Source organism: Elgaria multicarinata, chromosome 20, assembly GCF_023053635.1.
Source record: "Elgaria multicarinata webbii isolate HBS135686 ecotype San Diego chromosome 20, rElgMul1.1.pri, whole genome shotgun sequence".
In the NCBI taxonomy this organism is placed as follows: domain Eukaryota; kingdom Metazoa; phylum Chordata; class Lepidosauria; order Squamata; family Anguidae; genus Elgaria; species Elgaria multicarinata.
In genome coordinates this window covers 7,969,274-8,040,358 of record NC_086190.1, presented here as the reverse complement: position 1 = coordinate 8,040,358, position 71,085 = coordinate 7,969,274, and the positions used below count along the sequence as shown (strand labels likewise).

General features: G+C 48.6%; 1 protein-coding gene across 2 annotated transcripts; it reads left to right on the top strand.

Annotated features, from left to right (window-relative positions):
- Positions 1–11,056: 11,056 nt before the first annotated feature.
- Positions 11,057–67,086, top strand: EPHA8 (EPH receptor A8). 2 transcript variants are annotated; one of them, XM_063145337.1, is made up of 16 exons: positions 11,057–11,717; positions 32,436–32,591; positions 37,643–37,978; positions 42,686–42,810; positions 46,846–47,008; positions 47,794–47,887; positions 48,832–48,946; positions 49,916–50,036; positions 51,971–52,156; positions 54,380–54,441; positions 56,369–56,578; positions 59,767–59,916; positions 61,421–61,611; positions 62,578–62,614; positions 62,830–62,963; positions 66,972–67,086. In XM_063145337.1, exons 1-16 carry the CDS (start codon positions 11,072–11,074, stop codon positions 67,084–67,086), a joined length of 2,841 nt encoding a protein of 946 aa, XP_063001407.1. In that variant the 5' UTR covers positions 11,057–11,071. The 2 variants fall into 2 exon arrangements, with proteins under 2 accessions (XP_063001407.1, XP_063001406.1); XM_063145336.1 differs by lacking the exon at positions 62,578–62,614 and having other exon boundaries at positions 62,808–62,963.
- The last annotated feature ends 3,999 nt before the right edge of the window (positions 67,087–71,085 follow it).

The window sequence follows — 71,085 nt, the reverse complement described above, 5'->3', positions numbered from 1 at the left end:
TTGCGGCGGAAAATGCAAGATCCTGACAACAAACAGTTCAGGCATTTTAATCCCCTGATGTGACAAATGCAAGACTCTGGACATCTGCGTACCCCTGAACAGCTGAATAACAATTGTGTCTTTGGGGGTCAAAGCGGTGCAGAGAAAATGCAAGACCGGGAAACGCCAAGGATCGAGAGCAGAAAACCATCCATGTTAGTGCCCTAGAAAGGAAGCTAAATACGGGATTATTAGCTGTGTAATGGGCAGGGATCCAAGGGAGCCTTCCCCCTGCAAGGTATGAGGAGTACGTCAGGCCCTGAAGGATGCAACCTTCTAAGCAGGAGGCCCTGCCAAAGCGATGCCAGAATATTTTTTAGACCAAAGAGGCCAAATACCTTGCAATTATCATGTTTGCATTTTCCAAGGTACAGTTATATCCTGCCTTTCCTCCAAGGAGCTCAGGGCAACCGACATGGTTCTTCTTTTGCTTTCATCCTGAACGCCCCCACCCCTGGTAGGGTAGGTTAATTTGAAAGGTAGTGATTAGCCCAACCTCATTCAGTGAATTAGTTTATGGCTGAGTGGGTAGTTGAACCCAAGTCTGCGTAGCCCTAGTCTGTCACTGACCCTGTACAGACGACACACTAAGCCATGGCGGTTAAGCATTTTGTGTGTCATGTGAACCATGACCTAACATGTTGTGTGGACCATTCCTAACCATGGTGGCTACATAGCCATGGTTTAACCATGCTCAGTAACCATTTGCTGCAAAAGGGTTAGCGGCCTAACCATGGCTTAGTGTGTTGTCTGAACAGGCCCATTGTAATTGTTTCACCACACAGGCTGAAGGCCCACCATGCCAGAATGTTATTCAGAGAGGACAGGCTAAATATGGAAAATATGCAGAGGAGGGTAACCTGGTGCCCTCCAGAGATTTTGGACTGCAGCTCCCATAAGCCCCAGCCAGCATGACAAATGACAAAGGATTTGGGACTTGCAATGCAAAATATCTGGAGGGAACCAGGCTGCCTACCCTTGAAGGTATGGGCCACCCATCTCCAGAGGGTTCCTGAAACACCGGGTGGGACAAAAGTGGAGCAATTCTGTTCTGCATCTCCATTGGAAGAAAAGAATGCTTGAGTGGATCCTACAACTGCAATTGGCTCAACTGGAATTCAATATGGGCGGCCTCAGTCTCCGAGTAAAATCGATTGGCAGCAGACTAAGGACAAACAAAGGGACATCCAATGAACACAAAACTTTGAGTTTAATGTGATGAACATGCTGTGGGTTTGCAATGTCCATTCAAGCTCCAAAATGCTGGGAAGTCCCAGGCCACAGCTACACCTAAGGTTTATCCTGGGATCATCCAGGGTTCGCCCCTGCCTGAGCACTGGATCCCTTGTGTGTCACCTAGATGAACAGGTTTGACCCCTGGACGATCCAGGGATAAACCTTAGGTCTAGCTATGGCCCCAGACTTCTCTCTTCACTGGAGCCAATACATGGAGTCTATCTTGCAACTGAAGCTACCACTCCATGCTACATGTACCCAGTTGGGAAACAGTATGATCAGCATAGAACAGGGGTGGGCAACATGTGCCCCTGGCCCGTTTTGTGCCCCCGCCACTGGCCTGCCCCTCCCATGCTGAACATGCCTCTGAAATTTGAGGGAAACTCACCTTCTTTTAAAAGCCAAAAACTTGCAGTTTACAGCCAAAATTTAGAAGTTCCCCATCCCTGGCAGAACGGTAGGTATTTTGAATGTCATCTAGTCCACCCCCTGTCACAGGCAAAGCATTCGAAAGCATCTTTTATTTTTGCTAATTAAGTGAGAGAATGAATAGGATAGGAACTAATGTTGTGCTAGTTTGCATGTGGTGCACTCCAGATTCGGAGCAATCATTTTCAGTGCCAGGGACCAGCTCTGTGATATGCAAACCATGAAAAATATATATCCTTTAAACATGTGCAGAGTGGAAATTTCTCATAAATAAGTCACTAGAGCACTTTGCAAGGTATGTTTCCAGATTACTGAGTTTACTTCCCTGGCAAGGTTCTGAGCCCCAGAATGGTGCATCCCCTCACCTTTTAAACATTTTTTTAAATAATAATAATAATAATAATCAGACACAACATTTAAGAATAGAAAACTAATTCTGATGTGCTGTAGCTCAGGCTCTGCAGTATTTTCTTGAGGTTTATCCCCCCTGCTCCCACCCCGATGAAATTGATATTATGAAGTAGATCAGGCTAACAATGAGAGCTTGTTTAGGAGAAGAAATACTTACCACTTATCTGGAGAGCGACTTTGGCCTAACCCCCACTGGACCTCCTGGAACTGAATGCAATTTGTGGTCAGAAATCTGTACATGACTGAGCTTGTGATGCATTCTGCAAAACAAGACAAGCAAAACAAAACAAAAAACACCCGTGTTTGACAACATGGGAATGTTTGCAAAATGTGCAAAGAAAAGTGTGTACATTTCCAAACAGTATTAGTCACTGTGTGCATGTATCTCATAATGCATATGTTTAAAATGCATGTATTTAAATATGCATATGAATTTTACTATGGTTTTTAAAAATAAATAAATCACAAGCTCATGCTAAAATTAGGGTGACCATATTTGGGAAACCAAAAAAGAGGACACCTAGTGTGTGTGTGTGTGTGTGGGGGGGGAAGCAGCTTTCTGAGTCCTGCAGAAAGTACGTTATTCCCCCGCCACCTTAAAGAACCCAATTGGAGTGGAAGAGGGGAAAGGATTTCGTTCTGCACCACCACCATCCACTCCAATGGGGGCCTTTTCTATAATGTCCACGAATGACCCACTTTCCCCTTTAAGACCTCAATTGGAGCTCGGGGTGGGGGAATGATGTGCCTCAAGAAAGCATGTCACTCCCTCCTGCCATGCTAATGGCAGCCTTAAAGGGGAAGGTGTGTCATTCCAGGACATTATTGAACATTATAGAAAATCCCCCCTGACACCATGGAAAGAACAAAACCCAGGACAAATCCGGGGAAATCCTGACAGTTGGTCACCCTAGCTAAAATGGAACGGAATGAGATAGACCTCAAACCCCCAACCATCTTGGCAAGATCTTCCATAGCTCTAAGCCAGATCTGCACCAAGCAGGATATGACACTTTGAAAACGTTTTGAAAACGATATATGGAGTTTGTCCTGGGCCTCAACAGTTGTCATTACTGTTATAAACCATTTTAAAGCAGTGGTGTAGATCCTGCCCTGCTCTACCAGTGAGCTGCAGCCTTTCCCTTATGCCAAGTCAGTTCATTGGTCCATCCACTTCAGGCTTGTCTACACCACATGTAGACAACCCAGGTTGCATGCAGCCTTCATCCGCTGCCTGCGTGGCCCACGGAGCCTCAGGGAGTCCGTCCCGGACGTCTTCCGCACAGCCTGGCTGATCTGCCATCAGCTGGACTGGTTAACAGATTGCAGTTCCTCTCTTGCTTGCACAGGGAAACTGTGATCTTGATCAGGTTTGCAGGGGAAGTCAAAGCCTCTTGCCTCCCTCCAGTGATGCTGATCCAGCTCACTGTTTCTCTGCTCCTAATAGCAGTGGGGAAATAGAAATCTGGGTCAGGATGGCTGGAGCGGGGAAAGAGATGATTTTAACCTCAGCCACTGTCAGCATCCCCTGTGGGCAAGAGCCCTGTTTCGCTGCTGGTATTGGCAGCAGAGAAACAGTGATCTCTATCAGGATTATGAGGCGGAGGAGGCTTTAACTTTGCTCCCTTCCAGTGACCGCTGAAGGCAGGACCACTGTCTCCATACTACTGTTAGCACCAGGGAAGCAGAGATCTTGATCAGGATAGCTGTAGGTGGGTATGTGGGTGTGGTTGAGGTCTTTTCCCCTCCCCCAGCGAAACTGAATCAGGATCAGGAGAAGGATGCCACAGACAAGACTTCAAACTCTCATCGGATCCCAACCCTTGTCTGAGGAGGAGAGGCTCCAGAGTTAATGGGAGTGCACCCAGCCATGGAAAGGAATCACAGGGCTTCCATCTTTCCAGGGGTTCGCTCATCTGATTCCAGAGGAGATTGCATTACCATTAGGGAGGGATGCTGAAGACCTTTTGCAAGGCAAGAATGTGCTCTGCCACAAATCTGTGGTCCTTTCCCCACATGGAATCTGTTGTCACAAAATGGGATGGTGGCCACTGGCTTAGTTGGCTTTCAAAGGGGGTTAGACAAATGCATGGGCTGTTGGTGGCAATTTGAAACCACATGGAAGGAACCTTCAGTGAGGTCCAGCTCCAAGATTCTGTGACAGGATGCCATACTGCATAGGGTGACCATATGACTGGATTTGCCCGGATGTGGCCGGGCTTTTGATGGCAAATCCAGGAGGGGAAGGGGAAATCCGGATTTTTTTCCAAAGAGCAGCTCTAATGGGAATTAACATAAATACTTATAACTCCGTCATTTTTTAAGATAAAGACATGAAACTTTGCACCATGAAAGGATTTAGGTAGAGCTTTAGCCACAACAAATTTGAAACAGATCCGTTCATCCATTGATTTTTTTAGGATTTTTTTAAAAAATTAGGTTTTAAAATTATTATTTTTAAAATCGTCATTTTTAAAGATAAAGAGATGAAACTTTGTACAGCAAAACCTACAAAAGTAGGAGTGAGTGAAGTTAATTTCAGATACATTGAATCTCTCACTTGTTCTTTGTTCTTTATTTCAGTGATTTTAACATTAAGATGTTATGTAGAACAGATTTGTCTAAAATGTATGCTGTAAAATCAGACATGTGACCAAGGCTATGTTCGGGTGCTGGACACGCCCCCTTGGGGGCCGACCATGTTGTCCTCCTTTTTGGTTTCCAAAATATGGTCACCCTAATACTGCACCCCCTCCTATCCAGACATGTGGTCAGCCATCATCTTTATTCCCACCATGTGATGTAAGTTCTAGTCCCAGGACACTATGGGCGTTACTAGATGAGGCTCTAGCGCGCGTTACCTTCCGCAGTCACGTCGAGGCTTCCAGATGACGTTCACGAGGATCCGCCGTTATCCCGCGGTGAAGCCTCTTTCTCCCGACTTTAAAAAAGTGAGTTTTAGGGCGCCTTTTCCTGCTGTCCCGCGGTAATTCGGAGTACGTGTGGGAGGATGTGAGGTCACTGCGGTCGGCACTGGGCAGGAAAAGGCGTGCTAAGGGGGAGTGGTCAGCGGCTTCGGTCAAGCCGCCTCCGCCATTTGCGCGCAGTCCGCCAGCTGGGGCAGCGCGGCGGAGCGGCTTTTTTTTTTTATTTCCCCAGTGACAGTTTGCGCAGGAACGGAGGACCGGAAAAGTGGCTGGTGACTCCTTGCGGTGGGCAGCTACCGTGGCCGCATAATGGCGGTGCTGTACGCTGCCTGTTAGTGTGGGTACCAGGCTGGCAGAGGGCAGAGCTGTTTGTGGGCTGCTGCCATGGCTACGGCCAGATGTGGGTTGGCTCCTTGGGATGGGGCACAGGGCACAGAGGCGATCATCGCCGCCGACACCTCAGAGGCATGATGGGAGATGTAGGCACAGAGTGGCCATGCAGACGATTGACCTCGGGTCATATGACACCCGCCACGACCCCCATCAGGAAGTGAGCGCATCAATGTTGACCCTCAACAGCACCAGCAGCACTTCGGCTGGCACTGGCACTGCCGCCGCTGCCGCCGCCAGGGCCGGCGGCGGCATCGCTGACGGCTGCGCAAGTTTGCGGTCTTTCGGACGTGCGCAAACCGTGCAGCGAGCGAAAAAAAAAGCCGCGGCAATCAGGCCGGTGTGGCTGCGCAACCGTTCTCGCGGCGGCAGCAGCACAACCGGCGCAAACTTCCGCCACAAATCGAAGGCAGGTGTGGAGCATGAGGCGTCACGGCTGAACGGGAAAAGCCGCTTTCACCGCTCCTCAACGACGGAACACCCGGTACGTCTAGCAACGCCCTATGAGAAACACAAACAGGGGCACTGTCACACAAAAATGTGGCATCCACCATTCCCCCCCCCAACCTTTACCAGCAGTATGGGCCATGGCATTTGGCCCATCATGCCACCTAGTGGTCCCGGGTTCCAGTTTCAGAGGCAGTGTACCTCTGGATACCAGTGTGTGTGACTGTGTGTGTGAAACCTCAGTGCAGGGCTGCTGCCTTCATGGGCTGCATGTGGGTTTCTTTCCAGTGTCTGGGTGACTACTGTTCAGAACAGGATGAGATGGATCTTTGATCTGATCCAGCAGGACCCGTCGTATGTCCTTACACGATCTGATAGAAGGTTAAGTGCTCATCAGTGATCACAGAGAGAGTTTAGCTTGAGATAGGCGTGAGACTGCAGAGTACATCCAAGAATCCCAAATCCACTGCTTATGGCGTGGGCTTTATCAATGAACCCAAGCCCTGGCTGGTGCTGGGCTAGCAGCTGTGTGACTTTCGTTGTGCCAAATCATCACCAAGTTGCCAGGAAAACGACCTAATAGGCAATTGACAGAGCAAGTGCCCAACAGGCAGGCAGCTGGTCTTGGCTGCCGCACCCCCCAAAAAACTCACATGGGGGGGGGAGACAGAGAGAGAGAGACAGACAGACAGACACAGAGGCGCTGGGCTCCATTAAAGAGACCATTCAGGGGAGGGTTCAAAGGCACTTTGTTTCCACAGCACGAGCAGAGAGATTTGCTCGGACTTCCTCATTAACTTAAGCTGGACTCCCTGGAGATGTAGAACTTTGGAGCAGGTGACTTTGATTTCCCCCTGCCGTCCCCCCGCCCCACTCCCACCCCCAAGCAGTCTCCACTTGGGAGATTGTGCTCTCTGCTTCAATGGTGAGTGCAGAGGGATGTGTGTAGGGGGAGGGATGTTGTAACTGTGCGCCACAGGGCATAATTACCTCGGCTTTAGTGTGCAGACTTCAGACCTGGACAAAGTCCCATGGGAGGTGTGAAACAAATATAAAGGCCTTGGATGATCCTCTGGAAAGTAAAGGTGGCAACGAGGAGATGGGAACACATGGTTTTTGCATGGGGCAGCAACGCCCGTTCGGGGGTGGTGGGGGTGGAGAGAAGAATTGTGGACTGAAAGTAGCCTTGACCTGGCTAAGCTTTGCTTCTGCATGTCCAGGTGACAGGTGTGTGCTTTTGCCCAGTTTAAGCTGCGGCATCTAGTACGGATGCTTGAAGAATTCAATCTTTATCAATTATGATAGGACCAATACGTTTGGCTCAAACCTTAGTTTTCCACTAGGGATGTGCTCTGCTTCTATTCGGACCGGCGAATTAGAAGCGGAGCGGGGGGCTTCGCCTGCCCTTAAGGCGGAGGCGAAGAGGATTGGGGGGCCGGCGGAGCGTGGCGAAGAGGATCGAGGTGAAGGCGGATCCTTCGCCTCGATCCGGAGCTCCGCCGGAAAGGTAAGTGGGGCGACAGCGGCAGGACCCGGTAACCCCCCCCACCCTCCTCTCCCTTACCTGCCTCAAAGCTTCGCCCACATGTCAAAATGCGATTTAACTCCCCCAAAGACACATAACCATAATGCGGTGCAAACTCAGACGTGATCTAAAAGTCGTGGTAAATCGCGAATGCGAAGATGCACATTATTGCGTTAAAACCCAGCGCTACGGTGAATGGCCAGCTGCGTCGTGTCCTAAAATGCAAATATGCACATTTAAGTCGGGGTAAACAAGCCGTATAGACAATCCCCTGCTGTATTCCTGCTTTCATTGTCCTTCTGCTTTTTAAAATTGCATGGTGTTATTTCAGCCTGGTGTACTCCAGATGTGCTGGATTACAAATCCCACAATCCCTCAATCAGCATGGCCATTGGCAAAGATGAGAGAGGTTGTCCAACATATCAAGAAGGCACCAAATTAGGGGAGGCTGCATCAAGACTGCATCGCAGCATGGAGATCCTTGTGATAGAGGGCGGGATACAAATGTTTTAATTAATAAACCAGAGTAAAAACCACCAGCTGGGAAAGTTCTAAAAACACAAGAACACACATTTTAAAAACAAACTGAAGAACTCAAAAGCCTGAGAAAATAAAAGAAGTTCTGCAAAGACCACAAAGTCCACCAGGCAAGCTTTTCTGGGGAGGGCCTTCCATAACTAGGGTGCCACAACAGAAAAGCCTCTCACCTTAAGTAGCCACCAACTTCGCCTAATTTGATGAGGGCACCTGGGGGAAGGCCTCTAAAGATGGTCTTAGGTTCTGAGCAGGTATATATGGGAGGAGACTAGGGTGACCATATGTATCTGGTCAAGAGGGCAGGGCTCCTGCAGATTTAACTGTTGGGATGAAGAGGGAGTTTCACCAGGTGCTGCATGCATACAAATGACACCTGCTGAAATTCCCTTTTCTATGCAACTGTTAAAGATGCAGGAGCCCTGTCCTCCTTTCCATAGGGTCACCCTAGAGGAGACAATCCATCAGCTAACATGCCCCCAAACTGTTTAATATCAGCACTTCGAATTGGTCCCAGAAATGGAGTGGAAACTAGTAGAACACAGAGCACTGGTGTAATATCACACTGACCAGCCCCTACTATGCCTAATGAACGTTTTCCTCCTATGTTTTGCAGTGAATTTGCTGGACACCTCCACAATTATTGGTGACTGGGGCTGGCTCACCTACCCTTCGCATGGGGTAAGTAATTTAAGAAGATAAGGAGAACCCTTGGAAGAAAAGTCTTTCCAATAAGCCTGTCTTCTGGCCACCCTTCAGTTACAAGGCTTCCAGATGTTGCTGGATTCCTATTCCTATCGGCCCTCGCCAGTGGTCATGCTGGCTAGGGCTGATGGGAATTGGAATACAACAACATCTGGAATTGGAATACAACAACATCTGTAGTCCAACTACATCTAGAGGGCCACATGTTCTCCACCACTCTCTTTAGTGAACTGTTCTTGTCAGTTTCACGTAGAGCAGGTAGAGAAGAGTGGTGTGGAACAGGGAGTGTGAGGGAGCGATTCGGACAGATGCTGAGCCTGAGGGTGTGAGAATAGGAATATAAGTATCCAAGAATGGTCCTGTTTCTGGGTGAACTTATGGTTGGCAATGATACCATCAGGGCAGAACTCCAGGGTCCCAGTACATGAGAGAGTCTAAGGACGTAAGAAAAGCTTTGCTAGACCAAGGGTCTATCCAGTCCAGAGTTCTGTTCACACAGTGGCCACCCAGTTGTCATCCAGGACTCCACAAGTAGGACAGAAGTGCAACAGCAGCCCCCTGCCCATGTTCCCCAGCAACTGGTGTATATAGGCCTACTACCTTTGATGCTGGAGGTAGCACATAGCCATATGGACTAGTAGCCTTTAATAGCCTTCTCCTCGAGGAATTGATCCAGCCCCCTTTTCAAGCCATCCCAATTGGTGGCCATCACTACATCTTGTGGTAGTGAGTTCCATACTTTAACTATGCGCTGTGTGGAGAAATACTTCCTTTTCATCTGCCCTGAAACTCCCGCCAGTGCTACCACAATGGGCCAGGTGACAAACAGCCCTCTACAATGTGCCACTCTCTGGCACAGGCTTCTCTGTCCTGAGCTCTTTCAGATGCACAGCAGCTTAGCCTGGTAGGAGCCCCCAGCCTTCTGCTAAGTGGTTTTTCCTGGCAGATTTCTGTGCCGCTCTCCCCTTCTTTCTTCCTTCACTCACGTGGGCCGAGCTTAAGCCTCCTCATATCTACTATTTGCATCTTTATCCCTTTATAATCTTTTTTTTAAAGTCTTGTGTTGACTTTAATTTAAACTGTTAGCCAAGTTCCTGAATACAGATGTAATCAAACCCGCTTGCCTGCTGCATTAATTATGATGTCCTCATTTTCATCTTGCTAGGGGACCTTATTTCAATGACATGGGAAGAGAGAAGAGCCGAATTGCAACCACAGACAGGATCAAGTCATGGCATGTTGGGCTAGGGTAGGAAAGCATACAGACTCTGTCTGCTGGCTCTCCGCATCTCAGTGCATCAGGAAACCTCTTTAATCGATCAAAACATTTTGATCAGCTAATCCAACTGATTAATCTATACTCCAGTACATGTCTATTCAGAAGTTCTATTGGGTTCGATGGGACTTGTAAGTGTCCATAGGAGTGCACACTTTAGTGCAATGCTACACGTGTCGCCTCAGAGTTCAGTGGGGCTTACTCATAGGGAAAAGGGTTTAGCAGGAGTGCAGAACCATTAACAAATATTAGACTGGTGGGCACTAGGCACAGGGTCTTCTCAGTGATGGCCCAATGCTTAAGGAACTTCCTTTCCATAAGGCAGGTATCCCTGGCCCTTACAACGATGGCTTTTCAGGGCAACTTGGGTCCTACTTTACAGATGGCAGTCTTGTAACTGAAAGGTGGCCAGAGGACAGGCTTATTTGAAAGGCCGTTCTTCCAAGTTTGGTTTAAAGATGAAAAACCATAAGCAGGGAAAATAGAAGCTGTCCACCAACAATTAGCAGCTGGACAGCCGGCTGAGCAGGCAAGCACACGGGTCATCTGTAGTGTTATGTATTGCATTTCTATTTAAATGCTAGTAACTATTTCTAAATGTGCATCTATACAAATCAGTTAGAATATTCAAATATTATGCAAATCAGTGTCCCTTTGGGCCCTCTTTTCGTGATGCATTTCCTCTTCTTCTTTTAGCAATGTGGAAGTGGTCACCCTAATGACTTTTGAATGGGCTTTGAAGACTGGGTTTTTTGGGGGAGGGGTTGTTTGAAACAGCTTTACTGATGCTTTAGTGTTTGATATTCAACAGCTGCTATTTCTAATTTGCTGTATTATATATATATATATATATATATATATATATATATATATATAAACTTTTAACACTGTTTTATTGTGCTGATAATGTTTTTAACTGCTGATGATGCTATTAATATATGTTTTTGATGTGTTCCTGCTTAATATTGTAGCTTTATGGTTTGTAATACATTATGAAAGTTGTGTTTTGAGCCACTTCGGAAAAAGTAACACTGAAAGGCAGCCTATAAGTGGTGAAATAACTAAACACAATTAGAGGAGGCCTCTTTCCGACTTGGAGGCTCTAAGCCCCACCCCTCTCCTCTCTCCTCCTAGTGGGACTCCATCAATGAAATGGATGAGTTTTTCAACCCCATTCACACCTACCAAGTATGCAACGTCATGACCCCTAACCAGAACAACTGGCTGCGGACTAGCTGGGTGCAGCGGCATGGGGCCCACCGGGTTTACGCAGAGATCCGTTTCACTCTGCGGGACTGCAACAGCATGCCAGGGGTCCTGGGCACATGCAAAGAAACCTTTAACCTCTACTACCTCCAGTCCGACCGCGACTTGGGCAGCACCACCCGGGAGAGCCAGTTTGTGAAGATCGACACCATTGCAGCTGACGAGAGCTTCACCAACGTGGACCTGGGGGTCCGGCGGCTCAAGCTCAACACGGAGGTGCGTGGTGTGGGGCCGCTGAGCAAGCGAGGCTTCTACCTGGCCTTCCAGGACATTGGGGCCTGCATCGCCATTGTCTCCATCCGCGTCTACTACAAGAAGTGCCCAGGCATGGTGAGGAACTTAGCGTCTTTCTCTGAGGCGGTAACTGGAGCAGACTCCTCGTCCCTTGTGGAGGTGCGGGGCGAGTGTGTGGGGCATTCGGAGGAAAGAGACACCCCCAAAATGTACTGCAGTGCTGAGGGGGAATGGCTGGTGCCCATTGGGAAATGTGTGTGCAGTGCTGGCTACGAAGAGCAGAGGGACTCGTGTCTAGGTAAGTCTGGCTGTTGGTTGCTCAGAACTAGGACTTCTGTTATCTTTGGAAGAGGAAGGGGTTGCCACTGTGGCAGGGGATGCTTGAGTGATACGGAGGCCGTCTCTCCTTAGAGAAAGGCTGCAAGTCGGAGCCCTCTGACATTCAGAGTTTGATAGCTGATCAGGTCAGCTTCAAAGGATAACTACACTTTGCAGAGCTGAAACTCAGCTACCAATTTGACCAAGAGTCTTGGGGCTTTAACAAGAGGGGTCGGCACTTGATTCTTCTTGGCCTACCCAAATGGTTCCTATTGGTAACCTATTGTCTTCATAATCTCCTAAATGAATCAGGCTGTTTATTGCATTTGTTGTCCTCCATATAATATCGCCTGCAGTCTTAGTACATCTCCAGGCGACTCCTTCTGGGCCCACATATAGAGGGAGTCATTAATGGTGGAGATACTCGACCCACCCCAAGTAGAGATTGCCCTATTCACGGTCCTCCTGTGCATTGATGGTTTGTCACCGTGCCAACAGCTTCCCCTCCAGCTGTATGAGGCTGGCTCCATTTCAAGGTTGTCCCCGGCTTTGTCCACGTCGTCCAGGCTCCACCAGCAGGCCTTTTCTGTAATCCTGGCAGGACGTTTTGACAGCAAAGAAAACAAAACCAAAGTCGATAGAAACAAAGTTATCTCCTTAATCCATCACCTCCAAGCGCAGCTGAGCTCCAAGCGCAGAGGATGGAGTTTTCCCAGAGAGTCTGAGGGCTCCAGAAAGACATTCCGGCATGCAACTGTATAAACGGTGATAAGGAGACAGCAGCTGTGCAGAACACACCGCTGCGCATTGGCCTGGGGCTACATGTGTACAGCAGCCGCCTCACTGGGGTCCTCACAGGCGGCTTTGTTTGCTTTTAGTTTCTTCACAAAAGCTGTTTGGAAGAACCAAGGTTTGACTCGGCAAATACCAATAGGTGTCTGTGCTTATATTTGGGGAGAATGTGAACAGCGGCCTTGACAATAGTCAGCCCAAGGTTACCTCTGCCAAAGTCGTGCAGGGAAAGGACAGAGGCTGAGCTAGGCATTCGGCCACTTTCAGATTATTATTATTATTATTTATTTATATAGCACCATCAATGTACATGGTGCTGTACAGAGTAAAACAGTAAATAGCAAGACCCTGCCGCATAGGCTTACATTCTAATTATTATTATTATTATTATTATTATTATTATTATTATTATTATTATTATTTTGTTTATATAGCACCATCAACGTACATGGTGCTGTACAGAGTAAAACAGTAAATAGCAAGAGCCTGCCGCATAGGCTTACATTCTAATTATTATTATTATTATTATTATTATTATTATTTATTTATTTATTTATTTATATAGCACCATCAATGTACATGGTGCTGTACAGAGTAAAACAGTAAATAGCAAGAGCCTGCCGCATAGGCTTACATTCTAATAAAATCATAATAAAACAATAAGGAGGGGAAGAGAATGCACCAAACAGGCACAGGGTAGGGTAAACAGGCACTGGGTAGGGTAAAACTAACAGTATAAAGTCAGAACAAAATCAAGTTTTAAAAGCTATAGGAAAAAGAAAAGTTTTTAGCTGAGCTTTAAAAGCTGCGGTTGAACTTGTAGTTCTCAAATGTTCTGGAAGAGCGTTCCAGGCATAAGGGGCAGCAGAAGAAAATGGACGAAGCCGAGCAAGGGAAGTAGAGACCCTTGGGCAGGCGAGAAACATGGCATCAGAGGAGCGAAGAGCACAAGCGGGGCAATAGTGTGAGAGGAGAGAGGAGAGATAGGAAGGAGCTAGACAGTGAAAAGCTTTGTAGGTCAACAGGAGAAGTTTATATTGGATTCTGAAGTGAATTGGAAGCCAATGAAGAGATTTCAGCAGTGGAGGAACATGGTCAGAGCGGCGAGCCAAGAAGATGATCTTAGCAGCAGAGTGGTGAACAGAAACCAACGGACTGATGTTGGTTTAAACAGATGCTCTGTTTAACTTGCCGCAAGGAAGTGGCATCAGCTTCCGGCATATCATTACTGCCAGCTTTCCTTTTGGGATTTTTGCTGCAGGGAAATCTGGGGGGGGGGGGGGGTTGGTTGGTTGATGGAATTCTGCAGTGGCGCAATTCTTTATGGCGCAATTTGCATAGGGGAGTCGAGCTGCGGCTTTCCCCCAAACTCTGGGAATTTTGGGAGGGGCATTTTCGGGGGGCGGGGGAGGTGAGGTTGAGCCATAATGTGTGCAAATTGCTCCGACATATGCACAAGTTGTGGAACCTGCAGGAAAAATGCACAAAATGCCTGGAAAATCTGTGAATGGGCCCAACTCACTGCAGACTGAGTTGGGCACCACAGCAGGGACCAGAATGAAGTCTGGGGAGGGGGGGGCGGACCTAGAACACCCATTGAACTCCACTCCCCAAATGGATTTCTCTGACATCCCTACTTTCCTTTGATAGGACCCTCCTTACACAATAAGAGTTATCTATGAGCAAGTACAGCTATATGAACGCTTAGGGTTCCTTTCAGATAGAGGTAAAATTTGAAGGTTACTATATGGGGAAAGAGGATAGCTTCCGAGGAAGTATTTCAAGGAAGAGAAAGGTGGCAGCTTGTAGGTGATGTGGGAAGGAATTTCAAGTAGGGATGTATGAGTAATTCATTTCAGCTCACTTTTGATCAGGATTTACTCAGTTCACACCTTTTGGACCAAATGCAGACTCAAATGCAATCTGTGGTCAAAGTCCATACATTTCTGAGCTTTCAAAGTCAGTTAGGGACCCCCAACAATGCATTTGACAGCAAGCATCCATTTGGAAAAAGCACATGAAAATGCATACCTTTGAAAAATGGACACAGCCATGCTTCAATCAGTGGGAGAAGAATGTCTACCTTTCAAAGATGTGCACAACTGATGTGCCCGTTTAGAAAAACCTGCTTGAAAATATGTATGAATGTTCATGCAAAAAGGAAAATACAAAGATGGTGAGCTGATATGGACATGAGATAGAAGGAGCTTCAAGGTTGAATTTGGAGACCCTCGACAAGGTTGGGTTTTTGCTTGTATGTGCATCCCTAGTTCCAGGAATAAGGGATAATGGGAAGCAGCTTTTGTGTTGGGAGAGGGTGGAGGTCATGCTGGGGAGCAGAGCAGAGCAGGGCCTGGAAGAACTCTGAAGGAAAGAATAGAATCATAAAATCATAGAATAGTAGAGTTGGAAGGGGCCTCTAAGGCCATGGAGTCCAACCTCCTGCTCGGTGCAGGAATCCACCTTAAAGCATAACTGACAGATGGCTGTCCACTGCCTCTTGAAGGCCTCTAGTGTGGGAGAGTCCACAACCTCCCCAGGTAACTGGTTCCATTGTTGTACTGCTTTAAGAGTCAGGAAGTTTTTCCTGATGTCCAGCTGGAATCTGGCTTCATGTAACTTGAGCCCGTGATTCCGTGTCCTGCACTCTGGGAGGATCGAGAAGAGATCCTGGCCCTCCTCTGTGTGACAACCTTTCAAGTATTTGAAGAGTGCTATCATGTCTCCCCTCAATCTTCTCTTATCCAGGCTAAACATGCTCAGTTCAGTCTGGATAAGAGAGTTCAAGCTCAATGTTGAAGGAGGTGGGAAGAAGACCATGTAGGGATTTTTGAAGGGTGTCACATGAGTTGATGATCCAGACAGACACATTATTTGGGCAGAGAATTTTTGGATAGACAACGAGAGGATGAAATGTGTCAAGGAAAGGTTGTGATAGTCAAGGCAGACCACAGCCAGAGCAAGGACCAGAGTGGGGCAGAGAAGAAAGGGGTAGATAGTCCCAGTGTTGCAAAAGGGGACATGACACGACTCTGCCACAGAGTAGGTACTAGAAGCAAAAGGCAGGGAAGAAATGCCAGGGGTGAAGTGACAACAGGCTCCCTGGCTGGTCAATGGGGCGGAAGGTGATGTCGTTAAGAGAGATGAAGATGGGGAGTGACTGAGCATTAGGGATGGATGAAGATGCCAGTTTTGCTTTCTCCCCCATGTAGTTTTTCTAAGTTCTTTTTATGAAGAATTGTGCAAATTTTGATACGTTCTTCAAAAAGAAAACAAACAAAGTTCTCACCCGTCTGCACAGGCCCAAGTCAAGAGGTGCAGCTCTTCCCAGCATGAATAGGCCCGTGATGTACCTGCCTGCCGTATAGCTGTTGAAGATGAGGAGTCAGTCAGAAAAATAAGGTGGCAGCTGTTATTCACCACCCCACACCTGGCTGAATGCAGACGGATGCAAAGCCGGGCTTCTAAAAGTCCTTGGCCTGGATGGACGCATCTGTCAATTTTGCTTTCTCCCACTTTCATTTTTTTTTAAAATAAAAAGAATATAAAGTTCTTTCCCTTCTGTTCCTGAAAGAAAGTTCTGATCAAAAAAACCCCAAACTGAATACAATTTGTGATCCCTGCTGAAGAGGAGATGGTTCAGGAGGAAAAGGTTGGGTCCTGGACTCAGCGCTGGAGTTTGAGGTTGCTGTAAGCCAACCAAGCAGAAAAATCATAGATGCACTTGGTGACGCAGGACTGAATAGGGGATTAGAGATGCTTGCAAGATTAGAGGGGGGGAGAAGGGGGGCTGCCGAGAAAGCTCTGGGGTGGAACTGGGTTTCGTCTAGGGATGTTGGAGGAATCCGGTTTGGGGGTGGAACTCGGCGGGTTTTTGCCAGCTTGGACCCCCCGGCTGCCAGCTTGTGGGTCCCTGAGTTGGCTCCACTTGGCATGCACCACATTGGGCAAGCTCGTGGTTTCCCACTTTTAAAATTTGTGCAAATTGTGCAGATTGGGATTTGCGCAAAATCACAGCCAGGAATATTTATGGAAAGTGGGATTTGTGCAAAATTGCAACTGTAAACGTTGGTCCTTTATGCCTGCAATTTTACACGAATTGCACTATTTATGGCTGCGATTTTGGCAAATCCCAATTTGAACCACCCCCACCCCGCCAAAAGATGTGAGCCTTCGGCAGGTGCCCGCAGACTGTCTGGTAGCTCATCCTGCCCACCAGGGTTGGACAACCTGTGGAAGTCCAGCAGAGCATGAGCAGGACATGAGGAAGTTTGCCTATCCCTAATTTCATCAGTGGTTAGGTAGCAGTGAAGGTTATGAGGTCTGATGACTTCACTCAAGGGACTGTAACTAAATCTGACAGGAAGTAGGAGAAGTTGTTGAGATCAGAGTTGCAGAAACCTGGGACTTGAAGGTGGTCAGTGAAGAGTTGATGGCCAGCAGGGAAACCTTCCTGGGATCAAAGCTCTGGACAACTGAGTTATTATGGGATAATTCCAATAATCATGTGAATAACATGGCTCTCTAAACCAAGCAGTAGTGTTGTGGGATAAGAATAGATGGAGCTGGAAAGTTAGTCAGTTTACTGCAGGGATGGGCAAAAGGCAGACCAGGATCCCCTGGTAGATCTTTGGATGGTTTGCAGCAGATTAGCAATGTCTACCATTGTTCGAAGTATCTAACAACAGAAACACACACACCGCCTCAAAGGAGGTCTCTGAAAAAGGATGCTTAAGGGAAAACCAGGAATGGATTTTGTGTGAAAGTCCTTGTGAGCTTGGTGCTGGGATGAATATCAAATTCTTGGGGTGAGCGTGTGCTCATAGACACCGTGTTCCTTAACTCTTAGCATCTGTCTGCCCACCTGAGGCAGTATTGACACCTGGGTCTGGTCGGTAAACTGCAGGGTTCCCCACATACCTGACGTCTGCCTACACCTGATCTAGTCTGTACCAACCCAATTTTAGACTGGTGGCATTGTTTGTGTAAACCTACTAAGGCAAATGTTCACTCTCCTCGTTTATGCTCAAGAGAAAAACTTTTCAGTCCTGCCTATAAAGTCTCTCTTTCCATAGTGAAAAGGCCAGCACAGTAAGATTTATAATTCAAATCTAAAATCGAAACTTAGCTGTTTTAATTGTCAAGTGGACGGGAAAAAGATCCCAGCTGCTGCCTCCCTGAATAATTTTTCATTCTCTGCCATAGAGACAGGAATATATATATATATATATATATATATATATATATATATATATATATATGTATCCCTTTGTGGCCCTAATAATCTTTCTATAAATATCAGAGACATTCAATCTTCGACAGAGACAGACATTAAACCTTTACCTTCATAATACTGTTGAAAGTGTGCTTCCAAATTAATTTCCTTTTGCTTTCCCCAGCCAAGGCATCTTATTTGTGGCGGATGTTTGAACAGCTAAGGGACTCTTCAGAGCTGTAATATTGACTTAAGAAAAGAGCTGCCAAAGAGGTAGAAGGTGAGGGTGGTATGCTGGCCAAGTATTCCTCAGCCCTAGAATCATAGAATCATAGAATAGCAGAGTTGGAAGGGGCCTACAAGGCCATCTAGTCCAACCCCCTGCTCAATGCAGGAATCCACCCTAAAGCATCCCTGACAGATGGTTGTCCAGCTGCCTCTTGAAGGCCTCTAGTGTGGGAGAGCCCACTACCTCCCTAGGTAACTGATTCCACCATCGCACTGCTCTAACAGTCAGGAGGTGTTTCCTGATGTCCAGCTGGAATCTGGCTTCCTGTAACTTGAGCCCGTTATTCCGTGTCCTGCACTCTGGGAGGATCGAGAAGAGATCCTGGCCCTCCTCTGTGTGACAACCTTTTAAGTATTTGAAGAGTGCTATCATGTCTCCCCTCAATCTTCTCTTCTCCAGGCTAAACATGCCCAGTTCTTTCAGTCTCTCTTCATAGGGCTTTGTTTTTAGACCTCTGATCATCCTGGTTGCCCTCTTCTGAACACGCTCCAGCTTGTCCCTGTTGCTGGAAGGAAGCTGCTGGCCATACTTGGCTTTCTTGGGAATATTTGCAGGCATCTCAGGCTTCATGTGCCTACACATTGCAGGTCCAGAACTCAAACCAGGAGCTCTGTGTGTCAGACTGGTCATGAGGGCTGCCAGTCAGAATGGGAGAACAGGGAGTTTCCAGTTGGGGTATTCTCCCCACCGTAGCCCATCCTCCTCCTGTCTTGAGATATCAGGTGACACCAGAGAACCAATCTGGTTCCACACTTAGAGCTGTGCACAAAGGGCCCCTCAAAATTCTCCACCCTATTTGTGGGCGGAGAAATTTGGGAAACAATTCCACTGAAAGTCTTCAGGGGGAGGAGTAATTCTCCAACACTTTTTCACAGGTTGGGCTCACCATTGGCAGGGGTTGTAGCCCAGTCACTTTCTTTTTTGTAAATTATTTTATTTTATTTTTTTGCCATGGCAAGAGACGGGAGCAGGAAGTACATCAGCAACGTGATCTCCATTTTGCATCCTTCGCAATGTCCCGTACCTAGCATCATTCCAGGGCATTTTGGGGGAAGACAGGGAAGGCGTCCACTTTATGAAATAATTTGAAGGGTGGGAAACCAAGGAGGCTGTAGGCTGCCAAGGAGATGATTAGACAATGCACACACTCATTTGCACACACAAGATTTGCACTTATCACCTCATAAGTAAGGTAAGCACAATTGAATGAGAGTGGTTGAAAAAAAAATGTGTAGAAATTGTCGGCACAGTACTAGCTTATTTATACGTACTTGATCTGTTGCTGTTTTCCCTCAGTCTGGTCAAACTGTTGCTCCCTTTAGCTTATGGCTTCATTTTCACATCGCAGCCACTTCTGGGTAGTTGTGCACGAGTGGGAATGGGCAAGCGTACTGGCTCCCAGCCACTTGCCTACTCCCACTGAGTTAAACAGCTAGAGACGTTCTGTTCCTGAGTTGTTTAACTCAACATCTGAACCTGGAATTGTAGGTTGTTGGGGGAGAGATAAACCAGAGTTAGAACTCACGGTTTGTTTTTGAGTTCTAACTCTGGTTTGTCTCTCCTCCAACAACACACAATTCTGGGTTCAGTTGCCAGGATTGGCCCTGTTCAGACAACACGCTAAGCCATAAGGGTTAAGTGTTTTGAGCTAACCATGATGGTTTAGTGTGTTGTATGAATGGCATTTTCCCTAGCCATGGTGGCTACATAACTACGGTTTAACCATGCAAAAGGGTTAGCAGCCCTAAGCATGGCTTGGCTTAGCGTGTTGTCTGAACAGGCCCATAGAGTACTCAGGGATGGCGCATTTGTAGGTTGTTTAGCTCCGCTCAGCTGCAGTGGCAGGGATTGGGCAGCAAGAACTAGCATGCTCCCTCCCTCCCTCCCTCCCTCCTCATCCACAACAACCTGTGCTTTCACAAACTGAGTTTTTGGCATGTGTGGACTGGGTCTAGATTACTGGCCTTCAGCCTAACTGGGGCCCAAATGTCTGACATTATGAGGCAGATGCATGGAGCTAAGTTCCAAGTCATCAGGATGCAATGCTATTATCATTACTGTTGCAAACTTTGCCCCAGTTACAATCCACCTGGCTGAACATTGCACCACAACGCTGGAGTTCCCTGGAAATTCTGCAGACACAGGCAGCGGTGCAGACCCTAGGCTTAATTGTCTCAAAGGTCCCTCCTTTACATGACCATGCATGTTATTTAAGTTGTGAAGCTCACAATTAACATTTCTCTTCTCCCCACCCACCGGTCCGTGCTTTACAACTGCTTCTGCATTTCTCACGTTTTAGATCAACAGACAAACAATCAAAAGCCATTTGCTGATCCTGGTGGAAAAGGAACATTCTGACCCACGTGCATTTGAAACGCACATCACAGAACCAAGTGGAGTTTGTTTCTGCCACCCTGATGCTAAACACATTTCCTTGGGGAATAAGCTCCATTTTGTGGTAGAAAAAAAATGATATGCGTTTTTAAAGTAAAATTAGTGAAACTGAGATCTGCAACTGTGTACATGCTCAGTTGGCCATCCCAGACTTTAAAATGTTGTTGTTGCTGCTGTTTTTAAAAATAAAAAGATAAGAAGAAGCAAACGAGGCTTTGGTGAGCATCATCAGTGCTCATGCCAACCCAGGTGCCCAAGCTGGGCTTGTTTACCAGTTGCTGGGGAACATGGGTGGGAGGGTGCTGCTTATGGGTCCCTGGTCGACAGCTGGTTGGCCACTGTGTGAAGAGAGTGCTGGACTAGATGGACCTTCTGCTTATGTTCTTAAAAAGAATAATACAAAGTCTGGGATCCCCGTGGAGAAGACACCCCTAGGAGGGGGCAGATCCCAGATTCTCAGCATGCCTTGTGAGCCCTAGATCTGGAAGAACTTCATCCTAGCCAGACAGCTGACAGCACGAATCCTGCCAGCCTGGCCCACTGGAGAATTTTGTGCCTCACAGGGATTGTCGCTCGAGCTGCTTCAACGTGCTTCCTGCCACAGCGGTGTCACTGACGCTAACCAGGTTGTGACCCCAGTGCCAGAGGGAATGAACCTGGGACCTGCCCTGGGTGTCCCTTGGAAACGATCGTCTCTGGAAATAGCAAAACGGGGGAGCTGGAGTTCGTGTTTCTGAGACGCTTCTGTCTTTGCAGGTCACTGCAAGGCACGTCCCCAGAGAGAGTGGCCTGTCAGTGCAGCCGGGGTGCTGTCCGCTCAGCACAACTGCCAGGCTGCCCTCCTAAGAGCTTTCCACCCCTCCCAACTCCCAGGATATTCCCTTGGTGTAATGAACAGACAGCTCAAGAAAGGCTGGAGTTCATCTATCAAGTGACAGCATTTTCTAGCAGGCAAGACGTATTCTGGGAAGAGGTCAGAGACGTAGAGCAGAGGTGGGGAGCCTGTCTTCCGTCAAAGGCAGCATTCCCTTGTGGGCTGCAGATGGCCAGCGGGTGGAGCTGGAAGCCGCAGTGGGCAGAGGTTAAGGATTGCCGAGCCGGGCAGTTTAAGTTTCTCATTTGCCCCAGGGCTCAGTGCTGGGCCCAGTGCTCTTCAACATTTTTATTAATGATTTGGACGAGGAGGTGCAGGGAACGCTGATCAAATTTGCAGATGACACCAAATTGGGTGGGATAGCTAATACCCTGGAAGACAGAAACAAACTTCAAAGTGATCTTGATAGGCTGGAGTGCTGGGCTGAAAACAACAGGATGAAATTGAATAGGGGTAAATGCCAAGTTCTACATTTAGGAAATAGAAACCAAATGTACAGTTATAAGATGGGGGATACTTGGCTCAGCAATACTACAAACGAGAAGGATCTTGAAATTGTTGTAGATCGCAAGCTGAATATGAGCCAACAGTGCGATATGGCTGCAAGAAAGGCAAATGCTATTTTGGGCTGCATTAATAGAAGTATAGCTTCCAAATCGCGTGAGGTACTGGTTCCTCTTTATTTGGACCTGGTTAGGCCTCATCTAGAGTATTGTGTCCAGTTCTGGGCTCCACAATTCAAGAAGGACGCAGACAAGCTGGAGCGTGTTCAGAGGAGGGCAACCAGGATGATCAGGGGTCTGTAAACAAAGCCCCATGAAGAGAGACTGAAAGAACTGGACATGTTTAGCCTGGAGAAGAGAAGATTGAGGGGAGACATGATAGCACTCTTCAAATACTTAAAAGGTTGTCACACAGAGGAGGGCCAGGATCTCTTCTCGATCCTCCCAGAGTGCAGGACACGGAATAACGGGCTCACGGAATAATGGGACACGGAATAACAGGCTCAAGTTAAAGGAAGCCAGATTCCAGCTGGACATCAGGAAAAACTTCCTGACTGTTAGAGCAGTACGACAATGGAACCAGTTACCTAGGGAGGTTGTGGGCTCTCCCACACTAGAGGCATTCAAGAGGCAGCTGGACAAGCATCTGTCAGGGATGCTTTAGAGTGGATTCCTGCATTGAGCAGGGGGTTGGACTCGATGGCCTTGTAGGCCCCTTCCAACTCTCCCTGATCCTGGGATCCCCTGTGTGTCATGTGGACGCACAGGGATGATCCCATGGTTCGTCCCAGGATTTCGCCCGGTCTAGCTAAGGCCTTAGCCTCAGCTTCCAATTCCTTCAGTTTATTTGCATCCCCCCTGCCCACCCACCCCCGGTGCACGTTACCAGTTGAGGTATGGTTATTGCTAAAACACTGCAAATGAACACTGAGAGCTGGTGTGGTGTAGTGGCTAAAATGTGGGACTGGGAGTCGGGAGATCCGGGTTCTAGTCCTCACTCGGCCATGGAAACCCACTGGGTGACTCTGGGCCAGTTACAGACTCTCAGCCCAACCTACCTCATAGGCTTGTTGTTGTAAGGATAAAATGGAGAAGAGGAGGATTATGTACGCCGCCTTGGGTTCCTTGGAGAAATAAATGCAATAAATAAATAAATAAATAAATAAATAAATAAACCACTGTAATGAGATTGTAAGGATTTTTGCATCGGAATTCCTTTTGCATGATGCATTTTAAAACTGCATTTGTTAAAACTGGGGAAAGCAAAACAAAACACCAGACTCAAAGATTGACGATGCTACCCTAATGTGAGGTCATGTCAGGTTTGTTCATTTCTCCCCATCTGGTGTTGTGCCCACAAGTGGACAGGCAATTATGCATCGTATCAAGATTACTTTTTTGCACTGTTTTGTTAATGAACATAGAATCATAGAATAGCAGAGTTGAAAGGGGCCTACAAGGCCATCGAGTCCAACCCTCTGCTCAATGCAGGAATCAACCCTAAAGCATCCCTGACAGATGCTTGTCCAGCTGCCTCTTGAAGGCCTCTAGTGTGGGAGAGGCCACAACCTCCCTAGGTAAGTGATTCCATTGTTGTACTGCTCTAACAGTGAAGAAGTTTTTCCTGATCATAGAATCATAGAATAGAATCATAGAATCATAGAATAGCAGAGTGGGAAGGGGCCTACAAGGCCATCCAGTCCAACCCCCTGCTCAATGCAGGATCCACCCTAAAGCATCCCTGACAGACGGTTGTTCAGCTGCCTCTTGAAGGACTCTAGTGTGGGAGAGCCCACAACCTCCCTAGGTAACTGATTCTATTGTCGTACTGTGTATCTTGGTAATATAGAGGAGGGGAAAACACACATGTGAACTGAAAGCTGTAGCAAATGGAGATAGATAGTGCTCCATAGAAAATTTGGGGTAGACACCAGAGAGAGAGAGAGAGAACGAAAAAGTGAAAGAACAATGGAAGATTCCTAATACATTGGTTCCACTTTGGAAACAAGACCAGTAAATACAGAACTCCAAAATCTGGAGAGAAGCTTGGAACCATCCCTACTAAAAGACATTTAAAACTGCACAAGCAGATAGAGTGAACGTGTGGCAACTCAGCAAAGGTGTGGCTTGCTGTCAACCTTCCTGAGCATCCATCCCACCCTTTGCTGACGAAAAAATGGATCCCTATGTTAGATCAACAAACCCAAAGGGAAGTAAATTCAGTGATAAGCTTCAAAAGTGGACTTTGAGGCGGGTTGTGTGGGGCGGTGGTGGAAGTGGAATTTGGGGGGTGTTGGGATGGGTTGGCGACCAGCTGCTCTTGTGTTTTGCTCCGGTTCTGAATGCACTCTTCCCAACCCCCAACCCCACCCCCCTGCTTTCATATGCACAATGCAGCCCTCAGACTCGGAGCTGGTACCCAGCAGAGTGGCTCCTTTTTAGCTATCATCTCCTTGACAGACAGGCCCGTCTATCATTTCAGCCATCCCGCCAGCTTATTAGCAGATGTTCTCCTGTCCCTGGAGGAGCGAGGAGGGGGACAAATGGACCACGCTGCAGATGGCTTGGCTGGGCCCTCCCATCCTGTCCTGCGCTTGCTGAAATGAGCCTGTCAGCTCCCGAGGCAGGCCGCAGCAGGTGGCGGCTGGCTATGAAGACGCACTAGAAGGCTGGATGGGAAGAGGGACCGCAGTGGAAAAAAAGGCTGGGATGGGTGGAAGACGTGAGGAGGAAGGTGTGCTTTGTGTCTGTGTCTGTGAGGATGCTGAAATGAGCCAACAAAATTAGATGTCTTATTATTATTATTATTTATTTATTTATATAGCACCATCAATGTACATGGTACATGGAAGTGGCTGGGAATGTCTTGCTTTGCTCTCTGCTTCTGACCCAGTTGGAATTTCAGAGCAACCTTGAGGCTGCCTCCTTTTGAGAAAGTAGCCCAGGAAAATCTTCTGGTTCTTTTCTTTATTGATGAGTAGGGCAGTTGGGTCAGAGAGGGAAGCTTGCAGTAGCAAGGGGAGGCAATTTGGAGGGCAGACGGGGCTGTTTCTGCAGAGCCCCCGGCTTCCAGGATCTGATGGCTGAACTACGTGCTGCTTTACATTCATATTGTGCAGCTGATCTTCACCATGAGGGGATCTACACAGCGTCCTGAAGGCGCTTGCGTGCGCCTCCAGTGCGCCCCGAAACTCCTTGTGTAGACCCTGCCGACCTGGCCAGACGGGGCGGAGGAGGAGGAGGTTGCGGTGGCCCCGCATCGCCCCTTGCGGGGACGGGGCAAAAAGTTCCCAGGGCTCCTGTCAGATGCGAGGAGGAATGGCTCCAACCCGGGTGGCTCTTTCGCCAGCAGCAGGAGGCCGGTGGGGAGGTGGGCGGCAAGGACGCTCTAGGAACCAACGGTGTCACTCACTCAGAGCCGTTCCTCCTCGCATCTGACAGGAGCCCTGGGAACTTTTCGCCCCATCCCCGCGAGGGGTGATGCGGGGCCTCCTCCCCCTCCTCCTCCTCCTCCTCCCCCTCCTCCTCCTCCTCCCCCTCCTCCCCCTCCTCCCCTCCTCCTCCTCCTCCTCCTCCTCCGCCTCTTCTGGCCAGGTAGGCAGGATCTACACAAGGAATTTCGGGGCGCACTGGAGGCGCACGCAAGCGCCTTCAGGACGCTGTGTAGATCCCCTCCATGTTTGTTTTCCTTAGTGTAAGTGTGTGGGGACTCAACAGGGACCTGCCCACCCAGCCACTTCCTCTTCCCCTTCTTCTTTCTTTTTTTAGCCCTGTGGTGGGGTTTGGGGTGAATTGGGGGAGGGAAGTGGCTGGGAATGTATTTAAAAATAGATCATCATGATTATTATTTTGCATTTTAAAATGTCTGCATGTGAATGGATTATTATTTTTTGTTTCATGGAACATATTGCAAGTTTGGAAATGTTTGAATTTCCGACCGCAAATTGCGCTTGGGTCAGTGTTTGGTTTTGGGAGGTATGAATTGGGCAAATCCATTAAAAACAAAAGAAAACACGTTGACTGAGCAAATTCCGAAACCATCCCTAGCCTTGGGACCCCACACTGATTAACTGCTATTAGACTGGTAATTCAGCATGACTTCGCTTTTGATGACTTCTCAAACGGCAATGTTTTCTTTACACCACCAAATCTGACTTGCCTGTGTAGTCCTGCTGCCTAGTCCTTGGCTGGTCTTCATGCTCCTGCCCTCGTCTTGATGATGTCGGGTGTACAGCGCGGGGTGGGGCGAGGCGCTGCATTGGTGCTCCTTCTGACCATCTACAGCGGAAGGAGTGCAATTGCGGGCTTTCCTGTGGGTGTCGCTGCTGCAACCACCCACCCGAGCACTCACGTGGCAATTCAGGGGTGCCTGGAAGCATCCGCACCTCCCTCTTCCAAGGTTAGGTATATATATGCCTAAGCTTAGTTCTTTTTTTGCTTATTTCTTTTTAAAAAACTGTAAATGCAAAGGGTCACATTTACAGTTAAATGGGGGGAACAAGAGGGAGGAATGGGGTGCTCCTTCCCTCACAGAATATCCAACCCCTCCTTTAATTAATTAATTTATTTTTAACAAGGGTCCACAGAGGCATGGAGGTGGTCTAGCAGATGGCGACCAATCAGTGGTCGCCATAGGCTGTGGCACACCTTGGAGCACCACCCTAGCAAGAGTGACAGATGGCAGATGCCATCGTCCCCTTGCTCCAAGCTAAAAAAGTCAGGGGAAGTGCCCAACATTTTTATAGCGGGGTTTTGGGGCTTTGCCCCTGGATTGCTTCGGAGTGGCAGCTGCGTCATGTAGATTACCTGCCGCCACTCTGAAGCTACCAAAGCTCCGAAGCTATAAAGACTGATCTCTTCTGGCAGGCCTATCCAGTAGAATTTTAGAATGCTTTTAGGGTGCTTTTAGGATGTTTTATCAGTGCATACTATGTTTTTAATCAGTATTGTTATTATTATTATTATTTACATTTATATACCGCCCCATAGCCAAAGCTCTCTGGGCAGTTTACAAAAGTTTTATGTATTTTATACTTACTGGTGTTCCTTGCCTCGATCAAAATGGAGAGGTGGGTAAGAAATAAAATTATTATTATTATTATTATTATTATTATTATTATTATTATTATTATTATTGGAAACACCCGTCTAGACAAGCCTCCTGTCCTTCCTGCCTCTCTCAATAGACAAGTGGAGCACCAGACTAGCTATTCATTAAAGGTGCAATAAGGAAATTTTAAACTCTCAGCCTAATGGTCTTATCCCTCTCTTTTGATGGGCTGCCAGCCCTGCTGCACTTGAGAGGTCTCTTGCTCATTCTAATGAGTTGTATCCCCAGACTTCTGCCACCAAATCCTTCCCTGACAGCAGCCCTTTTTTCACTTGAGTTGTATAGCATTGCATGTAGAGATTTCATCACTGGGAAATCTAGTTCTTTTTTTACTTGACAGAGTTCTGTGGTGCGTGCAACCTGCTTTGCAGTTGCAAGATGAGCTGTAGGCTTTCCCCCGGAATTCTGAGAACTTTTTGGGGGGTCCCCTTCCCCCCTGCATGTTCTGCAATTTGTAAACAATTTCCACAAGTTTCTAAGCAATTGGGAAAAAATATGGCCAAGTTTGCACAAATTCATGGACAAAGTTGTGCAAATTCAATTGTAATTTGTACAGATTGCTCAGAAATTTGCACAAATTGCAGATCCTGCAAAAATACATGCAAAATGTCTGGGGGGAAATCATAAATTGCCCAACTCACTGCAGATTGGGTTGGGCACCACAGCTGGAATTGCAATGAAGTTGGGGGGGTGAGTTCAACGAAAAAGCGTTGAACTCTGGCCCTTAAATGGATTTTTCCGACATCCCTAATTGCATGACTTTGACCAACAGGAAATTGGGATGAGACCATTCCTTCCACTCTGCTGCTTCATTGGCACTCTGGTTTGCTATGCACCACATCCCTCTCTTTCTGAATTCCATTTTTAGCTTGGAGAATTAAATCCAGAATTGGGGCATGCACCATTTATTTATTTATTTATTTATTTATTTGTTTATTTATTTATTTATTTATTTTTATTTCATTTCTATACCACCCGTTTGGTGAAGCTCTCTGGGCGGTTGACAAAAATTAAAACCACACGGTACAGCATAAAATATCAAATACAGATTCTTAAAACCACAATATAAAAAAGTACAACCAGAATTAAAGCTAGCAGCAATGCAGAGATTTAAAACATAGATTTAAAACAGCAGAGTTAAAAGACTGGGATCGAGAAATGCTAAAATACTGGGGAAATAAAAAGATCTTCACATGGCGCTGAAAGGAATACAACTAACTTCAGGTGAACTTCTCTAGGAAGCTTGTTCCGCAGCCGGGGTCCCTCAGCAGAAAAAGCCCTCTTCCTGATAGCCACCTGCCTCACAGAGAAGGACCCCTGAAGGTGATCTTAAGGTCCAGGATGGTAGATATGGGAGGAGGCGATCCTTCAGATAACCTGGCCCCATGCCGTTTAGGGCTTTGAATGTCAATACCAGCATTGAGCCCAGGCATGGACTGGCAGCCAGTGCAGCTGAAAAAGTACTGGCGTAATGTGAATTTGCTGGCCAGTCCCTGTTTGCGGTAGCTTTCAGTTGCTTCAGTTCATCCTGCCTCCATATATCACTGGCCAGGATTTCTGCACTGTGCCATTGGCTTCCAATTCACTTCAGAATCCAATATAAACTTCTCCTGTTGACCTACAAAGCTTTTCACTGTCTAGCTCCTTCCTATCTCTCCTCTCTCATCTCACACTATTGCCCCGCTCGTGCTCTTCGCTCCTCTGATGCCATGTTTCTCACCTGCCCAAGGGTCTCTACTTCCCTTGCTCGGCTTCGTCCATTTTCTTCCGCTGCCCCTTACGCCTGGAACGCTCTTCCAGAACATTTGAGAACTACAAGTTCAATCGCAGCTTTTAAAGCTCAGCTAAAAACCTTTCTTTTTCCCAAAGCCTTTAAAACTTGATTTTGCTCTTACTTTATACTGTTAGTTTTACCCTACCCTGTGCCTGTTTGGTGCATTCTCTTCCCCTCCTTATTGTTTTATTATGATTTTATTTGAATGTAAGCCTATGCGGCAGGGTCTTGCTATTTACTGTTTTACTCTGTACAGCACCATGTACATTGATGGTGCTATATAAATAAATAAATAATAATAATAATAATAATAATAATAATAATAATTCCCTTTGCCAATGTTCTATCAGTCTGGATGTGCTCATGCTTATGAATGAATCAAGATTCTGTTTTGTATGGTGTTTTCATTTATATCCACATGAACTCCTCCTCCACACTGGTGAAATATCACACTGAAACATAATGTTTAGATCAAAAGAAGTAATAATTCCAGTCTGTTCTTCATTGGTCATCTGCACATCTGGAGTGTTGTGCCCAGTTCTGGACATCACATTCCAAGAAGGACCTTGGCAACCTCAAGCATGTCCCGGAGGAGGGTGACCGGGATGGTGAGGGCTCTGGAAAGTAAGGCCTAAAGAAATGGTTGAAAGAGCTGGGCACATTGAGCTTGGAGGATGGAAGATGAAAGGGCAGAGATGATAGCTCTCTTCAAATACCTGAAGTGTTGTCACATGGAAGACAGAGCAAAGTTGTTCTATGCTGCAGCAGAAGGCAGGGGTAGAATTTGCAGGTGGAAATGGCAGGGAAGCAAATTTCGGCTTACCAGGTCTAAATTCAAAAAAGAACCTTAATGCAATCATGTGTACAATCACATCAAGACGGCTTTTTTTGTAGTGTTTTGCCATTTCATACATGTTCATTGGTAATCAATGGTCGGGGGGGGGCATGAACAGACTGAAAGGTTTATTGAGCTGTACAAAGCCTGGAAATTGGAAAGGGAAACAATGGGAAATTCCCTGATGCATGGGTTCCATTTCGGGATTCCTGGGGAGAAGTTCAGATGAGGAGAGTTTCAGACGCACTTCTGTGAGGAAGCTCACCAAGATAGATTTGTGGAAAAGTAGGAGGAGAAGAGTCAAAGATGGGAATGGGGGAGAAATGACTTCAGTTCACATTGTCATGTGATCCTCCCTGATTTGCACTTCCCAAACCAAGACTCAAAATGAAGACAAACATCTTTTTGGTATTTTTACTTCTCCGAATTTTGCGATGCAGTTCTTTAATTTTAACCAAAAGTGTATAAAAGGCATCTATTCAGGAGAAGAATACACAAAATATTAGTGAAAATAACATACAAAATGCATCATATTAAGGCAAAATGCTTGCAAAAGTGTGAACATTTGGAAAAATGGCATAACATGCAAATATTAGGAGAAATGCATATGGAAATGTAGACAAATATCCGCATAGGATTTAATGCGATCGCAAACTATTGCAAAAACAGGATGAAATGAACTTAAGAAACCTGCAAATGAAAAAGTGAGAGAAACCAAAGTGGGCAGATGTGTTCATCTTCCCTATGTCAGAGATTTAAACAGCTCTTAAAGCGTGGAACCATGAGGCAACTGCCTTCCAGCATATAGTTAGGAATACGATCTCAACAAGAGAAGATGTGCAAAACTGTGTAGGAGGGGAAAGAAATTATGCCGTATCTCAGGCACAGCTCCAGGGCCTGAGGAGAGGCTCCAGGTGTGGTCTACCTGTGACGTTTTTCTGGCTATCTGCTCTAACATATGGTTCATATGTGCAAAATGAAGCAACTTCATCAGTAACAGAAGCAGCAAGAGAATCTATTCATCAATTTTCTCCCTGCCAGCATTTTAGTCAGTTAATGTAACACTGCTATATTCTCTCTCTCTCTCTCTCTCTCTCTCTCTCTCTCTCTCTCTCTCTCTCACACACACACACACACACACACACACACACTCACACACACACACCTACCTGTAAAATATTCACTTTTATCAACATTATTGTCAGGATGAATTCATCAGTTTTCTGAACCCTCTCTTAATTCAACTTTAAGAACATAAGAGGAGCCCTGCTGGATCAGACCAAGGGTCCATCTAGTCCAGCATTCTGTTCACGCAACGGCCCACCAGCTGTTGACCAGGGACCCACAAACATAGGGTGACCAACTGTCAGGATTTCCCCGGATTTGTCCTGGTTTTTGTTCTTTCCATGGTGTCAGGGAGGATTTTCTATAATTTTCAATAATGTCCTGGAATGACACACCTTCCTCTTTAAGGCTGCCATTAGCATGGCAGGAGGGAGTGACATGCTTTCTTGAGGCACGTCATTCCCCCTCCCCGAGCTCCAATTGAGGTCTTAAAGGGGAAAGTGGGTCATTCGTGGACATTATAGAAAAGGCCCCAATTGGAGTGGATGGTGGTGGTGCAGAATGAAATCCTTTCCCCTCCTCCACTCCAATCGGGTTCTTTAAGGTGGCGGGGGAATAACATACTTTCTGCAGGACTCAGAAAGCTGCTTCCCCACACACACACTAGGTGTCCTCTTTTTTGGTTTCCCAAATATGGTCACCCTATTAAATGTGTGCTGTAAAATCAGACATGTGACCAAGGCTATGTTTGGGTGGGCACAACCCCTTGGTACTGGACACGCCCCCTTGGGGGTGACCATGTTGTCCTCCTTTTTGGTTTCCAAAATATGGTCACCCTACACAAACAGCCCCCTCTCATCTATGTTCCTGAGCAAATTATGTATATAGGATTACTGCCTCTGATTCTTTCGCTTTCTTTCCTTCCTTCCTTCCTTCCTTCCTTCCTTCCTTCCTTCCTTCCTTCCATCCATTTAAACTTTCTCTTCCTTACTTTGCCCTGAAGGACTGTAAAACAACATGAACAAATAAATTCCGTGTGGTGGTGGTGGGGAGGCAGTTTAAAGCGTACACTTTTGGCTTGTTCTTTAGGCTTGGGGATATGCAGCAGAATCTTATACATATATACTCAGTAAGCGAACCCTTACTGAGGTTAGAGGGAGTTGCTTCCAGATAAGTATCAATGGGAGACTTATTTACTTATTTATTTATTATTGCATGTCTATACCGCCCAATAGCCGAAGCTCTCTGGGCAGTTCACAATAAGCTCTCTGGGCAGTTCACTTAGACATACTGGGCCTTTTCAAGAAGAGGCATTTCACGCGTCTGTGTGTTTAAAAGGGACCCTGAACATCCGGCTGGACATCAGGAAAAACTTCCTGACTGTTAGAGCAGTGCAACGGTGGAATCAGTTACCTAGGGAGGTTGTGGGCTCTCCCACACTAGAGGCCTTCAAGAGGCAGGGATCAGTCAGGGACAACCATCCGTCAGGGATCCGTCAGGGACAACCATCCGTCAGGGATGCTTTAGGGTGGATTCCTGCATTGAGCAGGGGGTTGGACTCGATGGCCTCGTAGGCCCCTTCCAACTCTGCTATTCTATGATTCTATGATTCAATGATCTGAGGGACCACTGGAGGAACAGAGATGACTGTGGGCAGTGGAACAGGAAGCATGTTTGGTATATTATTTTCCCTCTGGAATAAATCCATGAGGGAAGCAAGAGCCCTTTCAGTGGGATGCGGCCTTCCCACAGTTCATGGTCACAGATGAAGCCAATGCCAGATTGGAGCTGGGCTAGCCTTCGGGTCTTCTGTCTTCTCATGTCTCTCCTTTCTCCTTCTCCTCTAGCCTGTCCACTGGGTTTTTACAAGTCGTCCCCTGGGGATCAGCTGTGTGCCAAATGCCCTTCCCACAGCTATTCTGAGACCAAGGCTGCGCAGGTGTGTCACTGTGAGGGAAGCTTTTACCGAGCAGCACAGGACCCTCCTTCAGCAGCATGCACACGTACGTACCTCCCTTCCTTAACTGCATGTGCTCCCATGTGCATGCGTCTGTGCATGTGTGGAGAGCCCCCACCCTTGCCTCGCCTCTCTATGCTGGTCAGGCAGAAACTCAGGCACATGCCCAAGAAGCGAGGAGGAAGCCTTAGCTAGGGTGACCAACTGTCAGGATTTCCCCGGATTTGTCCTGGTTTTTGTTCTTTCCATGGTGTCAGGAGGGATTTTCTATAATTTTCAATAATGTCCTGGAATGACACACCTTCCTCTTTAAGGCTGCCATTAGCATGGCAGGAGGGAATGACATGCTTTCTTGAGGCACATCATTCCCCCACCCCGAGCTCCAATTGAGATCTTAAAGGGGAAAGTGGGTCATTCGTGGACATTATAGAAAAGGCCCCCATTGGAGTGGATGGTGGTGGTGCAGAACGAAATCCTTTCCCCTCCTCCACTCCAATCGGGTTCTTTAAGGTGGTGGGGGAATAACGTACTTTCTGCAGGACTCAGAAAGCTGCTTCCCCACACACACACTAGGTGTCCTCTTTTTTGTTTCCCAAACATGGTCACCCTAGCCTTAGCCGAAGTCAGCCCCTTGGCCTACCTAGCCCAGTGTGGTCTACATTGAATGGCAGCGGCATTCTCAAGATGGATTCTTTCCTAGATGAAACCTGGGACCTTCTGCATGGAAAGTGTGCGCTCTGTGACTGCGCTATGGCTGCTCAGTGATGATTTGCAGTGATGATTTGCAGTGAGCATCCAGTAACCAGAAATCAAGGTAGAAGTCAGAGCCAAAAGAATTAACACAATACTGCACATAGTCTCCCATATTCCTGAAAACACACACACTAGGGTGACCATATTTGGGAAACCAAAAAAGAGGACACCTAGTGTGTGTGTGGGGAAGCAGCTTTCTGAGTCCTGCAGAAAGTACGTTATTCCCCCGCCACCTTAAAGAACCCGATTGGAGTGGAGGAGGGGAAAGGATTTCATTCTGCACCCCCACCATCCACTCCAATGGGGGCCTTTTCTATAATGTCCACGAATGACCCACTTTCCCCTTTAAGACCTCAATTGGAGCTCGGGGTGGGGGAATGATGTGCCTCAAGAAAACATGTCACTCCCTCCTGCCATGCTAATGGCAGCCTTAAAGGGGAAGGTGTGTCATTCCAGGACATTATTGAAAATTCTAGAAAATCCCCCGACACCATGGAAAGAACAAAAACCAGGACAAATCCGGGGTAATCCTGACAGTTGGTCACCCTAACACACACACACACACACACACACACACACACACACAGGCTTGGCCCTACCCTTTTCTACCTGTGCACTTAGATATAATTGGATGAAATAAAACAAAAAGGAATTAGCATGAGAATGGGACAGGATAAAAAAAGTAAAGTAGCACGGCATCTTAAACCATGGGCCAGTGTAGAGTGAAGCCACATATAATAAGTGTACTGGCACTATTGTTTTCTAATCCATGTTCCATGTATCCCATAGACTTGGGAAAGTGATGTTGCCAATTCAACATCTGGTCTGATTTTAAGATGTTTTAAGAGGGTGGATTCCTGCACTGAGCAGGGGGTTGGACTCGATGGCCTTAAAGGCCCCTTCCAACTCTTCTATTCTATGACTCTATGATTCTATGTGAGCCTAATGCAATACGCTGGTTAAACACCCCCATCCCAATTCCAAGGCAAATAACTCATGAAATAACGATAGCACCTTGAAACAAAAAAGGGCATGAAAACTGAGACAGTCTCTGAGCATCCTTTAATGGCAGGGAAGTGGGATACTTAAACTACTTTCACAGACCTCTTTGGCTTTCATTTTGTTTCAGTTTCAACTAGAAATTCAATCCATCAAGTATTGTTTTTAAAAATTATGGATTTACCCTCCAAATTTGTACCTTCTGGACCCAAGTGCAAACTCAAACAGAATTTGCAGTTGAAAATCCATACATTTCTGAGCTTGTGACGCATTCTACAAAAAAGAAAACAGAAAAAGAAAACAGAGGAGTGTTCAATAACATGTAGATAATTGAAAAATGTATGAAGAAAAGAACTGCAAACAGACTTTAGTCAATAAGCGCAGATGTCCAAAAATGTATATGTTTAAAAATGTGCACAAAAATGCCTACATGAATGCATACTGTACAAAATGTGAATTGCAATATGGATAAACACACACACACACATTACAAGTTCATGTGAAAATGGGATGGAACAAGCTTAACATATAAATCCTGACAATCTCTGAGAGACTCAGATTGACGGATCCGTCCATCGTAGTCTCAAATTGCTAACATGGTTATTTCCCAAGATGCCGACCTCTGAATTGCAGGGAGGAACGTTTTTATCTGCCATTTTGTATTAGGGGTGCCATCTTGAAGTCAGACCACACGGTACATAGACTTGGGGAAGCGATATTGTCAATGGGAGCCGCGAAGCACGCTTTAGGCAAAAAGCAGTCGCTGCATTTTGTATGTGAGCAGTTTGCACACAGCCCTCTCTTGCCAGTCCTGGGAGCATTATCTTATGCAAATATGAAGTTGCATTACACTGACTCAGAGGCCAGTGGTCCACCTTGCCAAGGAGTGGCTAGTCTGACTGGCAGCAACTCTCCAGGGTCTGAGGCAGGGAAGATTCTTTCCCATCACTTTGCTTCTTGATGCTTTTAACTGGAGATGTCAGGGGGGGAGACTTGCAAACTTGCGCATGCAAAGCTTGTGTGTTCCATGAAAGAGCTGAGCTGCTCAGGGACCTGCCAATCCAGGCGCTACTGTGCTAGTCTTAAGGGCATCAGGCTCCCTGTGTATCTCTTTTCGCCTTCTCTTCTTCCTTGTCAACTGGGTTTAAAAAATAAATAAAAAATATTCCCCGGGGGGGAGAGGGGGTGGTCAGCTACATGCTAAATGCTCCTTGCACGGCTGCGCTGAAATCCAAAGTCCCATTTCAACAAGGAGACAAAGAAACACCTCTTCTGTGTCAAAACATTGTTCCATGATTTATAATTAAATATTTTGGGTAATGTATAATAAAAATATACAATTAAAATGTCCCATCATGCATACACGTGCAGGTGCGCACACACGCCAACAACAACCCTTTCAAAACATATCAGAAAATCTGAGAGTGGCATTAAAACTGAAGCGAGTGAAAACATTATACAGCATTAAAAGCCCAATGGAACAGCACAGTCTTTACTGCCCATCTAAAGGCAAATAAGGAAAGGGATCCGCAACTGGGGGGCTGCTATCAAAAAGGCCCTGTTTTCAGTACCTACCAAAGTAGCCTCTCAATAATAATAATAATAATAATAATAATAATAATAATAATAATAATAATAATAATAATTTATTTTTTACCCGCCTCTCTGTTTGGATCGAGGCAGAGAAATACAATAAGTATAACATACATAAAACTGAATTAAAAACATAGTATATATGATTAAAACACCCTAAAAGCATCCTAAAATTCCACTATGGCTAGCTCTACACTACTGCTTTATAGCTTTGGAAGAATGGTCAGATGTAAATAAATAAATGCCTGGCAGTGTCTGGCCATTTATTTGATCTGGGCACAGGAGGGTTGCATGTACAAGCAAAACATGTGTTCGTTGATGTTTTTGAAATTCTACTTCAAAGCGCATTGGGTCTTGTGTCTATATCAGATTGCAATCTTTCTTCTTCTCTTTTCACATGAAAATGTGTACACGTTTTCCTAAATGTATGCATCAGTTGTGTGCGTCTTTCAAATATACTCATTCTTCTCCCACCGATGAAAGCATGTTTGCACACATTGTTCTAAAGTATTCATTTTTTTTCATGCACAGTTTTCATACATATGTCAAAAGCGTTCTTTTGTCTGCAAATCGCACGGCAGGCTCAAACAGTCCGTAAGAAATGGGTAAATCCTGATCAACAATGAACTAAAATGAATTTCTCTGGCACGGGGGAAAATCACAGCACGCAAAGGGCAAATAGAGGAGCACTTCAGTGGTTTCTGTTTTACAAAGTTCACCAAGTGGGGGAAGAGGAGGAGGAGGAAGAGGAGACGTCTCCTTCAGTTGGGCCACTGGATCTCCCAGCCTCAGACTCCTTGCGTAGTTCCAACCTTCATACAATCTGAGTGATGACGGTCAACCTTTCCCAACTCCCCTCAAAAACTCCCCTCACTTTCACCCAGCAGGTCATGTTGGCTGGGGATGATGGGTGTTCAGTAGGGTTGTCCATCGTGGGGAAATCCGGCCCTTTTTTGGGCCAACAGATCCCTGTGGCTTGCATGAGCTGGTCAAGCTGTGTGACAGTTTCTGAAACCCGCAAAACACTTTGAGGCCGGTTGCGCAAAACCGTGGTTGGAAATGATCTGATTTGTGTAAATTAGACCATTTACGGCCGCCATTTTGTGCAGCTTGCGCTATTTACGACCACCCTTTTGCGCAAATCACAATTTGCGCGAAACCCCCACTGGACCCAAAAATCTGCGAGTGGGCCCAAATGGTCACACACAGAGTCAGGCCAACTCACAATTTGTCAAGCACCACCTCCCAAAAAGATTCCTCGACATCCCTAGTCTTGAGGTCCAACACATCAAGAGGGCACCAGGTTAGGGTTAGGCTGCTGTGGGCTAATCTGTAGTTAGGGACAGGGGAGGAACTGGGTTCTGCCCTTAGAGGAGGGACGCACAACCTGCAGCCCAGGAGCCACATGCAGCCTTTCAAGGCTTTACTGTGCCCCTCCCCCCCACCAAGGGTGCTCTGACCTTCCCACCACTGTTGAATTCCTATCCAACCTGTAATCGCCATTTCCTCTCCCAGAGCTCCTCATACTGATCGCACTTTCCTTGCTACCGGTAGCAGCAAAGAACTAGCAGTCTGCATCAAGATCGCTGACATGTGTGTGTGCAGCTCCTACCCGCCAAGCCAGGATCACATGGGTCCATCAGGGCCAAAAAGGTTGTGCGCCCCTGCATTTCAGAGTGCCCTTGAGAGCTGCTTTCCATTCTCCCTCAATGTATCGGCCTGACCCTGTGCTCCTTTCTGCTCCATTTTCAGGCCCCCCATCTGCTCCCATGAACTTGCTCTCCAGTGTGAATGGCACTTCGGTCAGCCTGGAATGGGCCCCACCCCAGGACCGAGGAGGCCGCAGCGATGTCATATACAATGTGGCCTGTCGCCGCTGTGTGTGGGACTCAGGGCAGTGCGAGCCCTGTGGTGCCGGGATCCGCTTCGTGCCCCAGCAGATGAACTTAGCCCAGGGCTCCCTGGCTGTTGGCAACCTCTTGGCCCACACCAACTACTCCTTCTGGGTGGAGGCCATCAACGGGGTCTCCGAACTAAGCCTCGAGCCACCGAGATTTGCTGCTGTCAACATCACCACAAACCAGGCAGGTAGGAGAGGCCCTTCCCCACCCCAGCTAGCGTGACACCCAGCTTCTGCTTTTTCTCCTTCTCCTCAGTGGCAGGTTCAAAACTGACCACCGTGGCTCTTGGAGTTGTCTCTTTAGGCCGTGCCAGGGAGAGGGCAATGAGATTTTTGAGGGCAAGTTTCACAGCAAGGGGCTAGGGGCAGGTGGCCAAGTCTCCGTCTTTGACCAAGGGATGCCGGTGTTGTGGGAAGAAGCCCATCCTTTTGTTTACCTTGAATCTATGGCCAACCATTTTCATGGGGTGACTCCCTGACTTCTAGTAAGATGTGTGTGAGAGAAAGAGAGTCAATGTTCTCTATTTACCTTCTCTGCACCATGCATCATTTTAGAAGCTTCTTTTATGTCTCCACTTAGTCATCTCACTTTTGAAATGTAGTCACCTTCCCACACAGGGGAGGTGCTTCATCCTGCCCCTGTCCCCCACCCCAATTAAAGGGAATGTAAGAAGAGCCATGCTGGATTAGACCAAGCAGGCCCAGCCCTAGGTAAGTTGCCACCTGAAGTGGGGACCCTCCACCACCTCTTCCACCTGATCTGTGCATCTGCCTGCTCGCCAGCTTACTTTTTTTGGTGCATGGACATGTGCCTGAATCACATCATTAAAGAAGGCAGTAGTGGTCAAGGTCAAACAAATATCTTCGAAGTGACTTCTACAAAGCTAGCAATTTTTTCAGAGAACTGGTATTGTATAAGCTTTGTATAAGCTTGCTATCTCTGAAGAAATTTGCTAGCTTTGTATAAGTCACTTTGAAGATATTTGTTGACTTTGTATAAGTCAACTGAAGAAATTTGTCTACTCTGCACAAGTTTTGTATTATTACTTGTATAATACTGAATGTCATTAACACTGATGAACTTTGCCAACTTTGTATAAGTCAGGTATAAACACTAAAGACATTTGTTTTACTCTGAGTACCCCAGTTTGATACTGTATTTTTCATATTACCTGTGGCACTACATGTGCCTGCAGCGAAAGCATCACGAAGGTCCTGGAATTTCTGGGAGTTTTGGTGATACTTTGGCCAACCTCGTAGGTCCCGATTAGCCAACAAAAATAAGACGTGCAGGTGGGGCCAACTGAATTGGCACGTGAGCAGGAGGGGGAGTGGATGGGGAGAGCAGCAAGTGTGGGGTGGGTGGGTGAGGAGCTGCTTCTTGGTCCTCGTCGCCTCTCTTCCTGTATTCCGCTACTTGATGCTCTTGCATCTGGCTACTTCATGGTATTTATTTATTACATTTCTATACTGCCCCATAGCCGAAGCTCTCTGGGCGGTTTACAAAGATCAAAACATTAATAATTAAAAACCAATATGCAAAATTTTAAACCATAAAAGCATAAAAACAGATAATAACAAAGTCTGCCTTTTTTGTCCCTTAAGCGCCAGATTTTTCTCATAAGCAGCTTCATGCAGAGTTCATCAATTTGATCTCCTAATAATTTATTCAAACTCCTAGCATTTATGTAAATCAAGCCAAGCCAAGCTCTCTCCAATCAGAAAGGGCCGGCCCTGAGACTGAGGGTCCATCTAGTCCAGCACTCTGATCAAAGAGTGGCCAACCGGCTGTTGACCAGGGTCCCCAAGCAGACACGGGTGCAACAGCTCCCTCCCACCCATGTTCACCAGCAACTGGTGTATATAGGATTACTGCCTTTGGCAGTGGATCATTTTGGTTGCTCCTTTCTCAATCATTTCTGACTCCATTGTCTGCTTTTTTGAGATACAGCCAACCAGAACTGCAGAATGTACACCGAAATATTAAGAGTAACTCCCTAGTGGCGAGAGTTGTTTGCCAGGGGAACAGACTCTCGGTAGGCTATCCTTGGCTAGAGATATTTAATCAGAAGGTGGAAAGTGATCTGCCAGGTATGCTATAGCTGCATCTTGCATTCAAGGGGGTTGGATTAAATGATCTCAAAGATACCTTCCAACTCTAGGATTCTACTGTGCTCTGAATATTTTGATTCATAACACTATTGCATATTGATAGAGCAATCCAATACACGTCTACTCAGAAGTAAGCAGTTCTAGGTTTGCAGCCTTCATTGCTATTACTAATGTTGATGAGGGAGACTTGGCTCAAAACATAACCAGATCAGGTACACAGTATTCTAAATGTGTCCGCACAAAAGATTTTTATAATGGCTTTATGAAATTTGCCATTTTATTTTCAATCACTTTCCCAATAATTCTTAACAGCGAATTGTCCATTGTTATTGCTGTAACATGCTGAGCCAATCTATCAGGTTTCTAAAGTGACACTAAACTCTCTTTTCTGAGTAGTTCAGTTTTGTTTGTTTTTTGATCTCACCTTTCTACGAAAATACTGGCTTACAAACAGAAGATATCAGAGTTCAAAACAAAATTAAAAGCCCTTCATGTTATAAACTGCAGCAAGGAGCAGCCCATGCTAGGAGACCACGAGACGGTCCAGGATGAACCTGGGCCCTCAGGGGAGATGTTCATGGCTCCATCCTTACAAGAGGAGTAGAAACCCACTTCTGGGATGGAGGCTCCGTGACCTCCTGAGAATGAGGGTGTCTCAAGAGACATGACAGAACCGTCTATGAGAAGAAGTGCCCAGTTGCAGAGGAAGGCTCCTTATGCGTAAAGAGCTTCTCGTGAAGGGAGCCCTCTTCATGAGGACTTCTTTCAAAGCCTCTGATGTGGTGCAGCTGTACCTAGGTGTGGGCTAGGAGACCCGGCTATATCAGCCTTCAATTGAGACCTGCTGGTTGCTGAACCTCTTTATCCTAGCACCTTGAACCTTGCTTCTTGGATCTTATTTCTTCTTGGGCTGATATCATGCGCTGCTGATTCTCAGACTCCTGATGAGACCCTGCTTGTGGACTGCCCCCTTCCCCCCACTCCCCCGAACTAGTAATATAATGCCAGGACCTTTTGCTTGCTAACTGACTTTGCCAAATAGATTCACTCCTCATTTGCCCCAGGACTGAGCCAATCCAGCCACCGCAGGACAAAAACCTACATCAAACTTGAAACGTATCATGTTCAAAGCAGTCTTGACCCCCAGATCCAGCTTGACCTCCAGATCCAGTTTAGGGTCAGGAAGAGATGCTCCTATAGCGACCACTATCAGCAGAGAGGAGCTGTTGTACGGTAGCAGAGTCCCTCACTACACCCAAAAAGAGCGCTGCGGATGTAAGGCTACCTCTGGTAGTAGCCAGCACAAGTTCCCAAAGTGGTTTGTTCCAGGGGCATTCTGGAGGTGGCTTTGGATACACTGAATGCAAAGCCCCTCCATTCCCCAATGAGTCTTCAATTTAGATGATGTAAGTCTCAGATGATGGAGGTTTCTCCGCCAGGTTGGAATCAATGATAAGCAGGAAAATATTGCCGAGTTCCACTGGAAAAACCCTTGTCCTCAGAGGAGGCTTCGCACTTAACAGTACTGGAAGAGGATTTGGTCATAGAAAGGCATCACAACAGTTCCGCCTCCCCAAGACCTAGTTGCCCAGAAAGATCCTGGGGGGGTCAGGTCCCCATCATCCAAAGAAGGTTGCCTTGCTGTCTTCAGACTCTGCCCAGCAGGATATTTGCATGCCACTCCCACATCGTCACTCCTTGAGGCTGCTAAAACAGGCCAAGCCGCTCAGTCAGTATACAGGTGGAGCCAACATCCTAAAGGCAAACAAAGCTCAGTCTTTATCTGCTCCTTGTTGGAGCAGCATACAAACAACCCTGTCAGGCCTCCAGCACCATTTGGAGACTTCTGTGATGTTGATTACTAGCTGCCTTGCGAAGCTTGACTCAACCTGTCCCCTGCTAAAGATATGACCCATAACTGAACCTTGCCACTGTGATTGACAGAACCCATGGCCTGAAATGGTACAACATGGGCAGATCCACACATAGCCTTCGGGACGCCCTGAAGGCGCTTTGGGGCGTCCTGAAATCGATGATGTGTACCCTACCTTAAGCGTCCCAAGAAGAGGCGGTGGCGGCGGAGGAGGCTCCTCGCGGGGATGGGACGAAGACTTGCCGCACCCGGTGCCTTCGCCAGGCAATCAGCTGCCCCCCCCCCCCCGCTGTTTGCCTGGGTGAGATGTTCACTGCCGTCCACCTACCCGCTGTCCTCCACCCTAAGAGTGGCAAGAAGCAGTAGCAGCACAGCCTCAGCTGAACTGCCAGAAATGGCAAGTTTCCTCCCCGTGTCTTTACGTGTCTTTGTGCGTGTGAGAGAGTGGGTGGGTGGGAGTTTTCATTATTATCTCTGACAAGGCTAAACACACGTGGCTCCAGCAAGGCACTCTCCTGTGGGTCTCTCACAGTGTCCCCCACTTGGGTTTGTAGAGCCACAAGGCTTAGCTTGGTAATGGTTTGTGGCCACCATCTTTGTTTCTGACCATGCCCTGGTCATTGAGTTGTTTGGGGGGATTATGGGAACAAAGATGGAGGCTACAAGCTGCCACCACTGGAAAGACATTTTTTGTAAAAAAAAAAAGGGGGGGCAGGGTAGGCATCCATGGTGGATCAGTGCCCCTCAGTTGTGTGACCATGCCATCCACTGTTGCTGGGCTTGAGATACAGCACATTCACCACCTTATTACAGATGCTCCAAGGCTTCACAGACATGTGCCTCCTGTTTCCCCTCCCTCTGCCACCTTCTCTGCTTCTCCTTCATTCTGTTCTCTTGTCTGTTTCCATAGCTCCTTCCCAAGTGCTGGCAATTCACCAGGAGAACGTGGGTCAAAACAGCGTCACACTCCTCTGGCAGGAGCCAGACCAACCTAATGGCATCATTCTGGAATATGAAATCAAGTACTATGAGAAGGTAGCTGCAATTTTGCAGGCTGGGGTTACCTGATGGAGAAGAACCCATTTGTGAGATGGGGCGGACTCTTTGTCTAAGCTTTGCAGCAGGGATGCCAAATTAATTTCCTCATGTCCTGTATTTTCATCCCACTTTCTGACAATTATTGCCTTGCAAAGCAGCTGGCATCAATAGGATGGGGGAGAATTTTGTTCAGTTCATGTCTTGATACGAACTCAGCAAATTTACACTTCACAAACCAATATGAAAATTGGAACAAAGTTGTTCTTTGGTAGTCACCCTTTTTCGCGTTTTGCAACTCAGTTCTCCGAACAAAAAATGTGCACAAAAATGTGTATAAGACAAAAAGAAACATATAACCCCCACAAAAAAAAAAAAAACCCACACAACCCATTATGTCAGGGAAATCTGCTTGCAAAAATTTATGTTAGGCAAAAGCACGTACAAAAATGCATATATCAGGAGAAAATCATATGAATTTCCATGAATGCTTTTTTTAAAGACACAAATTGATGCAGAAATTGGATGGAATGAACTGAAGGCTGGAAAATAAGAAAATGAAATTGACAGATTCACCCATCCCTATACATAATTTTTTTTCTTAAAAAGGGAGAGAGGCCAGCAGGCTTGCGAACTAAAAAAGACACAAAGGCACACAAGGGAAGGAGACTAGGGGGAAAAGGCAAGGGAGGGAAATCAGTTCTTCGGGACCAGAACAAAGTGGTGAGCTATAAGTGGGGAATAGATGAAGCTGTCAATTTCAGTTAGCGTCAGTTCCACCTTTTCCCAATTTTAAGATTATCGTGTTCCATTTCTGCATCAGTTTATAAAGTTTTCCAGAACAAATCCATATGAAAATTTATATACATTTTCTTATGCATTTGTCATAATATATGCATTTTTGTACATAATTTTGCTTGATATGCACATTTTTTGCAAACAGTTTTCACTAACGCAATGTATTTTTTTTGCATGTTCCTTTCACGAACATGGATTCATTCGGTCTTCCACTGAAATATTTCTCAATTAGAGTCTAGGCCATAGTGGTGAGTATCGGTTGCCTCTTCAAATTACGATCTTGTTGACAATTCTGGCAGTGCGGTCTTTCATTTCTTCTCTTTCCTCTCTGTAGTTTCTTGTTGGCTACTGACAAAGATGGATGATGAAATGTGTTTGGCTCATGTGTAGTTTTTAAAGTTTTATACACTGTGATCTTAATTTTTCTATGTTGCCATATGTCTTTTTGATATTGTTACAACATGTTTGCATTTTTAGTTTTTAGGTTTTATATATTCTAGTTTAGAGTGTACATCTTGATAATTATGTCTCTATGACGTGGTTTTTAGCATTTGTACCTTTTGGAAGTAAACCATTTTAATTGATGTCAGTGGTGTAGTGGCTAAAGTGTTGGACTGGGAGCCGGGAGATCTGGGTTCTAGTCCCCACTCAGCCATGGAAACCCACTGGGTGACTTTAGGCCAGCCACAGACTCTCAGCCCAGCCTACCTCACAGGGTTGTTGTTGTGAGGATAAAATGAGGAGGAGGGTTAGGTACACCATCTTGGGTTCCTTGGAGGGGAAAGGGCAAAATATAAACGCAGTAATAATAATAAAAAATGTCCCTTAACTTAGATTTTTGCTGACTTTTCACTAACTTACACATTTTTGTGCTCACTTTCTCCTAATGTATGGATTTTTGTAAGCATTTTATTGCCCAGAGAACGGCATCGTAAAATTCGTAGAATGTGAATTCTGAAGGCCAACTGCATCATATTTTGCAGATTTCTTTTGCAATAAAAAGCAAACTGAACAACTCTCTCCCCCGTTCCTTGCTATGAGGAGGCATTCGTTCAGGCCGAGGTTCCCTTACTGGTGTTCTTGCACCGAATAGCAACTGGTGGCTCGTGTTCCTTAGGCCAATGGAGGGGGCCAGAGCATTCTTCCGCCTTGCTTTTCACAGTCCCAGCTGGAGCTGAGTGTTCTTTCTGGCAGGGAGGGAGAAGCGAGTTTCCTGCTGCTGCTCCTCTGGCGAATGCAGGGGGCCAGGCTGGCTTCCCCCTTGCCTCGCTGCTATTCCTTGGAGGCAGTGGGGTGGCTGAGTCTTCCCAGCCCAATTTCTCTCCAAATCTGGGATTACAAAGTAACATCTTGTTTCTGGAGGACACCAATACACCAACCTGCTTCCTTTTATTTGTTCAGACAACTGTGCATGTGCCACTTTTTGCAAGCAGATTTCCCTGACATAATGGGTTGTGTGGGGTTTTTTGTGTGTGGGGGTTATATGTTTCTTTTTGTCTTATATACATTTTTGTGCACAGGTTTTTAGCGTGCATTTTCCTTGCAATCTAGGGATGCGTGGCAGCACGTGTCCTCACTGGTTAGACCACATAGAACCCCCCCCCCCCAAAAAAAAATCCCAGCGCAACCACATCAAGATTCCATTCACACATTTGCATTTGTCCATTAATTAGATCGCAGTGCAAAAAAGGAATCCTAATACAATCACATCAACGTCCTTCTTTGCACTGGTTTAAACAATGAACATGTGCGCCTTGGTGACCTGCAAGGAAAACCAGCCAACCCAGGGACTGGAGACTGTGGCAAACTGCCCATTTGCCAGTTTCAAAACTGACTTTTAGAAATTAAACTGGAAGTCGAGCCAAGCAGAATGGAAAGTGTGTGTGGAGGGGGGGGAGGGATCAAGCCATCTCTACCTCGCATTGCATTCCTGCTCCTCGGATTCCAAACCAGGAGTTAGGGTTAGGGTTAGGGCCCCGTTTTAACGACCCCTTCTGTGTCCCCCAGGACAAAGAGATGCAGAGCTACTCCACCCTGAAGTCCAAAGGCATTCCTGCTCCTCGGATTCCAAACCCGGAGTTAGGGTTAGGGTTAGGGCCCCGTTTTAACGACCCCTTCTGTGTCCCCCAGGACAAAGAGATGCAGAGCTACTCCACCCTGACGTCCAAAGGCATTCCTGCTCCTCGGATTCCAAACCCGGAGTTAGGGTTAGGGTTAGGGCCCCGTTTTAACGACCCCTTCTGTGTCCCCCAGGACAAAGAGATGCAGAGCTACTCCACCCTGAAGTCCAAAGGCATTCCTGCTCCTCGGATTCCAAACCAGGAGTTAGGGTTAGGGTTAGGGCCCCGTTTTAACGACCCCTTCTGTGTCCCCCAGGACAAAGAGATGCAGAGCTACTCCACCCTGAAGTCCAAAGGCATTCCTGCTCCTCGGATTCCAAACCAGGAGTTAGGGTTAGGGTTAGGGCCCCGTTTTAACGACCCCTTCTGTGTCCCCCAGGACAAAGAGATGCAGAGCTACTCCACCCTGAAGTCCAAAGGCATTCCTGCTCCTCGGATTCCAAACCTGGAGTTAGGGTTAGGGTTAGGGCCCCGTTTTAACGACCCCTTCTGTGTCCCCCAGGACAAAGAGATGCAGAGCTACTCCACCCTGAAGTCCAAAGGCATTCCTGCTCCTCGGATTCCAAACCAGGAGTTAGGGTTAGGGTTAGGGCCCCATTTTAATGACCCCTTCTGTGTCCCCCAGGACAAAGAGATGCAGAGCTACTCCACCCTGAAGTCCAAAGGCATTCCTGCTCCTCGGATTCCAAACCTGGAGTTAGGGTTAGGGTTAGGGCCCCATTTTAACGACCCCTTCTGTGTCCCCCAGGACAAAGAGATGCAGAGCTACTCCACCCTGAAGTCCAAAGGCATTCCTGCTCCTCGGATTCCAAACCAGGAGTTAGGGTTAGGGTTAGGGCCCCATTTTAACGACCCCTTCTGTGTCCCCCAGGACAAAGAGATGCAGAGCTACTCCACCCTGAAGTCCAAAGGCATTCCTGCTCCTCGGATTCCAAACCAGGAGTTAGGGTTAGCTTTAGGGCCCCGTTTTAACGACCCCTTCTGTGTCCCCCAGGACAAAGAGATGCAGAGCTACTCCACCCTGAAGTCCAAAGGCATTCCTGCTCCTCGGATTCCAAACCCGGAGTTAGGGTTAGGGTTAGGGCCCCGTTTTAACGACCCCTTCTGTGTCCCCCAGGACAAAGAGATGCAGAGCTACTCCACCCTGAAGTCCAAAGGCAACAGCAGCACCGTCTCAGGCCTGAAGCCCGCCACTCGCTACGTCTTCCAGGTCCGAGCTCGCACCTCTGCTGGCTGTGGCAGATTCAGCTTAGCAGTGGAGGTGGAGACCGCCAAAGCAAGTGAGGCAAAGCAGGGGCGAGCGGGGTGCGCGAGAGAGCGGGTGCGGGGCACGGAAGGCCTGGAGGCGTGGAGCCATGTGCAGGAGGGACAGCATGCTAGACAGGCAGCCCACCCCCACCCACCCCGCCAATTAAAAGATCAGCTGCCCTTCACCGGCAAAGTGTCCTCCAAGCCTGTCCCCTCCCCTCCCCTCCCCTCCCTTCTCCCGAGGGGAAGGTACAGCATTCTCAAGCAGAAAAAGCACACTGCTTGACCCTGGCAAGGAAGTCCCTGTCCTTGGGAACTGCTTGGGGTCACCAGCCTGTAAAACAAGGCCAGCCCAGGCCAGCCCAAGGAGGGGGGGCTCCATTCTTATGAATGCCACCCTCTCCTTGCTCCTGGATCACTCTTAGTCTTCTCCTCTGATTCCTTCCATGGAGATTTAGAAGCACTGAGCCCAGGGAGAGAGCAGGTTTTGGAGGTCTCTTAGGCAAGACGCCCTCCATGGGCGTCCTTACCTGCTCCTCCTTACCATTACCACCAGCTGCTCATTTGCTGTGAGAAAATGGGCAGCGACTCCAACTGCCCCTCTTCCCTAATGCCTGGGCCAGAGCAAGAAGTGGGTGGACAAGCAGGTCGCAGGGGCGAAGCGGGGGAGCAAGCCCAGGGCGGGGGCATTTGGCCATGCTGACCCTCGGCACGGGCTGCGGGGAAAGCGCAGGAGAGCTGCTCCAGGGTGTGGGAGTGTGCCGGGGAGTCTCAGGCTCCCCAGCAAGAATCCTTTGCAATCTTTCTCTCCCAGTAGTTCCCCATTATGACACCACAACGGTTGTATGGATCTGCCTGACGCTCATCAGTGGCCTCGTTGCCCTGCTCTTGTTTCTGATCTGCAAGAAGAGGTAGGCTTGCCTTGTGAGGGCAGATCCCTTTCGGCCGGTCTCATCCAAAGGCAGGCGCCTCATCCGCCTGTGTGCATGTATGTTACGCCCGCCTGGGGCAGAGAGCTCTGCTTGTAAATGACTGCACCCGGCACGTCCCCTCTTAGAAGAGGCATTCTCTCCTGTGTGAGGGGGAACATGGAATGGCTCTTCTAGGGGGACGCCCCCTGGGATGTCTATGTGCATTATCTAAACTAAAAAGTGTGCTTTCCTCCCTTTGGAACAATTGCTGCTTGTGTGCAAATTCATACGGATTTAATTGATTCGTTGGCTAAGACTCCCATGATTCACCAGTGCTCCGAGGTGCTTGACTCTTTTCTTTCGTTTTCTATTGCCAAGTATTTTGCATGGTTCCAAGTGCCTAATGAATCTTACTTCGGTAGCTGTCACCTGTCCCATCCCTGCACTGGAAGGATCTTAGCTTCTGCACATGACTGGATCCCTCTGTTCTTTTAAGCAACAAATCAGAGTCCCATGGTCAGAGGAGCAGCCCTGGGGAGTGAGATGGCATCTGGGGAGAGGCTGAGAAAAAGCGTTGAGTCCATCCTGGTTACTTAAAAGGCGGAAAGGTTGGCCATTGGGGTGATGGGCAACTTTGCCTCGTGCCGCCTTCCCCAACCTGCTGCCCTCCAGATATGTTGGGCTGCAACGTATCATCTGCAGCCAAATGCGCCCATGCTGGCAAGATGCTTTGCTCAAGGTGTGCCTCAGAAGGAGATTGTTTTTTAGATCAAATGCACAACATGCCTCACTGTATGTTCTCCCCAGTGTGCTTCACAGTTAGAACACGTCTGATTCCCCACCCCCCACCCCACGGGGAACGGCTTTCAAGACAGGACACAAAAGTCACTAGAAGTTGTTGTAACATTCGTGTATTTTTGTGCCCCTCCCTGGTGTGCTACTAGACACTGTGGCTACAGCAAGGCCTTCCAGGACTCAGACGAGGAGAAAATGCATTATCAGAATGGGCAGGGTAAGTGCAGAACCGCCTTTTATCCGGTGGCCTACTGTCCATCACCAGCGCTGTCCCTGCCATTCCTGGAGTGTGACCCAGTAGGGAGCACATGGGACGCTGGCACTGTGTCAGCGGAAGGTGCAATGGAGCTGTGACGGCATTGTTATACTCTGCTCACCCAGAGGAGGGCCAGGATCTCCTCTCGATCCTCCCAGAGTGCAGGACACGGAATAACGGGCTCAAGTTAAAGGAAGCCAGATTCCGGCTGGACATCAGGAAAAACTTCCTGACTGTTAGAGCAGTACGACAATGGAACCAGTTACCTAGGGAGGTGGTGGGCTCTCCCACCCTAGAGGCCTTCAAGAGGCAGCTGGACAACCCTCTGTCAGGGATGCTTTAGGGTGGATTCCTGCATTGAGCAGGGGGTTGGACTCGATGGCCTTGTAGGTCCCTTCCAACTCTGCTACTCTATGATTCTATAGCTGGGAGGAGGAGGATGCAGAAGGGAAATGGCCAGGACCAATGCGGGTGTGGGGTGGAAATGGCAGGGAATCATGTTTCAGCTAAATGGGAGGAACGTGCTAACAGTAAGAGCTGTATGGCAGTGGAGCAGGCTACCCTGGGAGGTGGTGAGCCTCTCCTATTTAAGGAGAGACAGGCTGAACATGTTAGGGATGCTGTGGGTGCATGATTCCTGCACTGAGCAGAGGTTGGACTAGATGACCTCCAAGATCCCTTCCAATTCTATTATACCATGATTCTGTGAGGACATCATTGTATACAGGGCTGATGACCTTCCTTTCCCTTCCCGGTAAACTGCCCCCTCCCCCCCCCATGGAGCCTCCACAGACGGAGCAGTGCTTGGCCTCTGTTTGCAAATGAAGCCCTTCTCAGCTCCTACTGGGAGAAATCCCTCCCCAGGACACACCGCAGCCCTGATTTGCCAGAGCATCTGCCAGCCTTATGGGATCTGCTTGCATCACTGCCTCAAAGACTGTATCTCTTCTGTCCTTCCCTGAACCCCAATAGTGAAGTTTCCTGAGTCAAAGTTCTACGTGGAGCCGCACACGTATGAGGACCCCTGCCAAGCTGTGCATGAGTTCACGCGAGAAATTGAAGCCTCCAGGATTAAAATCGAGAGAGTCATTGGTTCTGGTGGGTATCTCTTTCCCCCTCGTAGGCAGGTCTCGTCCTTGCACTGTTCTTGGTATCCCAGAGCCTGTGAGCAAGTCCTGGGGGTGCTGTTCTCTGGAGAAGCGGCTCCCAGCAAGGGCAGACTCTTCACAACATGTGAGCATCTTAGAGGGGCGCATGACACAATTTTCCACTTCAAATCACTGGCACCAGATGGGGAGTTCCAATCCAGACCATATCCTCTGTGTGAGATTGCTTATTCGGAGGGCAGGCAGAAAGATTTTGGCATGCGGGTCCAGGCTTGGTGAGTATCTCCAGATGTGTCAAGAACGCAGCGCGCCCCCTATGGGGAAAACCTTCAAAAACTGGGATTATTGATTTAAATTTCTTTCCCATCCTGTCCCTTGAGCTCAGGGCCGGTCATCCATATCTCATTTTCTTCTTGCCACAACCCTGCGCCTTTAAACTAAGCTATGAGATGGGTGGGAGCCTGCTCAGAGTTACTCAATATCTTTCCTAGCTAAGAAGGGATTTGACTCCACATCTCTATTGCAAAAGCAGCATGGCTGGGAGGATCCAGAAGGAATATCGGAATGACAAGTATGCCAAGCGGGCTACAGACTTGATAGTGAGAGCGGAGGGTGGCCATTTGAATGTTCCACGTAGCATCTCCCGGTGACATTGTGGAATATTAAAATAGCAGCTCCCAGTGACAGTGTGGCCATTTTTATATCCCACAATGTCTTGGAGTGACACTACTTGGCAGCATTGGGGGAAATTAAAACGGTTGCCCACCATGAGGTTAGCTTGCAGCTAAGTGCCCAGGTCTGGCTGCATCAGTGGCAGTGGGCCCAGCTTTGGTTCTGTAGCCTGGGCAGTTGCCCAAGTGTGTCAGGTGGTGACACCAGGCCTGGATCAGGATTCCCCCCACACACAACAGGCCCCATTTCACAAATAGGATCCTCAGTGTGGCACCCACCGGTGCCATCTGTGGAAATTCTGATTCCCAAATTGTGCAGATTTGCATAAATAGCTGTAATTTCTAGTTGCAAATTTGTATCGCAGCTGTAATTTGTACAAGTGATGCAGGTTAGCACAATTTGAGGCTGAAATTTGTGTTAACGTCTTTTACGCAAAATTAAATAATTTATGGAAATTCTGCCAGCTGCCCCGACACCGAAAGCTTGTTGAGTTCCACCCCACAACCGGATTCCTCTGGCATCACTTGTGGCAATGCACCAGCTCTGAGTGCTGAAGGACTCAGGTTCAATTCCCCCACCCCCACCCCTCCGTGTCAAGTCAAAATTATCTTTTTTGTCTTGCCTGAGACTTTGGGGAGCCACTTCCAGTCCGATTCGACTGAAACAGGCTACATCGGCCAGTGGAAGCCCGGCCGATCTAGGTATGGCATGTGCACTGCAGGACGGAAGTCCCAGGAGTAGCAAGCATTGGAGAAGAGCTCCTGCCAGCAATGATGCCATTTGGTGGAGACAGTGACTGGGCTAGGTAGATCAGCAGCCTGACTTGGTATAAGCTAGTGTCATATGTTGTTGAGGAGGGCCCACAGCACCATGGGTGAGCCGCCTGCTTTGCATGCAGAAGGTCCCCAGGTTCAATCCCCAACATCTCCAGTGAAAAGGGCTCAGATGGAAGGTGATAGGAAAGGCCTGAGACCCTCGAGAGAACAGGCCATATTGGGTGAGGTGAACATGTGCTCTGGCTGGTGCTTTGCCATTCGTGGGGAGGGGCCGCCTTCGCTCAGAGGTCAAGAACGGGCTTTGCGGCAGAATCCCCCATGTCTGCAGTGAAAGGAGTCTCGGACCTTGGTGAGGCCCTGCCAAAGCAGACAATGCTGGCTTGGGATGAGGGGTCAACATGGAGCCCTGGTTGGCAGCAAAATAAAAGCTGTCCGGCCTCCTTCTGGTCTGGATGTGCCGCCCCTTCTTGCTCTGCAGGAGAGTCCGGAGAGGTCTGCTACGGCCGCCTGAAATTGCCCGGGAAGAGGGAGGTGCCAGTGGCGGTCAAGGCTCTGAAGGCTGGTTACACGGAGAAGCAGCGGCGGGACTTCCTGAGCGAAGCCAGCATCATGGCCCAGTTCGACCACCCCAACGTCATCCACCTGGAGGGGGTGGTCACCAAAAGTAGGCGTGGGGCTGGGCTGGGGCTGACGTGGGCAGGGTGGTGGGCAAGAGCAAAGGGGTGGCGGCAGGGCGGGTGATCCACCTCAGGGCTCCACAGAGCAGGCGGGGATAAGCATCTACTTGCAGTCTTTACAGCAACCCTGTGAAGTAACTCTGTGTCATTATCCCCCATACTGGGAGAGAGCGGCTTACCTAAGGCCACCCAGTATGTTCGTGAGAGTTAAGATTCGAACCAGGGACCTCCTGATTTGTAGTTCAGTGAAGGCCTTCTTCAATCATTTTAATTGTATGTAGATGCTTCACACAAGGAACCAGGGTGTGGGAGTGGGGTAGGGAGGAGCTCTCCCGTCCGTTGCCTTTCTTCTCATCCTCCCCATGTAGAAGGTGACTTGGCTGCAGTGGAGCGTCGCTTCTATCAACGGGGCTCTCCGTGGAACTTTGAGCCCTGCCCCACCTCTCCCTAGGACTGTTAGAGGCCAAGATCTTGGGGATTGCTTGAGAAGACCAAATAAATGGCCTCAGGTTGCTAGCTGAGCATTGTGTCTGCAGAACTGAGGTCTTGGCAGGGGGCTTCCAGAGCTTCCACCCTGTTGGAGCCTCCTTTACAGGGTGTCATCCGGGAAAGCGGCAAAAGGCTGTGCCACGGCGTCTCCAGGGGCCCTATTTGTGCTAGGGGCAGCCACAGGACCCTGTCCCCATAAGAACATAAGATCCCTGCTGGTCAGACCAAAGGCCTGTCTAGTCCAGCATTCGGTTCCCACAGCAGCCAACAAGATGCCCCAGTAGGAAGCCCGCTAGAAGGACATGAGCCCCTTCCTGGTCATGTTCCCAGCAACTGTGTTTCAGAGGTGTCCTGCCTCTGATACCAGAGGTCATACATGGTCATCAGGACTAGCAGTCCTTGATAGCCCTCCCCACCTCTCTCCTTCCAGAGGCCATCCTGCATGAGGCCCAAGTACTGGCAGGTTCTGGCACAAGGCAGATGATCCTGCCTTAAAATGGATAATAAGACAGCATCTTCCACTCCACCTGAAGGCAGCAGGCTAATTTAGGAGGCACAGAACAGATCATGTGGCACACAGGGGTCTCCTCCAACACCTCGCTGCCACCTCCCAGCTTCTGCCGCCTGAGGTGACTGCTTCACTGTATCTAATGGGAGGGCCGGCCCTTTCTGACACCTTGCAGGAGGGTCTCTTCCGCAAATATTGTGCAGAAACGAACCAGCCTGGCCTGCTGCTCTCTCTGCATCAAGGGTCTGATCAGCAGAAATGAGGGGGGTGACACTTTTTTGTGGCCTGGAGCTCACAGCTGTCACACTAGTTGCCACCAGTCAAGCAGCTGTTCAGCAGCTAGCGACAGGAGCCAGCCCCAAAGGCGGGCAAGTCTCAGCCTGGCCTGGCTTCTCTCTCCAGCACCGACTCAACTGGGCCACATGCTTGGTTGGGGGTAAATCAGCCTCCACCTTTCCTTGGGATGTTGCCTGTCTTTTCCCAGCAAGAGGGTTTGTCCCTGGCAGCAGTTCCTTCCTGACATCATGAGCAAAATGAGCCCTCCGTTCTCCATTGCGCTCCCTGCAGTCGGGCAGCGGATGGAGATGAAAAGTGGGGCTGCTTTCTCTGCTGACTCCCCTTGCCATCGGCCGGCAGCTGGGGGGATTCCACACGTCGTACTGAGGCTGCTTCCATGCGGCCCCAGTGCGACCCCAAAGCGATCGTGTAACTTGCCTGGCGAAGAGACGAGGAAGAGGTGTCCTTGCCACCGCCACCCACCTACCTCCTCGCCGGCCGGCTCGGAGAGCTCGGCGGAAGAAGGCAGGGTGGAGAGCTTCTTTGTGCGTCGGGCCCTTTGCCGCACCCGGGTGCGCTCAGAAGTGTGACGCCCATTCACTGGACGCGCTGAATGGCATTGCATGATAGAGTGGGGGGTGGGGAAGCTGTGGGGCTCGCTTCCCATGCAAAGAGTTCTGGTAATGAGATGCACATAGCATGCGAATGCCAGGAATGACTTAATAATGCAAAGAGCACCTCCAGGCTCCAGCTTTGGCCTCTCCCGAGAAAATCGTTGGGAGCTGCATTTCGCACAGCCTGGAAATGGGGCTAACGTCCCACCGTGGGGCGGAGGGAGCTTTCCGAGTGCCCCCCCCAATCTACACTCGCACCAGGCGGAGTTGCTCCTGGAGCAGAATGGCTTCTCTGTTAACTTGACCTCTCTTGTCTTCTGCAGGCAAATTAGTCATGATTGTGACCGAGTACATGGAAAACGGCTCGCTGGATTCCTTCCTCCGGGTAAAACGCTCCTTCTTGCTCGTGCCGCAGGGCTCGGGGCTGAGTGAGTGGCAGGGGCAAAGACGGCCGCAGCCACATGACAACGTTAACTCTTTGACGTCCGGCTGCAGGCTCCGGGTGGCTCTTCCCCCACCCCAAACTCCCCAGGAAATCATGTTCCTTAATCACATCTCTTTCCCCATCTCTCCCCCCAACTGCCCCTGCTCCAATGTATCCTGCTTCCTGCAGGCTAGCTCTGCGACAGCATCACAGCCTAGGTTCTAGTCTGCAGGTTGTGCCAGTTTGGGTAAAGCAGAGAAGCACTTTGAAGGAGGAGCTAAATCCTTACCCCGACTCTTCTCCCCCCCCCCCCCAAATTGTTCTCCTCCCCCAAACGGTTTCTATTATTGGACCTGGAATCCCCACTGGAGAAAAGCAGCCGGGGGGGTGGGGTGGAGGAGGGCTTTGAATGAAAATACTTCATTAAAAAAAAGGTGTGGCTGAATGTGCTTCTAAGATTTCTGCCTCAATGTTGAACTTCCGCATTCATTAATCTTGTTTCTGAAGTGAAACAGATGTATTAGGAATTCTCCATTATTCTGTTAAAAAGAAATTCTGATGCACAGAGCGCTCTCTAGACACTGTTGTGCTGCAGTTTTCTGTCCTCTTGTCACATCTGTATCTCTTCCACCACCACCATCTATACTAGGGCTGTGCTCCGCTTTTCTTCGGGTCGGAGAAGCAGAAGCGGATTGGGGTGTTTCGCCTCCCCTTAAGGCGGAGGCGAAGAGGATCGGGGGGGGGGTGTCCATGCACAGCCCTAATCTACACTTCCAGTGAAATGTGCTTTGGTAAAACACTGCCGCTCCCTCCAAAAAACTCAATCTTGATGTGATTCTATCTATCGTTGTATCAAGATTCGTTCTGTGTGGTGTTTTAGCACAGCAGTACAGCACCACAGAAAACACATCTTGATGCAGTTATGCCTATGGCCACATGAAGATTTTTTTTTAGAGTTCTGCCCAAATGTGTGTGCAAAGTGATTGTGTGTGTGTGGCAGGGGCAGTGGAAGGAAGAGGAAGAAACCAGGAAAATCTTCTCTCCTTGTAGTGAAGGGAGGGAGGGACACGTTAACACAACTAAGAGGTTTGCAGGAGAAGCTTCAAGTAACCCTTGATTGGCATCGCTCAGTCTGTGTTCAATCTTGAGCTGAAATTTCTCAGAAGGGCATTTTTCTGGGACTATTTCTGGCATTTTTCTTATACCCCTCCCCCCAAGACCATGTTGCAGACTTTGCTCTGAATATTCTCCACCATTTTTTTGTGGTGCCACCATTCCCTTCCCCCTGCCGCCCCATGATGCCTTGGAAAACTACCGGGCATTGCTGTTGTTACTGCAAGAGCAGTAAAAAACCCAACCAACCAACCAACCAACCAACCAAACCCATTAGGAAAAAGAATGTCGCTATGCTCCAGCCACTGCTAATAGTGAGCTCAACCCCTGAGAAACATTCGGGAAATTTCCCCTGTCCCCGGAGAAATGCTCTCCTCGGTTTTTCTGCCCACAGCTGGGGTGGGGTGGGGGCGATTTTGAGAGGCAATTTGCGCCCAGCTCTGGGTCCGATCCCACTTTGGCTTGGTAAATCTCCCTCTTAGGCTCACAGACTAGACGCAGCCTTGATAGCATGTTCAGGTTAGTGCTGAGCAGAAAGGTCTCATATGATAATTTTTGGCTCAGTCTTTGCAGGTAGAGGGCAAAGGGGGGGATAGCTACCCTTCCCAGCAAATTTGGGGCAAGGTGAGGAAAGTGGTGAGCAATATTCACCCACCCCCACCCCCACCCGCCGTACACACACGCACAATTTCAGTTTGGTCCTGGCTTGTGCGTCCGTTCTACTGTCGAGTGCAGCCCCGCTGACTGCAAACCAACACAGACTGGTCTTTTCCAGAAACACGACGGGCAATTTACAGTACTTCAGCTGGTTGTCATGTTGAGGGGCATCAGTGCTGGCATGCGCTACCTCGCAGACCTGGGCTACGTGCACCGTGACTTAGCGGCCCGTAACATCCTGGTCAATGGCAACTTGGTCTGCAAAGTCTCCGACTTCGGCTTGTCGCGAATCCTGGAGAACAATCCGGATGCTGCTTATACTACCACGGTACTTTCCACTTTTGTGACATGGCAGGTTGCTGCCTCCTGGGTTTAGAGGCAAGATTGTGGGGATGCTCAGCTTCCTTTGGGTGGTCTTGGCTGCACAACTGAAGGAAGGCTGATAATCCCATGAAAATTCTGTAGCCATTTAAGGACCTGGAAGTCTTCCTCCAGGCAACTGTCTAGCCTCGTTGAACTGGCAGCTCTTGTTGCAGATCCTAACTGGAGGTGGGGTGAAAGGTGCTTCTCTCTCTCTCTCTCTCTCTCTCTCTCTCTCTCTCTCTCTCTCTCTCTCTCTCTCTCCCCCCTCCGCCCTCCCAGAGAGCCACCCGCAGCTCACATTGCTTGGCCCCTTTCTTGCTTCTCACTCTGCCTCACCTGCATCAGAACTATGCAGCACCTTCCAGAACACACAAATCTGTCTTAAACTATCATAGAATCATAGAATAGCAGAGTTGGAAGGGGCCTACAAGGCCATCGAGTCCAACCCCCTGCTCAAGGCAGGAATCCGCCCTAAAGCATCCCTGACAGAGGGTTGTCTAGTTGCCTCTTGAAGGCCTCTAGTGTGGGAGAGCCCACAACCTCCCTAGGTAGCTGATTCCACCGTCGCACTGCTCTAACAGTCAGGAAGTTTTTCCTGATGTCCAGCCGGAATCTGGCTTCCTTTAACTTGAGCCCGTTATTCCGTGTCCTGCACTCTGGGTGGATCGAGAAGAGATCCTGGCCCTCCTCAGTGTGACAACCTTTTCAGGATTTGAAGAGTGCTCTCATGTCTCCCCTCAATCTTCTCTTCTCCAGGCTAAACATGCCCAGTTCTTTCAGTCTCTCTTCATAGGGCTTTGTTTCTAGACCTCTGATCATCCTGGTTGCCCTCTTCTGAACACACTCCAGCTTGTCTGCGTCCTAGGTCAGATTTGCTTCATCTTGAAGAGGGCAACTGAGGTTGGATGCGGGGCTGGGGGCCACACGTGCGCACACTCACACCCACAATATACATACATGCGTGCACACATGCACACTCTTCTTCCACACCCATCTCAGCGTGCAGGGATGTGGAAGTTTAAACTCTCCTTGCTGCCTGCTGAGATCTACGGATCACTGGGAGTTTGGAGAGATGAAAGCCTTTCTCGACTCCCAGCAATACCCAGCAAGATCATTCTGCTAGCAGCTGGACTGCAGAGGATAGTGGGCAGAGTCCTTACAGCTCTGTGGGCTGCACTGGGAGAGCCAAAGGCTTCATGCGCCCTGCAGGCCATGGGTTGTGGCGCCCTCATCTAACTGAAAATTGCCTAAGCTGACTGGCAGTAACTTTCACATAACGTGGAGGGCTCCGGGATGGTCCTGGGGTGTTCTGCATGCAAACATGGGCTCTTCCACTGAGCTATAGCCCATAGGAAGTCATAAACTGGTCTCCAGAACTTGCCTGGTGCTGCTGCTCCTCCACTAGCCCCAGTCTGCCCAGCCCTGCTGCCTGTTCTACCTCCAAAAGCAGGGTCTATAACAGAGACATCACTGAACTTTGCAAACACCGTGTTCAGAATTCAAATGTGCCAGGCTCATAAAGCATGGTTGAATTCTGAATCGAATTCTGATTCTCCGAGAAGTTTTTCCTCTGTTCCCCTGTGAGGGAAGGTTATAACAGGTGGGATTGTTTAGCTTGGAAAAAAGGAGGCTAAAGGGAAGACATGACAGAGGTGTACAAAATTATGCAAAACTGGAACCTGTGCGTTCATCTACAGTATAGTTGGCACGCTGAGGGACAGCTGAAACCAATACGGAGCAGCAAGAAGGTGCAGCCAACATTATAGCCAGGAGAGAAAGGGTTAGGGAAATACGTGCCTCCCTGCATCCCCTGCCTGAGAGTTGTTTGAAAAAGCTCATTAATACTGAGCTGATCTGAACTTGAGCTAAAGGCTGTTCACCTATTGCTACAGCTACACTGTACATACGCTGATATAACTCTTCCTGATGGCCCTGATATATCTCCTGATATGTCTTCCTGATGGCCGCTGATATATCTCTTCCTGATGGCCCTGAGACCATGCAGAAGAGCAAGGCTGGCTAGGGTCAAGTCTTGTCACAAAGGAGAGCACCACATTCTCAGGATGCAAAACAGTTTATTCACAAGACGCCTGATGCGTTTCGGCCCACTTCTTATTCTGAGGCCGCCTTCAGGGGGTAGAAAGGAATTTCAGCAGGGTTTCTTCCAGCAAAAAGATTGCCTTCTGAATGCCTCTACATTTCTTTCTATCCCCTGAAGAAGACCTCAATAAAACAAAGGCTTATCAGGTTTCTTATGAATAAACTAATTTGCATCCTGCGAACATGTTTCTCTCCTTTGTGACCTGCTTTGGATGCTCACCTCCTTCTGTGTTTTTAGGATAAAGTCTTCCCATTTCTCCTGCTCGAAGCCCATCTAGCAGCCAAGCAGGAGCTCTGGGATTCATGGTATTGATCCCTCTCTGTCCCAGCTTTGCATAGTCCAGTGGTTTTGGAGTGGGGCTCTTCTCTCTTCTGCAGTGGGGCTCTTCTCTCAGTTCGATTTATTCATTTCATTTTCATTCATTTAAGGATTTTTATGCCGCCATTCAGCCAAAAAAGGCTCTCACGGCGGCTTACAAAAGTATTTCTTGACAGTCCTTGCCCACAGGCTTACAATCTAAAAGACATCACACAAAAGGAAAGGGGATTGGGAGGGAGGAGGAGGAGGAGGGGGGAAAGGAAAGCAAATTCAGGCACTACAATCTTAGTTGCAAAGTTCAGCAGTTACAGTTGACAGCAGGAGGGAGGGGGCTCTCAGCTGGAGCTGGACCCAGGCACGGTGGAGAGGTGCCTGGCTGCTGCTTCCTCCCTCGCTGGTGGCCTCTGCAGAGACACTTGGTAGCAGGAGGAAGGGGGCTCTCAGCTGGAGCTGGACACAGGCACGGTGGAGAGGTGCCTGGCTGCTGCTTCCTCCCTCACTGGTGGCCTCTGCAGAGACGGTAGCAGGAGGGAGGGGGCTCTCAGCTGGAGCTGGACCCAGGCACGGTGGAGAGGTGCCCGGCTGCTGCTTCCTCCCTCACTGGTGGCCTCTGCAGAGACACTTGGTAGCAGGAGGAAGGGGGCTCTCAGCTGGAGCTGGACCCAGGCACGGTGGAGAGGTGCCTGGTTGCTTGCATTTACTTGCATTTCACTGCCCTGGACTTTGTATTACAGGGCGGGAAGATCCCCGTTCGGTGGACAGCGCCTGAGGCCATCACGTACCGAAAGTTCTCCTCAGCCAGTGATGTGTGGAGCTACGGCATCGTCATGTGGGAAGTGCTAGCCTATGGGGAGCGGCCTTATTGGAACATGACCAACCGGGATGTAAGAAAGGCAGCCGTTCTTCCCGGTGTTCAATCTACGAAAACACGGCTCGTTTAGAGATGAGAACCATGCTGGGATTCAGTTGGGGAAATTTAGCGGGGAGGGAAGGACATTGTACAAATCCACATGTATCCTTTTCCCAGCCATCAAGCAGAGAAGAATGGCCCCAGCTAATGAGACTCTTGTTCTAGGGCATCTGGAACAAGTTGTGGAACCAGAGACCACCTCTCCAATTCTGCACTTAACATAGGAAGCTGCCTATGTCTGTGCTGAATGGCAGTTGGTTCTCCACTGTTCAAGACAGGAGGCTATAAAATGCTCATCTTATGATGCTCTTAGAAAAAGCACAGTTTTTCAGGGAAAAGCCTGATATGGCTGCAAGTTGACGGTTGCATCAAATAAATGATCAGGTGCAACTGCTCAGCCATGATGGGGTATTTAGAGTAGGGATGTGCTCCGCTTCTCCTCGAACCAGAGAAGCAGGAGCGGAGCGGGGGGCTTCGCCTACCCTTAAGGCGGAGGCGAAGAGAGTCAGGGGGGCTGCGGATCGAGGCGAAGAGGATCGCCTCAATCCGGAGCTTCGCCTGAAGGTAAGTGGGGGGGGAGGGGGACTAATCTGGTGCTGCCGGCGCTGGCATGCGGCGGCGGTGGCAGCACCAGGTAAGGGAGCAGGGAGGAGGGACACTTACCTGCCTCCGTCGTGGGCTTCAATTGAGGCCCCGGTTGAAGCCGGAAGTGAAGGCCGAGGCCTCTTCCGGCTTCAACAGGGCCTCAATTGAATCCTGCGACGGAGGACGGTAAGGGGGCGGGGTGGGTGGGTGGTTTCTCTTGCGCCGCCGCCGCTGTCCATATAGTGACGGCGGCGAAGCTGGATCTCGCTCCGCAGAGCGGAGCGAGAGACGGGCGGAGCAGCGCGAAGAGGATCGGGCCCGATCCAGATTTTCCGGATCGGGCCACGAAGCGGATTGGGGGGTCCATGCACACCCCTAATTTAGAGCATATAGACAAGTCCCAGATCCAATCAAGTGAGCACCAGTTCTAATCAACGGGATATCAGAGCTAATCAAATGGATAGAAGATTCTTCTTCTTCTTCTTCTTCTTCTTCTTCTTCTTCTTCTTCTTCTTCTTCTTCTTCTTCTTCTTCTTCTTCTCTCTGCAACAGACTAAGATGGCCACCCCTTGTCACTACATCCAGACTTGGGGGGCTGTGTTTTCAAGGCGCTGGGCAGTGCATTGAAAGGTCAGAGGCCAGGTTCATTAGAAGGGACAGAGTGTCAGTATTTTGTAGCTTCCTTGTCCCTGAGCAGTTTAGTTCTTGAGAAAAGGAAGTCCAACACCTAAGCAGTTTTGTCTACCAGAAGCTGGAGCCTCACTATAGGAAATGGCTTTCCATGCTTAGAACTTTCCCTGGGACATCTAGCTGGCTACTCTCAGAAGACAGCATGCAGAGTGAGATGGACTTCTCGATCTGACCCAGCAGGGTGATTCTTGTATTCTTTGCAGGTCATTCAGTCTGTAGAGGAGGGTTATCGGCTGCCTGCCCCTATGGGCTGCCCTACAGCCTTGCATCAGCTCATGCTGGATTGCTGGCAGAAGGACCGCAATGAGAGGCCACGCTTCTCCCAGATCGTTGGCATCCTGGACAAGCTGATACGCAACCCACAGAGCCTGAAGTGTACGGCCACGGTCAACCGGTAGGTGGGCTCTGACTGAGTGGGGATCTGATCCCGCCAGGAAGGAGAGCTTCCCAAAGCTAGACGTATGCCAGTGATTGACAACCAAACAAGGCCATCACTGGCCATTACTGCCCTGGCAATGAGCACAGTGGCAACCTCGGGAAAAGAAGAGTGGGTGGAACCCCCTGGAACGAGAAGGAGATGGTCAGTGAATGGTGGTTGCTTTGCAGTTGGTGTGGACAGTGGGCCACCAAGAGTTTAAAAACATCTCTCCAAGCCTTTATGTCAGATAGGATTTTGAGCCCAACTACTCCAATTTGCAGTTTTTTTGAAATGTATTCTTTTGCTGTTACCACAAGGGATGGGTGAGCAGCCTAAAAATCAGTTGAGCTGTTCATTCCTATCAATTGCTCAAAGATTTTCAAGGCATTTTTGAGTACTTAGAAGTTAGACCAGATGAATAAGATAAAATACACCCAACTATGTATCCATTGTGAACATAGAATCATAGAATAGCAGAGTTGGAAGGGGCTTACAAGGCCATCGAGTCCAACCCCCTGCTCAATGCAGGAATCCACCCTAAAGCATTCCTGACAGATGGTTGTCCAGCTGCCTCTTGAAGGCCTCTAGTGTGGGAGAGCCCACAACCTCCCTAGGTCACTGGTTCCATTGTCGTACTGCTCTGACAGGAAGTTTTTCCTGATGTCCAGCCGGAATCTGGCTTCCTTTAACTTGAGCCCATTATTCCATGTCCTGCACTCTGGGAGGATCGCGAAGAACACATGACTGTGTTCTCTGCAAACATGAATAGGTTGAAACCAAGTTCAGCCAGTGCTTAGTCTCCAAGGCTGGAGGCCTGAGATGATGGGAGAGATGCTTCACTTTGCTTGGGAAATCTGGCACTGCGGATCAAGCAGGTCTTCCTAAGCAAAGGAAGCCATGGAAATGGTGGCGCTTCTGAGCGTCTGCTGTGCTTGGGGGCAGCATGCAGGGGCCCAGTTGGGCAAAGAGCATCGATCTTGTCCAGGCCTGGACGGGAGAGTGCAAAGCCTCCGCCTGCTGCTCCTGGGAAAGAATCAGCTGCCACAGGCTCCCCTGGGTCCTGTGTTGCTCCTGCCCATTTGCCCACCCCCTCCCGGCAGGAAGGGGTCCCGCCATCTTTGCCCCACCTGCCACTCACCTCTCAATTCTGTGCTCCATCCCTTGGGCTGCAGGTTCACCCACACTCTCTCCGAGCGAGGCTGCATTGATTTCACCAGCTGCGCTACTGTGGAAGAGTGGCTGGACTCCATTCGGCTGGGCCGATACCGAGAGAACTTTGCTCTGGCTGGCTACTCATCCCTCGGCATGGTGATGCGGATGAATATTGAGTAAGTGCAGCTGGGAAGGTTTGGCCAATGGAGGCCGGAATGCAAAAGAAAAGAAAAAAGAGACAAAAGTGGGAGGCTGCTGACAGTGTCCAATACCTTGTCTTCTCTCTCCCCACGATGGCTTTGGCACACCTTTCTCTGGGCTGATCCGCACGTCAGCCCCAGAGCGCATTTATGCGACTCTAGGGCACCCCAGAAACGATAGTCTGTACTTGCTTGTAAAAAGAAACTAGGAAGAGACGGAGACGCCGACGCCTGCCGGCTCCCCTGCCGGCTCCTCGACTGGGATGGAGAGCTCGGCGGAAGAAGGTTGGGTGGACAGCGGAAGAAGCTCTCTACCCCCGCCTTCTTCAAAAAGAACTCTCCGAGCCGGCCGGGGAGAGCTGGCCGGCGTCGTCGGCGTCTCCGTCTCTTCCTAGTTTCTTTTTACAAGCAAGTACAGACTATCGTTTCTGGGGTGCCCTAGAGTCGCATAAATGCGCTCTGGGGCCGACGTGCGGATCCGCCCTCTGTCATGTTGACAGTGGCCCTGCTTTACTTACGGGGGAAGGATAGCGAGGCTCTGCACCGGGGGTTCACAGCTTGTAGCTGCCCCTCCCTCCACCGCTTTTGTGCACCCACCATGAAAAGCACCCCCAAAGGAATGGCGGCGGCGGCGGCGGCGATCGGGTCAGAGTTGCCAGTGACTCTTGGGAGGAAGCTGCAGCCTCCCTTGAAGCAACTGGAATCACTGCATTCCCACTGCAGCAGTGCAAAAGCAGCGATGGCCCCCAGTGGCTCGAAGGATCCCACAGCCCAGTGTGTGCCTCCCCCCGCCCCTGTGTGCATGCTGTGTGTATCCCCTGATCTCCATGGAATCCACAAGCCCCACCTGTGATTCCTCCCAGTTTTAGCCAGTCAGTCCCTCGCTGTAGTCTAAAACGGGAGGAGGAGGCAGGGAAGGTCAAGGGGGAGCATCGTCTGCTAGAATCCGAATGCTGCAACGGGGCCTCCAGGCCTCTTCTGTGTTGGCTCCTCATGGCTGTTTGAGTTGGATTAACCCCTGCCCAATCCTCTCCAGCTTCCCTCTGCTGGTGTTTACTGATCTCGGAGCCAGGATCCTTGTGATCCTGGCATTGCTCTGGATATAAAGCAGCTGTCTGGAAAGTCCCCTCGGCCACAGACTGCAAAGCAACTGGGAAGAGGGGCAGCCAATGAGCCATGTAAATCCTTCCTGGGAGCACAACATGGGTGGCTCTAGATCACAAGCCTGAGCCAATGAAGCAGCAGGCTTCTCAGCCTGAGTTGGCTCTGAAGTTGCTGCTAGGTGCTGAGTGAGTGAGTGAGTGAGTGAGCGAGCGAGTGAGTGAGTGAGTGAGTGCTGCCACTGCTGCTGTGGTCACCTCACCCCCCAGGGCTTCCCAGCCTTACCGTCACCCTGGCCTGCGGAACAAGCCTACCAGCACTAGCCCTGGCCATTCTTCTCCTTAGCCCAGCATTGTGCCACAACCCACTACTTACCTCCAATCAGCATCCCCTGAAAGACATCGAGAGGCTTCTGGTGTCCCAAGGGATCCTGACCCAGCAGTGGAGGAGCTCAAATGGGTGTCGCAGCCCATAACATGGACCGTCAGCTGAAGGAGGCCAGAAGATACATGAATACATCCCATTTATTTATTTCTTACATTTATACCCCACCTTTTTTCCTCCAAGGAATCCAAGGCAGCGTACATAATCCTACTCCTCTTCTCCATTTTATCCTCACAACTACAACCCTGTGAGGGGGGTTGGGCTGAGAGTCTGTGACTGGGTTTCCATGGCCGAGTGGGGACAAGAACCCAGATCTCCTGACTCCCAGTCCGACACTTTAGCCACTACACCACACTGAGCTCTCTGTGCAACCCTGGGCAGTTCCTCAGCCTTAGGTGGAAAGGTAGGGGTTAGTTCTAGAGAGGGGTACATATTCCTCACCTGTTTGAGCTTGAAGATCAGCTGCTACTCTGCTGGAGAAAAGGCAGAAAATGCAGGCGCCAGGGAGACTTTGTCATGCACGTGCAGGAAACCTGCAGCCTTCCTGCCTCACCTCCATGCGGCCCTCACCTTGGAACAGTTGTCACCGAGGCCAGCCCTATCGTTGGGCAGAATGAGATGGTCACCTCGGGCAATGGGTGCTCAGAAGTGGTGGCAAGGAAGTGTCACCTGTCCTGCCCGACGTTCCCTGTGCTCGTTGGCTTCCCTCAAGCATGGCAAAGACACTGGCAATGAGACAATGGGGACGTCTACACGGGTGCTTAACCCCGGGGTAGCTTCGGAGTGGCGGCAGGTGATCTACATGATGCAGCCGCCACTCTAAAGGGATCCAGGGGCAAAGCCTCAAAGCTCCGCGCTAAAAAAGTCGGGGACTTACCCTGACTTTTTTAGCTCGGAGCCAGGCTCCGCGCCTCTGTGGAGGCTTATAATAATAATAATAATAATAATAATAATAATAATAATAATAATAATAATGGAAGGGGGCGGATGTGGGGGGGAGAGGAACAGGGCCGCTGGCTGTCTTACCTCTGAGCTCGCTCTGGCTGCCTTGTTCCTCCCCCCCGCCCCATTTTTTAAAAAATCTTTAGATGCGAAGGCTCGCCTGTCCCCTCCTTTCCCCTCCCCAGTTAGCTGCAAATGCAATCCTTCCCATTTACCGCTAAAAACAAAACACTTCTCCCACTAAAAAAACCCCCACTTACCACAGAGGAAGGGGCGCAGATGTTTCCAGATGCCTCGGGTGGGTGGGCGCAGCGGCAGTGGCTGTAAACCCGCAACTATGCTCCTTCCCATATAGGCACTGGAGGAGCGTCAATGCAATGAGGGCAACGTTGAAGTAAGGATCAGCTGTCTGTCTGTTTGGTTTCTATGGGGGCACCAGGTTTTCCTTTGACTTGGGCTAGTCCTGGCTGCCCACCCCCACTTCCCAGGCATGTGCAAATCAGTAAAACCAGAGAGTGTTGAGGTTATCCAGATTCCACCTCAGAGCTCATCCTAACACGTTTCCGCCCACTTTGGGCATGAAAAGGCCTGTGTATTTTCACGCCCTTTCCCCCGAAACAAATTAGTTGGGTTTTGGCACTTTGTGGAGGAAGAGAAACAACCTGTTTCCAGCCTGCTCTTCCACTAGGAATGGGTGAGAATTTCGTTTCAGTTCATTTCAGGTTTGATAAGAATTTACCAAAATTTGCAAAGTTCCCCATATTTGGGAGAAAAAGAACTTGAGATTAAAAATGTAAAAAAAAACCCCACCCATAACACATGAGAAACTGACAGACTTGCCCATCCAGTCTGAAGGCATTGAGTACTTAGCTCTTAAAGGTCTGGGTTTGAATCCGTGCGTATTCGAGCATGTTAGTGCCACTGAATCAGGGTTGCCACCTCTTTTTTTCTGAGAGGCTCCTCATCTTGAACAGCTGCATGGTGCTCAGGAATATCAGGGTCCTCTCTGTGCTGCGAATAGCTATTGAATTTGGCTGGTGCAGATGGGTGAAAATTTTGATTCTGATAAATATTTACCAAAATTTGCAGCATCCTTCCTATTTGGGAGAGAAAGGTCTTGCGATTTTTTAAAAAATGGGACTACGGGAGAAAGCAAAACTGACAGACTAGCCCATCCCTCACACACCAGGCTCACCCACAACAGCCACATCGCAATGGTGCTGCATTCAACACACAGAGCATGACGGGTGCTTGGTGAAGAAACTACGTAGCCTGCAACTTGATTTCTTTCAGAGATAGAAGATGAGTTGTGAGCAGGAGGCATGTTGCAGGCCACGGAGTTCCTTCGCCACGTGCTCTTCGTTCCCTGAGTGTTGGATGCAGCACGGACCCATGCCGCCCATGTGCACCATGAACCCACTTGGCTCTGTGCATTCTCCCACAAGCCATGCCTCACAAGATGCCAGAGGGCCACTGTCCCCCTCCTAGCGATGCTGCCCGGCCATCCTGGGCGGTTCTCTTTCCGTTGCACCTGACACTGCCCCTTTGCTTCCACAGGGATGTGCAGAGCTTGGGAATCAGCTTGACTGGACACCAGAGGAAGATTCTGACCAGCATCCAGATCATGCGGTCTCAGCTACTCAACACCATGGGCTCCAGAAGACACCTGTGATGAGCCTCCCCCTGGAGCCCGGAAGCTGCCTTGCCCGCTTTGCTCCTTCAGTCTGTTTCATGTGGATAAACCATCCTGCAGAGGAAGGCTACTGAGGCAGTGGTGGCAGGAAGCCTGCTCATGGTGGCCGCCCTTGGATTCCGGCTAGCTGCTCAGAATGGTCTGCCGTTCTCAGCAGGGTTGATGGCACCCCCGCTCCCAGAAAAGCGGAGGGCTCTGCACTGCACAACACATCATTACTGTGGACTCCGTAGGCACTACTAACATGGCTAACCGCAGCACACAGATTGACTCAGACTTTGCCATCAGAGGGAGGAAGAGAACCAAGGGCAAGCAGGGCCCATATCTGCCGGGCATGAAGGTCCGGACTCTTCTTCATGAGCTGGGACAGAGATGAGCAATCAAGATACTTAAAGCCTCACGAGGCCTTCTCCTACCATCCCACTGCAATAAGCTCTGGCAGGCATTGCCTCTCCTGGGATGGGAGGTGGGGGTTTTCAAGGAACATCTCTCCAGAACCAGGACAGACAGAGAAGAGGCCCATAGAGTCCTCTTCTGCTCCTTAAAGCGGTGCAGGTTCCCTTGGAAGTGGAGAATGCTGCCTGCAGGAGATTGTGGGCTCTCCCACACTAGAGGCATTCAAGAGGCAGCTGGACAACCATCTGTCAAGTATGCTTTAGGGTGGATTCCTACATTGAGCAGGGGGTTGGACTCGATGGACTTGTAGGCCCCTTCCAACTCTACTGTTCTATGATTCTATGAAAGCCACACTGAATCCACCAGCAATTCACACTGGTCAGCCTGAAGCTTGGCAGTGGGCCCAGGACTTCAGGTCACAAACTCAGGTTTCCCACATTCCAGCCCACCCTACACCCTCGCTCCCCGAAGGAAGAAGCCTGCATGTGGCTTCCACATGCCTCCAGGTCAGCGGAGTGTGTCCGCTCCATTGCTGCTAAGAGCAAGACCTTCATCTGTCCGATCTGTCTACTATGTTCAAGAGTTCCTCCTCGGGCCGTGGCTTCTCATGCTAGCAAGGACTTTAGTAATGGAGTGCGGTTATTGGGCTGGTGGCACTTTTTCTTGCTCCTTGAAAGGCACGTCTGGCTATCTCCAACCAAGCACAAAATTGGGGTCTGAGTCATCCAGCTGTTCTCCAGTTGTCCTCTACACCTGTCAGGTATATTCAGGCACTCCGTTGCTGGGGTGTTCCAACATCATCTTTAAAGGGTGCGTGTGAATTAACAAAGACACAAAACATGCAGAGCATGAGAGAAATGCCAGCCTCCTTGCTATGTTCCCTGTAAATAGGATTTCTGCCACAGTCCAAATTACTCTCCTTGTTTACTTTTTCTTGTTTGAATAAGCAAAAATGGTGTCAAAGCACAGTCTCTCCCCCCCCCCCGACCCTCTATCTGCAAGGAAAGCACAAAGGGATGCTCCATTGCTGGACCTGCCTCTTGGCTCCTGGCATAAATGTTGGGTTGCTGCCTTCCCTTACATGTTCCTAGGGCCACAGCTCAGTGGCAGAGCACATGTTCTGCATGTAGAACAGGGGTAGGCAGAAGGTTTGGACAACAACTCTCATAAGATCCAGCCAGGGATTCTGGGAGCTGTAGTCCAAAACATCTGGAGAGCACTAAGTTGCCTACCCCTGTTACTGAAGGTCCAAGCTTCACTTCTCTGCATCTCCAGGAAAATAACGAGATAGCAAGGGCTATTCAACCGTATACCTTGGACAGCTGCTGCCACTCGAATAGACAGTACTGGTTTAAGTGGGCCAGTGATCTGGTTCAGTATAAAGCAGCAGCAAATGTTTCCTCTGGATTGATATATGCAGGAGTCAGGAAGTGGGAAATGGGAAGGGTGCGTGAGCCATTCCAGAATGCAATAAATGTGGCTAAGCTAGCCATCTCTGCAGGGCAAATGCCACCTCAGTTCTACTCTACAGTCGTACAGCAGCATCTCTTTCTTCCTATGGAAGCTCCTTTTTAATAAATAAATAAATAAATAGGGAAAGATGCAATACTTCCTTTTTAAATCTACGTTCAGCAGCAGAGAAAGAAGAAACGCAAGACTTCACTAGTCTCCTACGAATTACCTACTCCTACTCTGGAATCCAGTATTTTTTAAAGCAAGCACATGGTGGAAAAGCCTAGCCACCCAAAGGAGGAAGAATGTTTGGATCTGGGGAGAAGAAACTGCAGGACAGATGTTGCTCCCTAGATTGGGTGGAAATAGGGGTGCGGGGAAGATCTTTCCAGACTGCCGCCGGGAGTTTTGGAGAAGTTGTTCTCCTGTTCATCCTTGCTGCTGTTTCTGTTCTGGCATATTTCCTGTCCTCTGAGAATAAAACTCTTGCATTCATGAGCTGCCTCTTTCTTCCTTATTGACTGGTCTCTGTATTCACTCCCTAGGATTTTATCACCATTGGTCATTTACGTGGTTGTCTGGGCCCTGGTATTCCTCTTGGGGTTTCCCAACACCAGGCACTTCAAGGTTTGAGAGATGTATGTCTCTGCGTCCCACCAACGCGAGACATACATTATGGTGGGACACGGCAGAGGGCTTTCCCTGTTGTGGTACCCTGGTTGTAGAATACCCTCCCCTTGGAGGCCTGACTGACACTGATATTGGCTTCATTTCTGCCCCAACTTAAAACATGGCTCTTTATCAAAGCCTTTAAGGGCTAAATTCTCCATGGTCACAGATAATTTTAATTGCTTTTAAAAAAAATTACTGGTTTTAATTTGTTTTCGATTTAATACGTTTTTAGCTGTGTATATTATGTTTACATTGTTCTGAATTGTACGCTGCCCTGAGATCCCAGTGATATAAGGTGGGGTACAAATGTTTTACTAAGCAAGCAAAGCCTTCATGCCCTATATCAGCTATAAACGGTCTCTCTAAATTCTCCACCCTGTTTGTTGCCAGAGAAATTAAAGAACCATTTCACTAGAGGGAGGAGAAATTCTCCAACAGTTTCTCAGGGGTAGGGATCACCACTAGCCCTTTTCCCCTTTTTTTTTTTTTAAACCTAAGAGTGTTGTTCTTCTTTCCCCTGAGATGCTAGTTTTCCATGGTCAAAGAAATGTTTATGGAGGGCCATGTATTTATATGTCTTTTTAATACCATCTTTCCTCCAAGAAAGTTAGGGTGGAATTCATAGTTTCCTATAGCCATTTTATCCTCCCAAGAGGTAGCTTAGGCTGAGAGAGAAAGAGAGATGGACTGACTAAACTCTTGAGTGAACTTTATGGCTAAGCAGAAATTCAAACCCAGAATTCTGACTTGAGACTCTAACTCAGGCATTCAGTCACGTGGGGGCCCACTTGCAGTCTGAAAGAGTCCCTGGCTATTATTATTATTATTATTATTATTATTATTATTATTATTATTATTATTATTATTATTATTATTATTATTTATATAGCACCATCAATTTACTGGCCTGCAGCAGCTGCAAACTGCCATTTAGATTTCCCACAATTCCCTGGAGTGGCGCCCTGAGGCACTGTGGGGAACTTAAAACGGTGCTCTGCACCACTGGCTGCTTGGCGCGGAGAAAAACCAGGCAGCCGTGAGCTCCAAAGGGTGCCAGATGCGAATGGTGGCCTTGCAGCTAAGCCACTGGCTGAACACCTCAGCGAGCATTCGGTCTCAATTTCCAGGGCCTTTGGAGAGGCTGCTCTCTCAGATAGGGTTCATCAGTCACTGCTCTCGATGCAAAGCCCAGAGGAAGAGCAATGGGGAAAGGGGGCCGGCTCTGTGTGGAGGCAGCTGTGAGCTCCCACTCCCTGCAGTGGGGTGATGGCGCTGCCGCCCGCACCTTGCTGCTGGCCTGGGCTGCTCCCTGCAATGACTCACCGCTTGTTTGAGTCATCCATGTCCTGGCTGATGCCACTTTGCCCGAGCGTGACAGACACCTGGGTTTTCTTTCCTTCCCATCACTTACGAAACACCCATTCCCCTACCTCTGTTCTATCTCTGGCCTCTCATAAA

What these genes read in the sequence shown, in the direction of transcription:
- EPHA8 (XM_063145337.1), top strand. Translation starts at nt 11,072, where the DNA reads ATGGATGAGTTTTTCAACCCCATTCACACCTACCAAGTATGCAACGTC. An exon ending in TGGCCTACTGTCCATCACCA is followed by an intron (nt 48,947 to 49,915) that starts GCGCTGTCCCTG and finishes CCAATAGTGAAG; the next exon opens with TTTCCTGAGTCAAAGTTCTA. An exon ending in GTGATGCGGATGAATATTGA is followed by an intron (nt 62,964 to 66,971) that starts GTAAGTGCAGCT and finishes TTGCTTCCACAG; the next exon opens with GGATGTGCAGAGCTTGGGAA.